The following is a 72089-nucleotide window of genomic DNA, read 5'->3' as shown; positions in this document are numbered from 1 at the left end:
ACTAGCGTCTGCACGGATCCTTCAGGCTGTTCACCCACCGGAATAGCCTGCCGGAGAGGGTTGCCGCTAGTGTGAAAGTAGTCTATGCTATTTTAAGTCATTTCCCTTATTTGTTTGCAGGGCAACTGTCCTGCTCCTACCCCCATTTTGCTTCCCTTTTCAGCCCTCTAGCCCTTACTACGACTATTTTACAGCCATTTTAGTGCACCAAAGTTTAGCTCCCCATTGACTTTAATTGAGTTCGGGTTCCGAACTCGAACTATGACCTGAAGTTCGTCAGAACGCGCCGAACCCGAACATCCACGAGTCCGCTCATCCCTACTTATGAAACCTTTTCAGGTATTTTTTGTTGATTAGCTGACCGTAGTGTAATACCAGGGGGAACATTTTTACAATATTCTAATTTTCTGAACTCCAGACTTTGGGGTTTTCAGTAGCTGTAAGCCATAATCATCAACATTAATAGAAATAAACAATTAAAATAGATCACTCTGTGTGTAATGAGTCTATTAAATAAATGGGTTTCACTTTTTGAATTTAATTGCTGATATACATTAACATTTTGATGATATTCTAATTTATTGAGATGTAGCTGTATGGACCCTGATCTCTGAGTGAAGCTGAAGAGCTGTTTCCCCTCTAGAAACCGATTATATCAGGGAATTCAAAGTGAGTTTAGGAGACGGGAGAGAAGGAAAGGCCCCCGATAAATGGAGAAGAGGCATTTTACTCTTAGGGCAGGGCCTTATAGCACGGCCATCATATGGCTGAGGGGGATTAGAAATCATTGTTTATTCAGTGACCATTGTTAATCATCAGATATTTGCAGATTACTGTGTCGCCAATAACAATGAACTCTGAATAAACCATAGTTTCTAATGAGTTCATAGAATACTGCCATAACTGTTCTCGGCTGTTGATGGCCTTGATTCAGCCATTTTGTGGCCATGGCATAAGATCGCACCATAATATGATATTACTAAATCAACTGGTACAACTGATTTATAAAACTTTGTTTATATAGTAATTGGAGGTAAACTTCATCCTCTTACTGCCATCTGCCATACATAGATAGTGCCTATAAATGAGCTTAGTGGTTGCCACAGACAGGGGATGCCTGCTATGCCGACATCCATTGCCAGTACATATAATGGCTCAGATACAATGGTGAATTGCAGCCAAGGTCATCTTAGCAGTCATTAACTGTGGCCAGATTGTGGAAGCCATTTAATCGCTATAGCAGCCATGGTTCTTGTGAAGGCCTGCCATTGTAAAGTTCCTACTGAGTCCTGCCTTAGAACTCAATATGAACACAGAAATTTCTACATAGAATTCAACTGCAATAAAGGGGGCTAAAATAAGTAAAAGTAAAAGTAAAGTAAAAAAAAAGAAGAGACAAAAATAATTGAAAACTAAAATCATCCTGCTTTCAACACTTACATATAAACATCAACACAACAATAAACATAATTGCCATCGCTGTGTCCCAAAATTGCCAGAATTATTAAAATGTAAAGGTATTTATCCCATACATTGTACGCTGTAAAGGAAAGCCAAAACGGCAAAATTGTTTTTTCTTGGTCTCTTTACCTACTGTACCTAAAATTGAATAAAAAGTCAACAAAAGGTAATGTAATCCAAAATATCATCAATAAAAAACACAGATTGACTGGCAAAAAAAGAGTCCATACAGAGCTCTGTAGACTTATACAAAATGTATGGTTGCCAGAATATGGTAATGTGAGAATTTCTTTTTTATCAATCTCAAGCCGTGTGTGAATGTATGAGTACCGAATAGATATACTCCTACTATGCTCCCATTGGAGTCAAACACTAGCAGCAATAAGGGGGCAATGCTATCAAAAAGAATAAAACATAACTTTTAATAAATTCTATCTAAACTGAGACATAAGTGCAGAGTGATAATACAAATAGGAACAATCTTACCGGCACGCTGGTGGTGCAGTCAACACGTATATACCGGACTTGCTGGATAAATGCCGTTAACGGGACAGACGAAAGGGAAAGGGGGAGGGGGATCGGGAATGATACAATCCTCACCCTGTCAAGACTGTTATACCCTAATGACCTCCTAATACGGAGTCATCGCCCTGACAAGAGCAGCCCTGTCCGGAACTTTGCCCTGTTATAGGTCCCTAAAGAAACCCTGTTAGGGGGTAAATGTAGGGGATGCCTATGACTAGCCTGCCTATCCTACATCTAACATATACTGATAGAAAATTCCCAGAAAAAAACGTTACAACATGTTTCATCCAGTTTAGTTCTTCCAGACTCATCAGAAGAAGTAAAAAAAAAAAATGTAATATAATAAAAAGTGAGCACCACAGTTGAGAGCCGGTGTCACTAAAGCACTGAAGGATGGCCGGTAAGTAGCCCTGCTACCTCCAAGTGTAGTCCAGGCACCTGAAGAAGTTATCAAATGTATGATGGCCATCATACATTTGATATCTTCTTCAGCCGCCTGGAGTCCATGCTAGATGTAGGATAGGCAGGCTAGTCATAGGCATCCCCTACATTTACCCCCTAACAGGGTTTCTTTAGGGACCTATAACAGGGCAAGGTTCCGGACGGGGCCGCTCTTGTCAGGGCGATGACTCGTATTAGGAGGTCATTAAGGTATAACCCTATAATCTTGACAGGGTGAGGTAGGGACAGGATACACACAATGTATCATTCCCGATCCCCCTCCCCCTTTCCCTTTCATCTGTCCCTTTAACTGCATTCATCCAGCAAGTCCGGTATATACGTTGACTGCACCACCAGCGTGCCGGTAAGATTGTTCCTATTTGTATTATCACTCTGCACTTATGTCTCTGTTTAGATATAATTTATTAAAAGTTTAGTTTTAATCTTTTTGTTAGAATTGCCCTCTTATTGCTGCAAGATTTTTTTGGCAAATATTTACACTTTCTAAGTACAGTATTAAAACATAATACGACATATAAAAATGTGTTAATGTGTTCCTAGTACTGACCCACAGAATACAAATGACCGGACATCTGTACCGCACAGCGATCCCTGTAAAAATGAAACCTGTAAATCAATGTCACAAATGCATTTTTTTATCATTTCTATCCCATTAACTGAAACCAGACAAAACCTTTACGATTAGGACATAAGTGCTCACCTCAGCTTTATATGTGTTATGTAGAACGTTACGATATTACAATCCTGTATATTATATTGTATAATATTAGAGCAAAAGCCTTAATAGGGAATAAAAAGCATCACACACATAATACTGCAGATTTAGCAAGTGTAATAGTCATCGGTGTATGAGGCTTCATAACACGGACATTTTATACCTTCATGTGCAGGGTGATCTATATCCGGGAATTCCAGAGAGGGCTCCAGAGCTTCCCCTGTGTACGGACATAATAACAAATAATGAACCGATTGAGATCAAGGATTTTGTGTTTCATTTTGTTTTGTTTTTTTTTCAAATGGTATAAAAATGAAAAACAATTTCTGAAAGCCTCACATTTAAATTGTAATTCTGATCAATAAATATTAAAATTAAAAAAAATTGAGAAAACTAAAAGAATTACTTTAAAAAATTAAAACAATACAAAAACTGACAGGTTACATGACTCCTGATCTTTTTCTACCACTTTGGTTCCAGTCATAGTGCTCCACTGACTTGGGTAATTTCAGGGAGTGTATTGTGACACACAAAACCTTGTACTAGTGTAGTCAGTGGGACGAGTTCTAGCCGTTGAGAGCAGCGGTAAAGCATGAAGTAAAGATGAGTGAACCAGTTTATACTGAACCAAGTTCGGGCCAAAATTAGCAATTTTTTAGATGGCAGACAAACCCAATGTCATGGTCTTACCTTCTCACTGTTCTCCTTCGTTTGACATGTGCTGGCGGCCATCTTGGTTTCTGGGTTTCTTGTAGCCTCCCACCCTGCGGCTCCTCCTTCCCACTGGGAGGAGCTGGATGCCTAGCTCATATATATAGAAGGTCTGTGGCTTCAGTTCCTTGCTTGGTCCTCCTGTGTGCACATGCTTCAAAGACTGCTGCTGCTTCTGGTTCCTGATCCTGGCCTCGTCTGACTACCCCGTTGGTTTCCGATCCTGGCTTCGTCTGACTACCCCGTTGGTTCCTGATCCTTGCTACGTCTGACTACCCTCCTGGTTCCTGACCTCCGTCTACGCAAGACCCTGCTTCGGTTTAGCCATCCGTTTGGACTTTAGCTACGGCTTGATTTTCAATAAAGCCTTCTTATTCCACCTATCTCTGTTGTACGTCTGGTTTATGGTTCCATGACATTAGGACCAAGCCATGAATTCTGACGGTACAGGGCCATCCTCGCTACCTACGCTGGTTGCCAGACTTGATCAGCAGGATCACCTGTTGGGTCGGTTCGCTGTGGCGTTACAAACCCTGCTTGAACGCACGGCTCATTTAGCTTCCGTTGCCGATGGGTCGGTTGTCGCTCCTGGGCCCGCTCCTACTGCCGCTCCGGTTGTTGCGCCAGAGTCTACCCCGACACCTGTTGCTGCACCTGCGGTGTTTCGGGGTATGACCGGTTCTGCCCCCCTTCCACAGCGCTTTGGGGGAGAGCCAACTCAGTGCCGAGGTTTCCTTAACCAGGTGGCCATTTATTTCGAGTTGCTGCCACATGCCTTTCCTACTGAGAGATCAAAGGTGGGCTTCTTGATCTCGCTGCTCTCGGACAAGGCCTTGGCCTGGGCCAGCCCTTTATGGGAGAACAACAATCCGGTGGTTGCCGAGTTTTCCGGTTTTGTTGCTTCTCTTCGGAAGGTATTCGATGTGCCGGCTCGTGCTGCCTCTGCTGCGAAGCTCCTTATGTCCATCAGACAGGGTTCACGATCCGTAGCTGAATACGCCATTGAGTTTCGTACCCTGGCAGCAGAGGTGGGCTGGAATAATGAGGCTCTGGTCGCTGCTTTCTCTCATGGTCTCTCGGATGCCTTGAAGGATGAGATTGCAGCCAAGGACCTACCAGTGGAGCTCGAGTCCCTTATTTCTTTCCTGATTTTGATTGACACCAGACTCAGGGAGAGACCTTCCTTTAAGGAGAGCCTGCGGAGGCCTTCTAACAGATTGGCGCCTACGTTTGCTGTCCCACCTGTGCCTCCCTCTCCTCCCATGCCTCCTGGGGATGACTGGTCTGGGGGTCAACCCATGCAGCTGGGGGTTGCTCGCCTGTCCGAGGGGGAGAGGGTACTCCGGAGACGCGAGGGCCGATGCATGTACTGTGGTCTCGGTGGGCATTTTCGGTTGGCATGTCCGAACCGTCCGGGAAACGCTCGCACCTGAGATCCTGTCGGGGGCAGATCTTGGGTGGAGTCTCCTCGTCCCCGGTTTCCCGTGTTGACAAACCACTGATTACTGTTGTCCTCTCCTGGGTCGGGGGCTCGGTGACGACCCAGGCGTTGGTGGACTCTGGTGCTGGTGGCTTGTTCATTGATAGTGTGTTCGCCGCCGCCAATTCCATTCCTCTGCAGCCTCGAGGTTCTCCACTGGCTCTTGAGGCGATAGACGGCAGACCCCTTCTGCCGCCACACGTGACTCAGGAGACCCTTCCAGTGGGGATGGCCATTGGTGCCGTTCACAGAGAGTCGGTCTGTCTCCAGGTTATTTCGTCTCCACACTACTCGGTGGTCTTGGGGTACCCCTGGCTCCAGAAGCATAATCCGACTTTCGATTGGAGATCGGCCGAGATCCTCTCGTGGTCACCGCAGTGTGGGGCTAGTTGCATCCATGGGCCTGTCAAGTTGCTGTGTACTTCCTCGGACTCTCTGTTGCCTCCTGAATACGAGGAGTACCGGGATGTATTCGATAAGGTGCGTGCGGTTGCCCTACCTCCGCACCGCCCATACGATTGTGCCATAGAGTTACAATCTGGTGCCGTTCCTCCTCGTGGCAAAGTCTATCCACTGTCGGTAGCGGAGAATGAGGCCATGGAGGAGTACGTGAGGGAGGCGCTTTCACGCGGACACATTCGCAAATCCTCGTCCCCGGCAGGGGCTGGATTTTTCTTTGTGAAAAAGAAGGGCGGTGAGTTGAGGCCTTGCATCGACTACAGGGGTCTCAATCGCATCACGATCAAGAACGCTTACCCGATACCCTTGATTTCCGAGCTGTTCGATCGCCTCAAAGGGGCCACGGTCTTTACCAAACTCGACCTGAGGGCGGCATATAACCTGGTAAGGATCAAGGCGGGCGATGAGTGGAAGACCGCGTTTAACACCAGGACCGGTCATTATGAATCCTTGGTTATGCCCTTTGGGTTGTGCAATGCGCCCGCAGTCTTCCAGGAATTCATCAACGATGTTTTCCGTGACCTGTTGCAGCAGTGTGTGGTGGTCTATTTGGATGACATCTTGGTATATTCTGCATCCATGGAGGCCCACATTCTGGATGTCAGACGAGTGTTGCAACGCTTACGAGAGAACAAGCTGTTCGGTAAGCTTGAGAAATGCGAATTTCACCGTTCCCAGGTAACCTTCTTAGGTTACATCATTTCCGCGGAGGGGTTCTCCATGGATCCTGAGAAGGTTTCGGCTGTCTTACAGTGGCCCCAGCCCAGTGGGCTTCGTGCCCTGCAGCGCTTTTTGGGCTTCGCCAATTATTATCGGAAGTTCATCAGGGACTTTTCCATGCTAGCCAAGCCTCTCACGGATCTGACCAGGAAGGGCAGTAATCCTCAGGTCTGGCCGCTCGAGGCCATCCGAGCTTTTGAGGCTCTAAAGTCCGCCTTTGTGTCGGCTCCGATTCTGTCGCATCCCAACCCTGGGTTGCCTTTTGTCCTCGAGGTGGACGCGTCTGAGACGGGAGTAGGCGCCCTCCTGTCTCAGCGTAGAACACCAGAGGGTCCTCTGCTTCCTTGTGGGTTTTACTCCCGGAAACTGTCTTCCGCGGAGTGCAACTATCAGATTGGTGACAGGGAGTTATTGGCCATCGTGCAGGCCCTTAAAGAATGGAGGCACTCGCTCGAGGGCTCGGTGGTCCCAGTTCTCATCCTGACGGACCACAAGAATCTGACCTACCTCTCTGAGGCCAAGAGATTGACACCACGTCAGGCCAGATGGGCTCTGTTCTTGTCACGTTTTAATTACGTGGTCTCCTACCTACCCAGTTCCAAGAACATCAGAGCGGATGCCTTATCACGGCAGTACTCCGAGCTGTCCGGGGAGGAGTCGATTCCGACTACGGTCATACCCCCGAATCAGATCCTGGCTGCTATTCGCACCAGCCTGACCTCTCCTCTGGGTGAGCAGATTTTGGCGGCTCAATCTGGTGCTCCCTCTGGGAGACCCAACGGCAGATGTTTTGTGCCTGAGGAGTTGCGCACTCGGTTGTTGCGAACCTACCATAACTCCAAGGCCGCGGGGCACCCTGGAAAGAATCAGCTGTCCTGGGCGGTTTCACGTCTGTTCTGGTGGCCTTCTCTACGTTCCGACATCGCCGCATATGTAGCGGCATGCTCCGTTTGTGCCCAGAGTAAGTCCCCTCGGCACCTTCCGTTGGGCCTTTTGCAACCCATAGCCACCGGGGAGCGTCCATGGTCACACCTGGGGATGGATTTCATTGTGGACCTTCCTGCATCCCGAGGCCATACAGTCATTCTCATGATTGTGGATCGGTTTTCCAAAATGTGCCACTGTGTTCCTCTCAAGAAGTTACCCTCTGCACAAGAGTTGGCCTCGATTTTTGCCAGGGAGGTCTTCCGGTTGCACGGTTTGCCCAAGGAGATTGTGTCGGATCGGGGGAGTCAGTTTGTGTCCAGGTTCTGGCGCGCCTTTTGCTCCCAGTTGGGGATTCATCTCTCTTTCTCCTCGGCCTACCACCCTCAGTCCAATGGGGCCGCAGAACGATCCAATCAGGCCTTGGAGCAATTCCTTCGTTGCTATGTCTCCGATCACCAAGACAATTGGGTTGACCTCCTGCCTTGGGCTGAGTTTGCCAGGAACACGGCGGTGAACTCTTCCTCTGGGACGTCTCCCTTCATGGCCAATTATGGGTTCCAACCTGCCGTGTTACCGGAGGTATTCTCTCCCCAGGATACTCCGGCTGTGGAGGATCACCTTTCCGTCCTACGTACTTCTTGGGTACAGATCCAGAGGTCCCTTGAGGTCTCTGCGCAACGCCAGAGACTCCAGGCTAATCGCAGACGAGCGCCCGCTCCTTCCTACCAGGTCGGAGACCGTGTATGGTTGTCCACCCGCAACCTCAACCTTCGAGTGCCCACTCCCAAGCTGGCGCCTCGCTTTGTTGGTCCCTTCCGAGTGCTTCACAGGGTAAACCCGGTAGCCTATGCCCTTGCGCTTCCTCCTGGCATGCGGATCTCCAACGTGTTTCATGTCTCCCTGTTGAAGCCATTGGTGTGTAATCGTTTCACTTCCTCGGTTCCTCGGCCCCGTCCGGTCCAAGTGGGCAATCGTGAGGAATATGAGGTGAGCAATATCCTGGACTCACGCCTGGTCCGCGGTCGGTTGCAGTTTTTGGTCCATTGGCGTGGTTATGGTCCAGAGGAGCGTTCCTGGGTTCCCTCCACAGATGTCCATGCTCCTGCGTTGCTCCGAGCCTTCCACGCACGCTTCCCTCTGAAACCGTTCCTTACTCCGCGGAGGAGGGGCCCTTGAGGGGGAGGTACTGTCATGGTCTTACCTTCTCACTGTTCTCCTTCGTTTGACATGTGCTGGCGGCCATCTTGGTTTCTGGGTTTCTTGTAGCCTCCCACCCTGCGGCTCCTCCTTCCCACTGGGAGGAGCTGGATGCCTAGCTCATATATATAGAAGGTCTGTGGCTTCAGTTCCTTGCTTGGTCCTCCTGTGTGCACATGCTTCAAAGACTGCTGCTGCTTCTGGTTCCTGATCCTGGCCTCGTCTGACTACCCCGTTGGTTTCCGATCCTGGCTTCGTCTGACTACCCCGTTGGTTCCTGATCCTTGCTACGTCTGACTACCCTCCTGGTTCCTGACCTCCGTCTACGCAAGACCCTGCTTCGGTTTAGCCATCCGTTTGGACTTTAGCTACGGCTTGATTTTCAATAAAGCCTTCTTATTCCACCTATCTCTGTTGTACGTCTGGTTTATGGTTCCATGACACCCAAACCTTTTTGTTTAGGACAAATCCAGTAAAACAGAGCATAGCACCATTTTACTGCATACATACAATGCCTTGGAAAAGTATTCACACCCTTTACATTTTTCGTATTTTGTTACATTACAACCTTAAGTTCAATGTTTCGTTAATCTGAATTTTATGTGATGGATCAGGACACAATAGTCTAAGTTGGTGAAGTGAAATGAGAAAAATATATAAATAAAACTATTGTTTAGAAATAGAAAACTGTCACGTCACGTGCTTCACCTCCTTTGTTAGGAAGTCCATAAAAAGCTCTGGTGCAACCAATTACCTTCAGAAGTCACATAGTTAGTGACATGATGTCACCTGTGTGCAATCTAAGTGTCACATGATCGGTCATTACATATACACACCAGAGGCTACAACACCTAAGTAAGAGGTATCACTAACCAAACACTGCCATGAAGACCAAGGAACTCTCCAAACAAGTAAGGGACAATGTTGTTGAAAAGTACAAGTCAGGGTTAGGTTATAAAAAAAATATCCAAATCTTTGATGATCCCCAGGAGCACCATCAAATCTATCATAACCAGATGGAAAGAACATGGCACAACAGCAAACCTGCCAAGAGACGGCCGCCCACCAAAACTCACGGACCGGGCAAGGACGGCATTAATCAGAGAGGCAGCATTGAGACCTAAGGTAACCCTGAAGGTGCTGCAGAGTTCCACAGCAGAGACTGGAGGATCTGTACATAGGACGACCATAAACCGTACGCTCCATAGAGTTGGGCTTTATGGCAGAGTGGCCAGAAGAAAACTATTATTTTCAGCTAAAAACAAAAAGGCATGTTGTGAGTTTGTGAAAAGGCATGTGGGAGACTCCCAAAATGTATGGGCTGGTCTGATGAGACTAAAATTGAACTTTTAGGCCATCAAAGAAAACGCTATGTCTGGAGCAAACCCAACACATCACGTCACCCAAAGAACATCATCCTCACAGTGAAACATGGTGGTAGCAGCATCATGCTGTGGGGATGTTTTTCAGTAGCCGGGACTGGGAAACTGGTCAGAGTTGAGGGAAAGATGGATGGTGCTAAATATGGGGATATTCTTGAGCAAAACCTGTACCATTATGTGTGTGATCTGAGGCTAGGATGGAGGTTCACCTTCCAGCCGGACAATGACCCCAAACACACGGCTAAAGCAACACTTCAGTGGTTTAAGGGGAAACATGTAAATGTGTGGGAATGGCCGAGTCAAAGCCCAGATCTCGGGGGCAGAGCCTGGCCGCTGGCATGGATGGCTGTGTGAAAGAGCTGCTCATCCACGTCCTAGCATCTACAGCCCTATAAACAGCGGTGACTAGACCAGAAATGGTCAAATACGGCAGAGATAGGGGACTAGACCCCCCAGATACCCCTCGATCGCACAAAGGCCAGCAAGACATGCAAAAATTCCTGAAAAAGAGAAGCTCTCACTCGCCGGGAGCTGGCGCAAAAATGGCGATGGCGCGCATGAAGGAGGCGGATGCCGAGGACTCAGGGGAAGACAGCGAGCACTGCGGCATGACTGAAGAGCAAATCTTTCCTCACTAAAGTGCTCAGTCAAGCACTAGACAAAGCGCTCAGACCGGTCCTGACCGAATTGGCGGACATTAAAACTGAAATATCCCAAGTGGGACACAGAGTGGAGGCTCTGGAGCAAGCGACGCAAGACCTGAGATCGCATGCAAACGGGGTGGCTGAGTGCCTCAACGGCCATGCGGAAGGACTTAACAGAGCCTTCTCACTGCTAGAGGATCAGGAAAACTGTAGCAGACAGCGCAACTTTCGCATAAAGGGCCTCCCTGAGTCTTGGGCAGCTGAATCGCTACGTAAAGTAGCCATGGAGATATTAGCAGACATATTGGATCCTGACTCTGCTGCATCAATCGTTATTGAGCGCATCCACAGGGCACTAAGACCCCAGCCGAAACCGAATGAGAGGCCAAGAGATGTGGTCTGCGGCCTGCTGTCCTTTGTAGACACGGCGCGGGTCATGGAAGTGGCTCGTACTAAGGGTCGGATTACATATGGAGACACAGAAATTGCCCTACATCAGAACATTGCTCCATCGACACTGGCAAAAAGGCGTATACTGAAGCCCTTGCTAGATTTGCTGTGAGGGAAAAAAATCCCATATACCTGGATGTACCCATAAATAAGAATGGGAAACGCATTGTCATCCATACACCGGATGATTTGGATAAGGCGTGGGAGCACATCGGCATACAGCCCATCAACATACCTATCTGGCTACCGGTGAATTACCCGACGACGCTCCCGAACCTACCGCACCTGGATCCCTGGAAAAGAGTTCATCGCATCAAGTCCGGAAAAAAGTCCAAACACCTGACGGAATCCATGGATCTCCCACTCTGAGGACGTCCGCGCCATGTTCGGGTCCAGTATTAATGGGACATGGGAGGGCTCTGGTAGTAGCCCTACCATGTTAATAATCTTTACACCTTGATATGTATATCTGGCGCATATATTATACAAAATGGAATATTCTTCCCCTTGATCGCAAGGGGTAGGCCATGCGAATATACCGTGGTATACATCATGAGTAGAGTTGAGCGGACACCTGGATGTTCGGGTTCGAGAAGTTCGGCCGAACTTCCCGAAAATGTTCGGGTTCGGGATCCGAACCCGATCCGAACTTCGTCCCGAACCCGAACCCCATTGAAGTCAATGGGGACCCGAACTTTTCGGCACTAAAAAGGCTGTAAAACAGCCCAGGAAAGGGCTAGAGGGCTGCAAAAGGCAGCAACATGTAGGTAAATCCCCTGCAAACAAATGTGGATAGGGAAATGAATTAAAATAAAAATAAAATAAATAAAAATTAACCAATATCAATTGGAGAGAGGTCCCATAGCAGAGAATCTGGCTTCACGTCACCCACCACTGGAACAGTCCATTCTCAGATATTTAGGCCCCGGCACCCAGGCAGAGGAGAGAGGTCCCATAACACTGAATCTGGCTTCATGTCAGCAGAGAATCAGTCTGCATGTCATAGCAGAGAATCAGGCTTCACGTCAGCCACCACTGCAACAGTCCATTGTCAGATATTTAGGCCCAGCACCCAGGCAGAGGAGAGAGGTCCCATAACACAGAATCTGTCGTCATGTCAGCAGAGAATCAGTCTGCATGTCATAGCAGAGAATCAGGCTTCACGTCAGCCACCACTGCAACAGTCCATTGTCATAAATTTAGGCCCAGCACCCAGGCAGAGGAGAGAGGTTCCGTAACAGACAATCTGGCTTCATGTCAGCAGAGAATTAGTCTGCATGTCATAGCAGAGAATCAGGCTTCACGTCAGCCACCAATGCAACAGTCCATTGTCAGATATTTAGGCCCAGCACCCACGCAGAGGAGAGAGGTCCCGTAACAGAGGATCTGGCTTCATGTCAGCAGAGAATCAGTCTGCATGTCATAGCAGAAAATCAGGCTTCACGTCAGCCACCATTGCAACAGTCCATTGTCAGATATTTAGGCCCAGCACCCAGGCAGAGGAGAGAGGTCCCGTAACAGAGGACCTGGCTTCATGTCAGCAGAGAGTCAGTCTGCATGTCATAGCAGAAAATCAGGCTTCACGTCAGCCACCACTGCAACAGTCCATTGTCATAAATTTAGGCCCAGCACCCAGGCAGAGGAGAGAGGTCCCGTAACAGACAATCTGGCTTCATGTCAGCAGAGAATCAGTCTTCATGTCATAGCAGAGAATCAGGCTTCACGTCAGCCACCACTGCAACAGTCCATTGTCAGATATTTAGGCCCAGCACCCAGGCAGAGGAGAGAGGTCCCGTAACAGAGGATCTGGCTTCATGTCAGCAGAGAATCAGTCTGCATGTCATAGCAGAAAATCAGGCTTCACATCAGCCACCACTGCAACAGTCCATTGTCAGATATTTAGGCCCAGCACCAGGGCAGAGGAGAGAGGTCCCGTAACAGAGGATCTGGATTCATGTCAGCAGAGAATCAGTCTGCATGTCATAGCAGAAAATCAGGCTTCACGTCAGCCACCACTGCAACAGTCCATTGTCATAAATTTAGGCCCAGCACCCAGGCAGAGGAGAGAGGTCCCGTAACAGACAATCTGGCTTCATGTCAGCAGAGAATCAGTCTTCATATCATAGCAGAGAATCAGGCTTCACGTCACCCACCACTGTAACAGTCCATTTTCATAAATTTAGGCCCAGCACCCAGGCAGAGGAGAGAGGTCCCGTAACAGACAATCTGGCTTCATGTCAGCAGAGAATCAGTCTTCATATCATAGCAGAGAATCAGGCTTCAAGTCACCCACCACTGTAACAGTCCATTTTCATAAATTTAGGCCCAGCACCCAGGCAGAGGAGAGGGGTCCCGTAACAGACAATCTGGCTTCATGTCAGCAGAGAATCAGTCTTCATATCATAGCAGAGAATCAGGCTTCACGTCACCCACCACTGTAACAGTCCATTTTCATAAATTTAGGCCCAGCACCTAGGCAGAGGAGAGAGGTCCCGTAACAGACAATCTGGTTTCATGTCAGCAGAGAATCAGTCTTCATGTCATAGCAGAGAATCAGGCTTCACGTCACCCACCACTGTAAGAGTCCATTTTCATAAATTTAGGCCCAGCACCCAGGCAGAGGAGAGAGGTCCCGTAGCAGAGGATCTGGCTTCATGTCAGCAGAGAATCAGTCTGCATGTCATAGCAGAAAATCAGGCTTCACGTCAGCCACCACTGCAACAGTCCATTGTCATAAATTTAGGCCCAGCACCCAGGCAGAGGAGAGAGGTCCCGTAACAGAGGATCTGGCTTCATGTCAGCAGAGAATCAGTCTGCATGTCATAGCAGAAAATCAGGCTTCACGTCAGCCACCACTGCAACAGTCCATTGTCAGATATTTAGGCCCAGCACACAGGCAGAGGAGAGAGGTCCCGTAACAGAGGATCTGGCTTCATGTCAGCAGAGATATAGTCTGCATGTCATAGCAGAGAATCAGGCTTCACGTCACCCAACATTGGAACAGTCCATTGGCATATATTTAGGCCCCGGCACCCAGACAGAGGAGAGGTTCATTCAACTTTGGGTAGCCTCGCAATATAATGGTAAAATGAAAATAAAAATAGGATTGAATGAGGAAGTGCCCTGGAGTCCAATAATATATCCATCATCGCCCTAAGTGTTTTCTCAAGGAGACATAGAAGTGGTATTGTAACGCTGATAACGGCGTCATCGCCACTGGCCATGTTGGTGGAGTACTCGAAACAGCGCAACAGGGCACACAGGTCTCACATGGAGGCCCAGTCAGTGGTTGTGAAGTGGTGCTGTTCCGCAGTGCGACTGACCCGTGCGTGCTGCAGCTGAAACTCCACTATGGCCTGCTGCTGCTCGCACAGTCTGTCCAGCATGTGCAAGGTGGAGTTCCACCTGGTGGGCACGTCGCATATGAGGCGGTGAGCGGGAAGGCCGAAGTTACGCTGTAGCGCAGACAGGCGAGCAGCAGCAGGATGTGAACGCCGGAAGCGCGAACAGACGGCACTTTATGCAGCAGCTCTGACATGTCGGGGTAGTTGTGAATGAACTTCTGCACCACCAAATTCAGCACATGCGCCAAGCAAGGGATGTGCGTCAAACTGGCTAGTCCCAGAGCTGCAACGAGATTTCGCCCATTATCACACACCAGCAGGCCGGGCTTGAGGCTCACCGGCAGCAACCACTCGTCGGTCTGTTGTTCTATACCCCGCCACAACTCCTGTGCGGTGTGGGGCCTGTCCCCCAAACACATGAGTTTCAGAATGGCCTGCTGACGTTTACCCCGGGCTGTGCTGAAGTTGGTGGTGAAGGTGTGTGGCTGACTGGATGAGCAGGTGGAAAAGAGGAGGAGGAAGCCGAGAAGGAGGAGGTGGCAACAGGAGGCAAAGAATGTTGCCCTGCGATCCTTGGCGGCGGAAGGACGTGCGCCAAACAGCTCTCCGCCTGGGGCCCAGCTGCCACTACATTTACCCAGTGTGCAGTTAGGGAGATATAGCGTCCCTGGCCGTGCTTACTGGTCCACGTATCTGTGGTTAGGTGGACCTTGCTACAGATGGCGTTGCGCAGTGCACACTTGATTTTATCGGATACTTGGTTGTGCAGGGAAGGCACAGCTCTCTTGGAGAAGTAGTGGCGGCTGGGAACAACATACTGTGGGACAGCAAGCGACATGAGCTGTTTGAAGCTGTCTGTGTCCACCAGCCTAAATGACAGCATTTCATAGGCCAGTAGTTTAGAAATGCTGCCATTCAGGGCCAGGGATCGAGGGTGGCTAGGTGGGAATTTACGCTTTCTCTCAAATGTTTGTGAGATGGAGAGCTGAACGCTGCCGTGTGACATGGTTGAGACGCTTGGTGACGGAGGTGGTGGTGGTGTTGGTGGTACATCCCCTGTTTGCTGGGCGGCAGGTGCCAACGTTCCTCCAGAGGCGGAGGAAGAGGCCGAGGCGGCAGCAGTAGAAGAGGCCGAGGCGGCAGCAGCAGAAGAGGTAGCAGGGGGAGCCTGAGTGACTTCCTTGGTTTTAAGGTGTTTACTCCACTGCAGTTCATGCTTTGCATGCAGGTGCCTGGTCATGCAGGTTGTGCTCAGGTTCAGAACGTTAATGCCTCGCTTCAGGCTCTGATGGCACAGCGTGCAAACCACTCGGGTCTTGTCATCAGCACATTGTTTGAAGAAGTGCCATGCCAGGGAACTCCTTGAAGCTGCCTTTGGGGTGCTCGGTCCCAGATGGCGGCGGTCAGTAGCAGGCGGAGTCTCTTGGCGGCGGGTGTTCTGCTTTTGCCCACTGCTCCCTCTTTTGCTACGCTGTTGGTTCGGTCTCACCACTGCCTCTTCCTCCGAACTGTGAAAGTCAGTGGCACGACCTTCATTCCATGTGGGGTCTAGGACCTCATCATCCCCTGCATCGTCTTCCACCCAGTCTTGATCCCTGGCCTCCTGTTCAGTCTGCACACTGCAGAAAGACGCAGCAGTTGGCACCTGTGTTTCGTCATCATCAGAGACATGCTGAGGTGGTATTCCCATGTCCTCATCATCAGGAAACATAAGTCGTTGTGCGTCAGTGCAGTCTATGTCTTCCACCGCTGGGGAAGGGCTAGGTGGATGCCCTTGGGAAACCCTGCCAGCAGAGTCTTCAAACAGCATAAGAGACTGCTGCATAACTTGAGGCTCAGACAGTTTCCCTGGTATGCATGGGGGTGATGTGACAGACTGATGGGGTTGGTTTTCAGGCGCCATCTGTGCGCTTTCTGCAGAAGACTGGGTGGGAGATAATGTGAACGTGCTGGATCCACTGTCGGCCACCCAATTGACTAATGCCTGTACCTGCTCAGGCCTTACCATCCTTAGAACGGCATTGGGCCCCACCATATATCGCTGTAAATTCTGGCGGCTACTGGGACCTGAGGTAGTTGGTACACTAGGACGTGTGGATGTGGCAGAACGGCCACGTCCTCTCCCAGCACCAGAGGGTCCACTAACACCACCACGACCATGTCCACGTCCGCGTCCGCGTCCCTTACTAGATGTTTTCCTCATTGTTATCGTTCACCACAACAACAAAAATATTATTTGGCCCAATGTATTGTATTCAAATTCAGCTGAATATAAATTTGAGGCCTAGTATTTAGGCGCTGGGTGACAGGTATAGATTTACTGACAGAATTAGACTTGGAAATGCACAGTAGCGTGTGTGTGAAGTTATTCTGAATGACCCTATGTGCACCTTGAATATTATATACCCTTTTAGGGATAGATTTCAAATAGCTCTGATATAGCAGAAACCACTAAATTATGAAATTGCTAAATTGGGAATTGTATTTCAACCCTGAACAAAAAATGTGCTTTGACGGACACTAAATAACTTGCCCAGCCACAACAGTACAGCGGTAACGACAGATTTAGCGGGATATAAATTTGAGGCCTAGTATTTAGGCGCTGGGTGACCGGTATGGATTTACTAACAGAATTAGACTGGGATATGGCCAAAAAATAACCACACTATTGCTGGTTAAATGCACTTGGTGTGACAGCTTGACCAACCACACTACTGAGGGTTAAATGCACTTGGTGACAGGCGCAGCTTGCCCCTGATGTAGTATATGGCCAAAAAATGAACAGACTATTGCTGGTTAAATGCACTTGGTGTGACAGCTTCACCCTGATGTAGGCTTTAGCCAAAAAACAACCACACCATTGAGGGTTAAATGCACTTGGTCGCAGCTTGTGCTGGCGCACCACAAGACACAAAATGGCCGCCGATCACCCCAGAAAAAAGTGACTGACAAACGGTCTGGGCAGCCTAAAAACAGTGAGCAATTGAATTTCAGCAGCTCAATGATGCACAGCTGCAGATCGATCGATTAATCAAGTCCTTTGGAGGAGTTAATCTGCCTAATCTCGCCCTACTGTCGCAGCCGCAACCTCTCCCTACGCTAATCAGAGCAGAGTGACGGGCGGCGCTATGTGACTCCAGCTTAAATAGAGGCTGGGTCACATGGTGCTCTGGCCAATCACAGCCATGCCAATAGTAGGCATGGCTGTGACGGCCTCTTGGGGCAAGTAGTATGACGCTTGTTGATTGGCTGTTTTGCAGCCTTTAAAAAAGCGCCAAGAAAGCGTCACAAAAGCGCCAAGAAAGCGACGAACACCGAACCCGGACTTTTACGAAAATGTCCGGGTTTGGGTCCGTGTCACGGACACCCCAAAATTCGGTACGAACCCGAACTATACAGTTCGAGTTCGCTCATCCCTAATCATGAGGCTTATGATAGTCACTGTTTCATATAAATGTTCCGGTACACTTTGTACCCTGTTTTGCTATGGTTCTAAGTTAAAAGTTTAATGGCGATTGTTTATACTACCTGTTAACCTGAAAATCCACACACATGGAGTCTGGAATAGAATGCATTCCTGCAAACTCCAGATAGTAACTCCCGAAAGATCGCGGGCAGGGAGCTGGCTAAGCTCTGCATTCTATCTGAGCTCCATGTCTCCAACTTAAAATATCTAGATGCCTTATTGCACTCAGCCTACCTACTGTGCTCAGTATAACAGGTATAACCAGCACAGGCAGACTTACTGTATACATACTTGAAGATAAGATATGAAAGTGCTTACTATTAATGTTATTATCTTTACCCTACTTGAGAGTCTAAACTTAGAAGATTATTAGTGATCAGTCCTTATTTAATATGGTTTAAATGCCGGCACCCAAAAATCATAAGCTGATGCTTAACCCCCCCCCCCCCCAATCGCTCTCTCAGACTAGGCCTGGCAACTGGTCCATCCGTTTTCTACACTGTCTATACTGTCACTGTATAAAATTTCATTGTGTAATACTGCTGAGGGGGCCCTGGCAAAATATTTTAGTCCTCCTCCTCCTAGATTGGCGCCTTCTGGATCAGGGCCCCAAAGCAGCTGCTTCCCCTGCTTCCCCTATAGCTACACCGCTGGGCATATGTTGTAGTTTTATTCCGGCCGCCTCTCTGCACATTTGCCATGCTGCCGCCGGAACTCCGGCCCGCCCCCATTGTAGTCAATGGGACCGGAGCGGACCTCCGGTGGCACATGTGCACTAGCGTCTGCACAGATCCTTCAGGCTGTTCACCCACTGGAATAGCCTGCCGCTAGTGTGAAAGTAGTCTATACCGGCCTCACCCAGCCATTGTTATACTCCAGTGCACTTTCTATTTGCATTCTCTTTTCTATTTCCCAATGTTTTGGGAACTTTTCGGCCATCAAAGAAAATGCTATGTCTGGGGCAAACCCAACACATCACGTCACCCAAAGACACATCATGTCACCAAAAGAACATCATCCTCACAGTGAAACATGGTGGTAGCAGCATCATGCTGTAGGGATGTTTTTCAGCAGCCGGGACTGGGAAACTGGTCAGAGTTGAGGGAAAGATGGATGGTGCTAAATACAGGGATATTCTTGAGCAAAACCTGTATCACTCTGTGTGTGATCTGAGGCTCGGACGGAGGTTCACCTTCCAGCAGGACAACGACCCCAAACACACGGCTAAAGCAAATGTGTTGGAATGGCTGAGTCAAAGCCCAGATCTCAATCCAATAAAAAAATCTGTGGTCAGACTTAAAGATAGCTGATCACAAGAGCAAACCATCCAATTGGAAGGAGCTGGAGAAGTTTTGCAAGGAGGAATGGGCAAAAATCCCAGTGGTAAGATGTGGCGACTGCTCAGAGACTTATCCAGAGCGACTTGGAAGTGTGATTGCTGCAAAAGGCGGCTCTACAAAGTACTGACTTTAGGGGGTGAATAGTTATGCACATTGACCTTTTCTGTTATTTTGTCCTATTTGTTGTTTGCTTCACAATAAATAAAAAAATTAATAAAAAGTTGCGGCAAGTTCTGTAAATTAAATGATGCAAATCCTCAATGATCCATGTTAATTCCAGGTTGTGAGGCACCAAAACACAAAAAAAGTCAAGGGTGTGAATACTTTAGCAATGCACTGTATGTTGACAGGAAAAATGCACTAGGCACGTAGAAGAAGGGTCCTCACATGATCCTGAGAGGAAGTCGGGGGAGGGCTTGCCCTGTTTGGCTCACAGGCCGACAGACACCCTGAATAAGCCAATCAGTGCTGCAGCAGCCAGGGAGGTGCCCGAGCAGAACAAGCAGAACCTTACTCTGTGCCGGGCTGTGAATGAGATTGGTTGGTTCTATGAAGTGTCTGCCAGAAAAACAATCTAAGGGAGTCAGGGAGAGCGAAAGATCAATAAATAGAAATCAATCAGGAAATCAATCAAGCTTGTATTCTACTGGCAGGGACGATGGAGAGAAAGGTGTCCGCCAGGGGGTGAGAAGTGAGGAGCTGAGGCCGCTGTGCCTCCTAGCAGAACTGCAGCTGCTGCAAATGTCAAAAGCAGCTACCTGCAAGAAAATACTTTCATTTTCCAATTTTAACAGAAATCCTTTTTTTTTCCTTAAGGGGTCCTGGACAGAGGGGCGGCTGTGGATGTAGTGTTTCTGGATTTTGCACAGGCTTTTGATAATGTCCCTCATAGACGTTTAATAGGTAAAGTAAGATCTATTGGCTTGGAAACTATAGTCTGTAATTGGATTGAAAACTGGCTGAAGGACCGTGTCCAGAGAGTTGCGGTCAATGATTCCTATTCAGAATGTCCCGGGTTATAAGTGGTGACCTCAAGGTTTAGTGCTGGGTCCTCTTTTATTTAATTTATTTATTATTATTATTATTATACTAACAGCACCATTTCTATTTTTGCAGATGACACTAAGCTGTGCAGTACTGTACAGTCTATGGAAGATGTCCACAAACTACAAGCTGACTTGAACACTCTGAGTGATTGGGCATCAACTCGGCAAATGAGGTTCAATGTGGACAAATGTAAAGTTCTGCATCTTGGTAGTAATAATCTCCGTGCATCATATGTCCTAGGGCAGTGATGGCTAACCTTGGCACTCCAGCTGTGGTGAAACTACGACTCCCAGCATGCTCCATTTATTTCTATACAGTTCTGAGAGCAGCCAAGCAAGGGGCGCATCTTGGGAGTTGTAGTTTTACCACAGCTGGAGTGCCAGGGTTAGCCACCACTGTCCTAGGGGATGTAAAACTGGGAGAGTCACTTATAGAGAAGGATTGGGGTGTCCTTGTAGAAGGTAGAATAAATAACAGCATACAATGTCAGTCAGCAGCTTCTAAGTAGAGATGAGCGGGAGGTGCCATATTCGATTTTGCGATATTTTGCGAATATTTGATTGAATATTCGTGTTATATTCGTCGAAATCGAATATTCATAATTATTCCAATTATCGCGAATAATATGCAATTTAATAAATCGCGTATCGCGATTTTTCTTTTGATAGTATAAGGCAACGTTCCTAATATGACTAATTGACTATGGCTAGGCTAATATGTGTATTTTACAAATATTCTTAATATTGCTCTAACTTCGTCTATTAGAATATTCGTAATATTCTAAAAGACGAAGTTAGAGCAATATTACGAATTTTCGTAAAATACACATATAGATTGTAATTTAGCTAATATACTGCTATAATCCCTTTTTTTCTCAATTTTTTTTGCCTCTTCTGAACTTAAGTTTTGTAAAAAATGTACAGTATTAAAAAAAAATTACTATAGCAGTATATTAGCTAAGTTACAATCTATATGTGTATTTTACGAATATTCTTAATATTGCTCTAACTTCGTCTTTTAGAATATTACAAATATTCTAAAATACGAAGTTAGAGCAATATTAAGAATATACGTAAAAAAGTTGAAATCGCAATTTGATTATTATAACTTGAATTAATCGAATTGTGAATTTAACGTGATTCTCAAATCCAACAGTACATTCTAGTATATGGAGACGTTCCCATGGTGATGGGGACGCTCCATGAGCACGGAAGTCGGCAGAAGAGGCAACGGGCATTGACTGGAGCAGCCAGGAATCCAGGAATCCAAAGGACAGGTAAGAACAACTTTAGGGAAGTGGGAAAGAAAAAAATATAACAATAAAAAAAAAAAAATATTCGATTTCGCAAATATATAGAACTATATTCTAAATATTCGCGAAATCTCGAAGTTACAATATTCGAGAAAGAAAATTGCAATTCGAATATTCGCGCTCAACACTACTTCTAAAGCCACCAGGATATTGTCATGCATTAAACGAGGCATGGACTCGCGGGGCAGGGATGTAATATTACCACTTTACAAAGCGTTGGTGCGGCCTCATCTGGAATACGCAGTCCATTTCTGGGCACCAGTCCATAGAAAGGATGCACTGCAGCTGGAAAAGTGCTGAGGAGAGCGACTAAACTGATAAGAGGCATGGAGGGTCTGAGTTATGAAGAAAGAATAAAACAATTACATTTATTTAGTCTTGAGAAGAGACGTCTAAGGGGGGCCATGATTAACCTGTACAAATATATAAATGGGCCATACAAAAAATACGGTGAAAAACTGTTCCATGTAAAATGCCCTCAAAAGACAAGGGGACACTGCCTCCGACTGGAGAAGAAAAAGTTCAGTCTCCAGAAGCGTCAAGACTTCTTTACTGTAAGAACTGTGAATCTGTGGAATAGACTTCCTCAGGACGTGGTCACAGCAGGAACAGTGGACAGTTTTAAAATGGGTTTAGATGAATTCTTGAAAATAAATGACTTTAGTGATGAGCGGCAGGGGCAATATTCGTTGAATATTTGCAAATTCGAATGTTCGTTATATTCTACATTCTTTTTTCTTTTACTTGAAAACCAGCAAGGTAAGGATTGCATAATATGTGAATATTGCGCGATCAATACAGGCGTGGGTCAAAAACTAATATAAAGCATTATAGAATATAGTGCTATATATTAGCTTTTAGAATATTCGTAATTTTTTCCATCTGAACAAATCATTGACCCAAAAGCAATTTAAGCAGGGAGGAATCATAACTTCAGATGGAAAAAAATAACAAATATTCAAAAAACTAATATACTATATTTGAAATATTAGCAAATTCTCAAAGTTGCGATATTCTAGATAAAAATTTGCTTTTGGAATATTCGCGCTTAACACTAAATGACATTAATGCTTATCACTGTTGTTGGAGCATGCTCTAATTTCACTCGCGATGCTCGGCACATCTCCGTATTCGGACGAATACCGCGTGTGGTCGAGCGTGATGCTCGAGTCTCCTCCCTGCACGTTTGTTGGCTGTTACGCAGCCAATAAAAGTGCAGGTAAGTACTGCCATTAACTGTAATACCGTAACCATGTTTACTGCTGGCATTACAATGATTGACTGCGTCATCGGGTGCTATATGGCACCCGATGACACGTGTTCGGCTCAGTCTTATTCAGGGAGAGCTGGAGAGAAGAAGGGAGGGATAGTTTAGGGAGTGAAATAGGAATATTTTAGTTTTTATACTTGTTTTAGACCAGGCATCCTCAAACCGCGGCCCTCCAGCTGTTGCAAAACTACAATTCCCAGCATGCCCGAACAGCCAACAGTTATCAGCCTACAGCAGGGCATTGTGGGAGTTGTAGTTTTACAACAGCTGGAGGATGCCTGTTTTAGACCCAAAAGTCATTTTAAGGACTATTGTGTGTGGCAGCAATATAATTTTTTAGCGCAACCTGTGCTAAATATCTTGCAATTGTTTGGCCGCTGTAGACAGCGACATTATCTGCGCTACATCTCCTGTCTAACATGTGTGCAGCCTAAAAATATCTGTGACATTCAGTCAAATTTTTTTGTTAGCGCATTCGAAATATCAGTGACATTCAGTGTAATTTTTTTCGCCGCATGTGACAGTGACATTATCTGCGCTACATCTCCTGTGTAACGTGTGCGCATCCTAAATATATCTGTGACATCCAGTGTACTTTATCCGTAGACGATGTCCGCTGCGGACAGTGACATTACCTGCGCTACATCTCCTGTATAACGCCCTAAATATCAGTGACATTAATTCAGTATAATTTTTTATTAGCCGGTGGTGACAGCGACATTACTTGCACTATACCTGCTGTTTAACGTGTGCGCATCCTAAATATCAGTGACATTCTGTGTACTTTATTTGCACATACACTTAAAAAACGGCAATTAGTGTTTCACAAGGTAGATGATATTGATGAGACACAGTTGCCAATATGTCAACTGCAATTAGTGCGTCAAGAGGTTCATGATGAGGATGAGACACAGTTATCAATCACTGAGGTTGTGGTTAGGTCAACAAATCAGGAGGATGACCAGAGTGAGGAAGTGGAAGAGAAGGTGCTGGACAATGAATTCACTGACCCAACCTGGGAAGGAGGCAAGCCGAGCAAGGACAGCAGTACAGAAGGGGAGGGATCCTCAGCACCGCAACAGGATGGATGAGGCAGTGGGGTGGCAAAAGGGAGAAGGCTGGTCACACCAAACAGGCCCGCAACTGTTCCCCGGAGCACCCCCTTGCGGCAATCTCCTGCCAAGGGGAAAGTGCGGACGATAACAGAATTGTCATTTGCAACCTGTGCCGTACCAAAATGAGCAGGGGCGTGAACACTAGCAACCTCTGCAACATGGCATCAAAGCAGCCTAATAGTTGGGCAGAAGGCCTGGGTTCACAACCAGGGTCTGCGGGTCACACCACTGCCCCCTCTTCTCCTGTGCTGCGTGCTGGCCAATCCTCTGTGCAAAACACAGGCCATGCACCTGGACCTTTGCAAGCACCATCAGCAAGCACATCCACTTCTGTGTCCCAGCGCAGCGTACCGATGTCTATACCCTCAACCATAATGTTTTAAAGGGTCTGCACAGCAGTAGACCCTCACCCCAAAATTTTTAGATGGTCAGTTCGGCAGCAGGCCCTGGCCCACAAAATTTTTTAGATGGTCAGCTCGGCAGCAAGCCCTTGCCCACCAAATTTTTTAGATGGTCAGCTTGGCAGCATGCCCTCACCCACAAATTGTTTTAGATGGTCAGTTTGGCAGTAGGCCCTCACCCACAACATTTTTTAGATGGTCAGCTCGGCAGAAGACCCTCGCCCACAAAAGTTTTTAGATGGTCAGCTCGGCAGCAGGCCCTAACCCACAACATTGCTTAGATGGTCAGTTCGGCAGCAGGCCCTCGCCCACAATTTTTTTTAGATGGTCAGTTTGGCAGCAGGCCCTCGCCAACAAAATTTTTTAGATGGTCAGCTCGGCAGCAGGCCCTGGCCCCCAAAATTTTTTAGATGGTCAGCTCGGCAGTAGGCCCTCACCCACCAAAATTTTAGATGTTCAGTTCGGCAGCAGGCCCTCGTCCACAACATTTTTTAGATGGTCAGCTCGACAGCAGGCCTTCACCCACAAAAGTTTTTAGATGGTCAGCTTGGCAGCAAGCCCCCGCCCACAACATTTTTTAGATGGTCAGCTCGGCAGCAGGCCCTTACCCACAAATTTTTGGGGATGGTCAGTTCGGCACCAGGCCCTCACCCATAAATTTTTTTAGATGGTCGGTTTGGCAGCAGGCCCTCGCCAACACAATTTTTTAGATGGTCAGCTCGGCAGCAGGCCCTCACCCACAAAATTCTTTCGATGGTTAGTTCGGCAGCAGGCCCTCACCCATAAAATTTTTATAGATGGTCAGCTCGACAGCAAGCCCTCACCCACAATTTTTTTTAGATGGTCAGCTCGGCAGCAGGCCCTCACCCATAACATTTTTCAGATGGTCAGTTCGGCAGCAGGCCCTCGCCCACAACATTTTTTAGATGGTCAGATCGGCAGCAGGCCCTCACCCACAACATATTTTAGACGGTCTGCTCAGCAGCAGGCCCTTGCCCCTAATGTTTGAGGGTCACCAGCAGGCCATTAATCATAATTTTTCAAGGGTGTGTATGATGCCCTTCTTTATGTGTAATAAAGGGTAAAGCTTAGCTGCAGGCCCTCGCATATAATTTTTTAGAGGGTCAGCTCAGCTGCAGGCCCTTGAATATAATTTTTTAGAAGGTCAGCTCAGCTGCAGGCTCTCGCATATAATTTTTTAGAGGGTCAGGTTACCATCAGGCCTTCACCTACAATCTTTTACTGGATCAGGTCACCAGCAGATCCGCACCTCAAATCTTTTACAGGGTGAGCTCACCTGAAGGCCCTTGCATATAAATTTTTTAGAGGGTCAGCTCACCTGCAGGCCCTTGCATATAATGTTTAACAGAGTCAGCTTACCAGCAGGCCTGCACCTAAAATCAGTTACAGGGTCAGCTCACCTGCATGCCCACACCTAAAATCTATTACTGGGTCAGCTCACCTGCAGGCCCTCACCTAATTATACCTAATAGGTATTTTGCTTGCATGCTGCCTTGTTTGGATGTGGTCGCCAGAGCCGTTTCTCAGGCTCCCTCTCCTGAATCAAACACTGATTCCCTGTTACCCGTAGTTACAATTGTTCGCTCTGACAATAACATCGAAAGTTGATAGGCCAGACATCCGAATGGATCGCCTTCACGGGGACGTGCGATTGGCTCAGGTTATCTAGAGTCACCAAAGCGGCAGCAGGCCCTCGCCCTTAATGTTTTAGAGGGTCAGCTCAGCAGCAGGCCCTCGCCCCTCATGTTTTAGATGGTCATATCAGCAGCAGGCCCTCGGCCTAATGTTTTTGAGGGTCACCAGCAGGCCATAAATCATAATTTTTCAAGGCTGTGTATGATGCCCTGATTTATGTGTAATAAAGGGTGTATTGGAGTGCCGGTTCCTTGTTATTTTTGGCAGCACTTTTACTTAGTGCATAGGCTTTATGAGTGTAGGAGTCCCACTACCTGAACAATTGTACCACAATGTGATTGAGACCCTCCATTATGTGATATACAGGTGTATCGGAGTGCCTCTTCCTTGTAATTTTTGGCAGCACTTGCACTTTATATACAAGTAAATATACACGTAAGAATGTTCCTAACAATTTTTCCTCTAAAATCGATTTTATCTTTGGTTTGGTGCGTATTATTGTCAGTCTGTAAAAGTGGCGTACTACTTGGACAACATCGTTCCCAGCAGTGACCTGCGAGTCCAAGATGCATCCAGACATCCCCCAAGCTGTTGCAGAATTATTTCGGTGGTGTTTCCATACATTTCTGACATTTTCCTATGAACCAGGCACCCTCCCCTCTTCACAGCAGGGGGTACTTGGTTTAATGCTCGGGTTCTCCCATTGACTTTCAATATACTCAGGTGCTCCCGATGTGTTCAGCCCGAGCCCCCCAGCACCCAAGCACTACAGTGCTCGATCAACATTACTGGCGATGTCTTGAAAGCTCGCTATGTAACATCATTGTGTTTACTTTTGTTAGCCATTAAAAGGTATCAGACCTGCAAGACTCTTATTTGGAGAGTAATAAACCAAGTTCAGCTCTGCTACATTTGCATGTAACACAAAAAAACTGTATATTTGTAGAATAAAAGCAATAGGAAAATGCAAGATTTCCTTGAAAGTAATTTAAATGTGCTTCCTCCTTTAAGATTGAGACATAGATTCAATCTTTCAGATTTGGCACCACCCAGTAGGTGAGGCTTTATGCTCACTGATCAGACAAGGAACTATCTCTAACGGCAGACAAGGAATGTAAGAAATGAAATTCTCCCAGCAGGTGCTACACTATCTGTATGAGACAATATCCAGTAGATCTAATGCAGGGTCCCTGGTCATTGACTTCTCCTGGAGTCTCTTCTCGGGTTTTCCCGGGTTCTATATTTTACATCATTGACTCTATTTCCACTAGGTACAGTGAAGTAATGGGATTTTATAACAGAAGAATGAGACTGTGCCTGAGAAGAGACATCATATAGAGGTAAAGAAGACATTAAAACTTCTAGGAATCTCACATTCCGGGCTCAGGTATGAAAACAGTGGTCAGGAGGCGCACCTGAGACCCGTTCATAGAAAATGTTTCAAGAGGACGAATCCAGGTCCATGAAGTATGTGCGTATATGTGGAGAGCAGATCAAAAACCTCTTCTTAGTTTATTTTTTTCTAAAAAGTTTTTAAAAAGTTCAGAAAAAAGTATCATACATTTTCAGTACTTGTGCGTTTGTCAAGCTGTAGGACACGTTGTGTGTTTCTCTATGAGTTGTGTCTTCACTAGATGTATCCTTTATAATATCCCCACTCAGTATTGTCTAGTTCTTTTTTCCTTGTATCTGTACATAGACATGATGATTCAGCAGCAGTGGCCTCACTGTGTACAATCATCATGCTGTATGCGTACACAAACGAGATGATCACACTCAGGGCGTAGCTACCATAGCGGCAGACCATGCAACTGCTATGGAGCCCAGAGCAAGAGGGGGCCCAGTTTTAGTTGGGATTATCTCCTCTTCTACTGGAGGTGAAAACTTGGTCAGGACTCTACATTCTAAAGAAAATGTTTTAGCAAATGAAGCAGTGGAAAAATGTCCCAAAGGTCATTGGCTAGTTTGATCCTTGCTATGGGGCCCTTACTTCTCTATGTACACCACTGATCACACTTCATGTATTTAGAGGAAGCCATGGAAGAAGTTGTGCTGGAGAGTTTTTGTATCCAATAGAAAATATATTAGAGACCAAGAACTGTTACAGAGAAATACATAAAGAAACGATTCAGGGAAGTGTCTGTAGAGAGAGAGGAGAAAAGATTTAATGATGGTAATATTGGAGATATGGCACTCAATATCTGGAAAGTTTGCTCAAACAAGTCACTTTATTGATGCAATAACTTTTTTAAGAAATAATTAAAATGTCATACAAAGTACGTAATTTGTACAGAAATTAAATAACATAATGATAAAACGTCACAATTGACAGTGTAAAAAATCACTTATAGTGTAGATATACACACATCAGACAGCGAATGGGTGCTTGTCTCTAATCTGATTGAATGGATCCAGAAAGTTAAATTCCCAACACTAGAGCACTGAATATGTTATTGCTCAGTAATTTTCAGTTGAGAAATTAATCGAATGTCACCATTAATTCGGTATAAAATAATCGCCGATTATCATTATTGTGGTGCAGTCGCAGGATTTTCGGATTTAATTATAGAAGTTATTCCGAATATGCATATATCACAGTTCATGGAACTTATCAGATTAAAGTTCAGAAGTTGTTAGCTCTAGGTGGCGTCCCACCTTTTTTCGAGCTATTTAAATCCCTTACCTCCACTTCTCAATACGGTTTGTTCAGTCACCGTTTCCTCAGCGTCCCAAATATTCGATTTCTCCTTACTTGTAAATCAGAGTGTATCACTCTGAGGAGTTTTCGAGCTTGATGTAGGACGAGTTGGTCACTTAGGAGGTTATTGGTAAGGGAGGTGTAGCTGTAGATCTCCTTGCGTACGCCAAAAATGGTGGTAATGTAGGGTCCAGAGTCCTCCCAGACGCGTTTCGAAGTCCCAAGGGGTGCTGAATTCTTCCTCAGTGGTGACCTGGCTCCCCCTAAACCACCTTTTTTATACCATCTTTGTTAATTAGTTACAGATGTCCCAAAGATCAGTCCTGGATCACAATACAGGTACCATAGTGACAAAATCTGGTCTGGATTATTACAATATACTATACTCGATGATAAAATTGAATATTTTTAATAATAAAGTAAATTCAATCAGAGATATAGCTCCCACATTTCTTCCATAAGTATAATACATCGAAATCTTGTATTTTTGAAAAAAACGCATATGCGGTTTCAATATGTGAAGGTGCATTTATTTACTATATTTACTATATTTTTTATTAATTAAATATTTTTATATTCATTTATACATTTTAATTCATGTTATTGTGAATAATGAGAGTAAGGAAGCAAATAACATTAAATCCCTTATGTAAATGATTAAGGATGTAATTTCAGCAGCTTTTCTGAAAAAAACGCATCGACCCCAAAAAAACGCATGGAAACCGCATCATTACCGCATATGCGTTTTTTTCAAAAATAGCAAGATTTCGATGTATTATACTTATGGAAGAAATGTGGGAGCTATATCTCTGATTGAATTTACTTTATTATTAAAAGTATTCAATTTTATCATCGAGTATAGTATATTGTAATAATCCAGACCATATTTTGTCACTATGGTACCTGGATTGTGATCCAGGACTGATCTTTGGGACATCTGTAACTAATTAACAAAGATGGTATAAAAAAGGTGGTTTAGGGGGAGCCAGGTCACCACTGAGGAAGAAGTCAGCACCCCTTGGGACTTTGAAACGCGTCTGGGAGGACTCTGGACCCCACATTACCACAATTTTTGGCGTACGCAAGGAGATCTACAGCTACACCTCCCTTACCAATAACCTCCTAAGTGACCAACTCGTCCTACATCAAGCTCGAAAACTCCTCAGAGTGATACACTCTGATTTACAAGCAAGGAGAAATCGAATATTTGGGACGCTGAGGAAACGGTGACTGAACAAACCGTATTGAGAAGTGGAGGTAAGGGATTTAAATAGCTCGAAAAAAGGTGGGACGCCACCTAGAGCTAACAACTTCTGAACTTTAATCCGATAAGTTCCATGAACTGTGATATATGCATATTCGGAATAACTTCTACAATTAAATCCGAAAAATCCTGGAACTGCACCACAATAATGATAATCGGCGATTATTTTATACCGAATTAATGGTGACATTCGATTAATTTCTCAACTGAAAATTACTGAGCAATAACACAATCAGTGCTCTAGTGTTGGGAATTTAACTTTCTGGATCCATTCAATCAGATTAGAGACAAGCACCCATTCGCTGTCTGATGTGTGTATATATACACTATAAGTGATTTTTTACACTGTCAATTGTGACGTTTTATCATTATGTTATTTAATTTCTGTACAAATTACGTACTTTGTATGACATTTTAATTATTTCTTTAAAAAGTTATTGCATCAATAAAGTGACTTGTTTGAGCAAACTTTCCAGATATTGAGTGCCATATCTCCAATATTACTTAAATTTTTTACTTTCTGGTGTTTGGAGTTCACACCTAGATATTGAGCACCTCTCTATCCCACGGAGTAGTAGAGCCACTCCGTTTTGCTAATCTTTAAGATTTAATGATGCACTGTATGCGTAGGTACAGATAGCACTGCCTTCCTACAAAAGGAATAGGTACAGATAGTACTTTCAAGCTATAACTCCCTGTAAAAGATGTAGGTATAGGTAGTACTGCTTCCCTGTCTCTCCTTATAAATTATGTAGGTATAGATAGTTCTACCTCCCTTTCTCTCCCTGTAAACAATGTAGGTACAGATAGTACTGCCTGCTTCCCTATCCCTATAAATGATGTGCGTACAAATAGTACTGCCTCCTTGTCTTTCCCTGTAAATAATGTAGGTACAGATAGTACTGCCTCCCTGTCTCTCTCTGTAAATGATGTAGGTACAGATAGCACGGCCTCCCTGCAAACGATGTAGGTACAGATAATACTGAATACCTGTCTCTCTCTGTAATTTATGTAGGTACAGATAGTACTACCTCCTAGCCTATCCCTATAAATGATGTAGGTAAAGATAGTACTCCCTCTCTGTCTTTCTCTGTAAATTATGTATGTGCAGAGAGTACTGCCTCCCTGTCTCTCCCTGTAAATGATGTAGGTACAGATAGTATTTCCTCCCTGTCTCTCCCTGTAAATGATGTAGACACAAATAGTACTGCCTCCTTGTCTCTTCCTGTAAATACTGCTGGTACAGATAGTACTTTCGCCCTGTCTCTCCCTGTAAATGATATGGTACAGATAGTACTGCTTGCCTGTCTCTCCCTGTAATTGATGTAGGTACAGATAGTACTGCCTCCCTGCAAACGATGTAGGTACAGATAGTACTGAATTCCTGTCTCTCTCTGTAATTTATGTAGTTACAGATAGTACTACCTCCTTGCCTATCCCTATAAATGATGTAGGTAAAGATAGTACTCCCTCTCTGTCTTTCTCTTTAAATGATGTATGTACAGATAGTATTTCCTCCCTGTCTCTCCCTGTAAATGATGTAGATATAGACATTACTGCTTTCCTGTCTCTCCCTGAAAAAATGATATAGATACAGGGAGTACTGCCTTCCTGTGTCTTTTTGTAAATTATGTATGTGCAGCTAGTGCTACCTCCATGTCTTTCCCTGTAAACAATGTAGGTACAGATAGTACTACCTCTCTGTCTCTCCCTGTAAATGATGTAAGTACAGATACTTCTGTCTCCTTGTTATTCCCTGTAATTGATGAAGGTACAGATAGTACTGCCTCCCTGTCTCTACCTGTAAATGATGTAGGTACAGATAGTACTGCCGCCCTGTCTCTCCCTGTAAATGATGTAGGTACAGATAGTACAGTCCACCTGTCTCTCCCTGTAAATGATGTAGGTACAGATAGTACTGCCTCCCTGTCTCTCCCTGTAAATGATGTAGGTACAGATAGTACAGTCCACCTGTCTCTCCCTGTGAATATTGCCGGTACAGATAGAACAGATACTACTTAATCCATGTCTGTCTTAATGATACAGGTAGAGACACCACAGCCTCCATGATACATAGCACACACATTAACATGTGTTGATCACTTCATTTAACAAGTTACTAGATTTGCTACAAAAAAAAACTTGATAAATGGAGAATATTTACTTCTGATATTAAAACATGTATTTTCTCTAAGGAAGACGTGATACCCCAGTTCACATCAAAAATCTCCTAGCTGTGATATAAGGATGGTGCTGACATTACAGGAGGTCCTAGTAAGGGCTCTGAAGAAGCTGGAGGATTTAAGTTTCCAGAGATTCATACAGAAACTGAGTGTCTGGGAAGTCAGAGAAGAATGTAAGAATATTCCTATAGATGAACTGACCGGGAAAGATCCAGAACACGTTGCTGATCTGATCAATAGATATTACAGATATGCCTATGGGGCTGAGATGACCCTGAGTCTTCTAGAGGACATAGGGGAGAAGAAAGTCCGGGAGGAACTCCAGCAGGACCTGAGGGAAGGTAAGATGTCATAGTGGCACATTAATCATTTAAGGGTACTTTTCCACTAGCGTTTTTCTTTAGGGGCTCAATATTGGGAAAAGTTTTATCCTAATGCTTTCTGAATTGAGAGCAATCCGTTCAGTATGCATCTGGGGGTCTTCAGTTCAGTCACATTTTTTCCGTTTACATTTCATCCGAAGTCGATTTGCTTATCCCTACTCAAGATGATTGACTATGGGGATCTCTGCAACAAGTTTGAGAAGTTTGGGCCCATGGGAAAGTGGATGCTTGCTGGCATGTCTCTGTATCTAGAAGTCATCACCTTATGTGTCTATAATAATAAACTGGGAGGTTTGTTAAATAATCTATCCAGTTTTTTTTTTTTTTTTATGTGGCTATATAGGCTGGTTAAGATGTTGTGCTGGGGGCCCACTTTTGTCAGGGGCCTACCAGGTGATTTACCTGTTCCCATATATCCCAGTCCAAGCCTAGAATCCATGGTAGCAGTGCTGTCCACTTCACAGTTCTACCAAGACAAACTAAGGAGATACCTAGAAGGAACTTAACTCTGCCTCTGTCTAGTAAAAGATAAATATTTTCACAAGAATGTAACATTTAGAGATGAGCAAATCCAACGAAGTGGAATTCGATCCAAATTTCAGGAAAATTTTGATTTGCACCGAATCTGAATTTCCTGATGCTTCATTGGTAACAAATCAAATTTTTTCCTAAAATCGCTGCTGCATGTGTTAGTACATGGAGCAAAGAACTCTGGGAACGAGGGATCACCCACAATGCCATGCATGCAGCCAATCAGCAGCCAGCCAGCCCTGTGATGTCACAGCCCTATAAATAGCCTCAGACATCTTGGATTCTGCCATTTTCCAGTGCACTTAGTGCAGGGAGAGACGTCAGCAGGCGCTAGATACAGCGCTAGGAAAGAATTTATTGTGCTGAAAAAAACTACTTACAAGTTCAGGGAAAGATTATTCAAGGTGTAGGGAAAGGATAGGGAGGCATCATCTACACTATAAAAGGAGAACAAGGTGCAATAGGAGAGTGTACAGCCTGGGTAATAGGAGCGATACTATTACACCTTGCTGCACTGACTAAGATCCAAATTGCCATTTTACTGCTGCTTTCAGGTTTGCAGTAGATGATACCTCTGTAATTCCAGCAAACTGTTCTTTTTATTGGGGTACAAGTGCTGTGTGATAGAGCTATTAACAGGGTATATATAGCTGAGTTTGCATCACCATTCAGCCTTTCCATTCTTCTGTTCCGTTATAGGAGCAGGAGAACGGAAAGGATGGATTATGCACATAATTGAGCCGAACGGAACCCCATTATAGTCTATAGGTCCGTAGGCTTCGTTCGGCTCAGTTATGTGCCTAATTTGTCATTTCCGTTTTCCTGCTCATATAGCGGAGCAGGAGAACGGAAAGGCTGAACGCTGATGTGAACTTAGCCTTACTAGGAAACATTTCTACGTCTTATTAGCCGTTGAGTGGTGCAGTTATATGTTCTAAAGCCTTTTTTGTGGTGTATTAGCGGGGATAAAAATAGGGGCTTATTAGCTGTTGTGTGGTGAAGTGAGAAAATTACAGCCTTTTTTGGGGTGTATTAATTTCCTTTTTATTTATTTATTTGAACTAACAGTAAGTCAGACAAAGAAGTGCCAGGCTCTGCACAGAGGAGTGGCAGAGTCCTAAATGTTTCTGGCGCAGGCTCAGGTCACAGCAGAGTAAGGGGGCATGGCAGCAGGGGTCACTTGAAGAGGCTTGAGCTCCCGGTGTCATCTAGTGGTCGTGTCTTGACCAGCAACCTAGTGATGCTTGAATAATTGACTCAGTCATCCACTTCGTCCCAAGTGACATCGGACACCCCCAGCCAAGAGTCGGTGGGTTCGTCAGACACAACCCTTAGTTGGCATCGCCCGGGAGCAGGCAATGTGCCCTCACCTGTCCTCAACCTGCCTCTGTCCTTTTCTGTTCCCTCAGCCAGAGAAGTATAATATGCTGTGGGCTCAACTCAACTATACAGAGAGGATGAGCTACTAGAGGAAAGTCAGCAGCTACTGCCCAGCCAAGATCTGGAGTAGACATCCGCCGCTTCCTCTGGTAGGCTGGCAAGTGGTGATGAGGAGAGTGGTGTGGAAGCTGGTGTTGCGAGCAGTCAGGCTCAGAGACCGTTGAGGAGGACATCAGTGACGTGCAGACACTACTCAAAGATGATGTAGCCAATCGCAATTGAGAGTCGGGTGATGAAGGGGCTTCATCATCATCGGGAGAAGAGGGTGGCACCTTGTGCGTGAGGCAGCAGTGGAGCCAGCAAGTCGGTAGCATGGCCAGGAGTCAGCAGGGTGGCAGCAGTGGGAGGTCGGGAGACAAACATGCCCGGGGTAGACCACTCACTTTGCAGGAGCCTACCTGCCCGGAAAGTAGATGTGCAGGGGTTCATGGAGGCAGTGGCGATAGCAGTCGGAGGAGGTGAGTATGGCTATTTTCCGAATCTATAGGCAGAAGGTGAAGCGTGGCCAGGGTGCCAATGTTGGCACCACGGCCCTGCGTGAACATATGCAGCGTCACCACAAAGTGGCCTGGGAGAACCATGGATCCGGTGTGGTGGTCCAGCCTGCCACAGCAACCGCTGCATCACCCAATGGCACGCACCCAATTTCAGGCAGTAAAGGCTCCACCACCTCAGCTGAAGGGAGTCTGTCCTTCCCATCGTCGACCAGTTCTGATGCTCCTGCTCCTCGCCCTCCTACTCCTCGTCAATCATTCCATGAGCAATCGATCACCGGAGCGATTTCCAAGAGACAACAGTCTCATCCAACAGCGCAGAAGCTGAACGTGCTCCTGGCCAAGTTGCTTGTGCTGCAGTCCCTATCTTTCCAAGTGGTGGACTCTGCACCTTTCAGAGAACTGATGGCTTGTGCCGAGCCGAGGTGGAGAGTTCCAAGGCGTCATTTCTTTGCAAAAAAGGCAGTACTAGCCTTGCACAAATATGTAGAACAGAAGGTGGGCCAGTCCTTTAGCCTGTCAGTGTCTGCAAACGTGCACAGCAGCGCTGACGTGTGGAGCTATAACTACGGTCAAGGACAATACATGTCGTTTACTGCCCACTGGATAAATGTGGTTCCTGCCCAGCTACACCAGCAACTTGGCCAGGTGATGCCTCTTCCACCTCCATGTTCTCACGCGGTTGGTCCTGCGACAATGTCCGTCTTTGCCTCCTCATCCTCCACTGTGTCCTCAACCTCCACTGCAGGGACAATTCACAGTGCCCCACCAGAATACCACATGTGCAGGGCATGGTGGTGTCACACTGTTCTGTACCTCATTTGCCTGTGCGAACGGAGTCAAGCAGGGGAGGAACTGCTCCGTGTCCTTCATCAAGAAATCGAATTCTGGCTTGCTCCGCGACAACTCAAAATCGGAACCATAGTGACCGACAATGGGAAGAACATGGTGTCGGCGCTGCATCAAAGAGGGATGAACCATGTTCCCTGCATGGCGCACATGTTCTATCTGGTTGTCAAGCGTTTTCTGAAATCTTCCACCTATCTGCAAGACATCCTAAAAATGGCCAGGAAACTTTGCTTGCACTTCAGCCACTCGTACACCGCAAAGCTACAATGGCAGAACGGCATCCCCCAACAGAGGCTTATATACGACGTTTCCACCCGTTGGAATTCTACCCTCTATATGTATGACCAACTATATGAAAATAGAAAGGCCATGAAAAATTTCTTAATGATACAAGCTGTGAGGAATATGGAGTATGATTTCATTCCTGCCATATGCTCCAGAAGTGTGCAGAGGAAATCAAACTCCACAGAAGGGCCCTGCTTCAAAACGCAGCCAGATAGCAGAGGTCAGAGAACTCTACAGGAAGTCCAGGCCAAACAGGCCACTTGCGTACAATTTCACACCTCCACCCAGCCAGCCAGAACCCAGGCGGGTCCGTTGGTGCCAGAACCATCTCAATGTGATCTTTTGGTCTAGAGCTATGAACCCTAAAGGGTTTTTGTGGGTCGTTGGGCTGCCCGGACCAGCAGGGAGGGGGGATCCTTCCCAGAGGCGGAAAGGGGAGGGTTCGGCTACAGTTCAAAAGGCTCACGCAATCCAGCAGGTGTGTCTTTCTTCTGAAGGGGGGGGGGGGTCACGCTGCATACGTTTTTGGAAGGGACCTGGAAACGGCTGACATCACTGCCTCCCATGTGACTACAGCCAAGCCTTACAGAAGCCCATTATTCATCACCATTATTCATCACTATTATTCAACATCTCATCTTGAAGAAGCTTGCGTGAAACGTACGTTGGGGTTGTTAGTGCACCACTCAGGTATCTATAGTATGGCTCCTTTGCGGACAATTCAGTCTGAGCGATCTATATACTTTGTTACTTTTGCACTATGCACTTTATATCTCTTTCTTGAATATTGTATGACACCTTTACTCTGTCCTGATAGTCCTGCCTGACTATATGTATTTTACATCCTGTTTGGCTCATATGCATAATACATGCTATCTCCTTGAATTTATTTGCCATAATAGGATGAGCCTTTAGTGGTGCTCCATGTCATCTGGTGTGCTCTTTAGCCACCATCATATTGTCTTTCATGTGTATTTTATTGTTCTTTGTCTCGTTTGGAGACGCTAATAAAGTCTATATATAATATTATTGTGTGCTGGCCCTGTTTTCTTTTTTGGTGTCCTGCTTAACCCTGTTGTACCACGCCATCTGTATTTACTGTATATATTTTCTGTGTATATTATGTTATGTCTAGTGAGCCCTTAAGGCAATTAAATATATAATTTAATCTTGTGCTGTTCTGGTATCTCGATCACGAATCCCCCGTTCCTGTTTCAGCCTAGTTATATGCTACTGCAGGTTAGTTTCTCACCCTATATAATCCCATTAGCGAATCGGGCTTATATCAAAGGAGAAGCTAATGGCAGTCTTCCCGGGATGAGGAAGTGCTGCTTCACTGGGGCAGTGAAAAGGCTCCCTCAGCTTGTTGCCTCTATGTGCCCGTGTGGACAGGAGGAGTCTGTAAAGACTGTACCAAGCGGACCTTACCTGCTCCTCAGGGACGGCATAATGTCACACCTTGGTAACCAGTGACTATACCATATCTCACTGGCTCTACGGATTTGACGTCCGGCGACAGCGAGGTGCGGTATTAGCCACAAATTGGTGGCAGCCATACTCCCAGACACTAAAGACTATTAGCAGTAGATTTTGCTGCAGGAGTCTTAAGATCAGCTCAACAGTAGACAGTCTGAGTGCAAATGCAATAAGGTGTGTGTGTGCATCAGGTTGCTGTCTGTGTCAGTGATCATCCATGGCAATGATGGCCAGTTTCAACAGAAGCAAGGCTAAAGAGATGGCCGATGCTAGGAATGGTGGCGGGGAGGACGCAGTCCAGATAGAGGGCCAAGAGGAGGTGGAAGGCGACTTTCTTCAAGGTGAGGGGGAGCACAGCCAAAGCTTCCCAAGGAGCCAGTTTCCGGCGGTGAGGTCCGTGGTGGGCCACACTCCACCTGCCCTTCCCCCCAGCCAGGCAGGCTGAACTAGACCGTTTCCAGGCTGGAGACCAGGCTTCCTACGAGATCCTGCAGAGCGTTACGAGCAAGCAGAGGCTGCAGAGCATCGCGAGCAAGAACATTGCAAGCAGGCCGAGAGCGAGCACCAGCTACAAATGCTCCAGCTCCAACTCCAGCAGCCCTCCCAGCCTGATGTGAGTCTCCAGAGATGCGGATTCCAAAACTACAGGCAGAGGACTTCCCTCTACTGGACAAAGATGGGGACCTGGACACCTTTTTGTTTGCGTTTGAGACGGCCTGCCATCAGTACCAGCTGACAGAGGACCAATGGGCTAGATTCCTAATGCCACGTCTCAGGGGAAAAGCCCTTGAAATATTCAGGTACCTGCCCAGCGAGACCACCCTGAGCTATGAGGACATCAAGCAGGCTCTGGTACAACTTAACCCCTGAGTCGTACCGGAAAAAGCTCAGAAGTTTGCAGCGGGGGCCTACCCAAAGCTGGGCCAATCACATGCGGGCCCTGCTGAGAGAGGTCGACCAATGGACCACGGGATTGGAGCTCTCTACCGTCCAACAGCTGAAGGAGCTCACCGCCGCACAGCAGTTCTTGTGGAAATGCCCAGAGGACCTTCAGCAGTACCTCCGTGACTGGAAGCCAAAAGGGGCCTCTGCAACAGCAGCCCTGGCTGACGAGTACACTAACAACAGGACTTCAGAGGCCCGGAAACCTGTCAGCTGGAGAGGGGGTAAGACACGCGCTGCACCTGCTACTCCTGCCCCTAGACCCAAGTGGGCACTGGCCCCTGCTTCACTTTCCACGTCGGTGGGGGAATCCCGACTGCCACCTATGTAAGCAGCCAGGACACTTCAAGGCCATGTGTCCACAGCGCCCAAGGGACCCATCCCAGTCATCGACCCGGAAACCATCCACTGTGTTGTGTGTGAGTGGTGGGAGGTCCCTGGACAATTTTCAACCAGTCACTGTGGGCCAGGCAGTGGCCATGGGACTTAGAGACACCGGCACTGAGATGACTCTGGTACGGCCTGAACTGGTGGCACCCCACAATTTATTGCCCGGGAGAGCCCTTACTGTCTCCAGGATTGGAGGAGTAGAGCCAGCGCTGCCCATCGCCAAGGTCTATTTGGACGAGGAGTAAGGGAGGTGGGGGTATCCTCAAATATCCCTGCCAGTGTTCTGCTGGGGACGGACCTGGGGCAGCTTGTGTCTAAGTACGTGGCCGCTGACACCCCAAGGTCCTATCCCCTAGAATGTGATGCAATGTTCACCCCCTGTTGATACTATTAATGTTCATAACATGCCTGTTGATGGGGATGTGGGGGTGGGGAATGTAATGTGTGCCTCTTCCCTTAGTGGGGAGGGGGTCATTCACTCCAGCTGTGCTGAGGCCTAAGGGTGTGGCCAGCAAGCATGCTGGAACCTGTTGTCCTCTAGTGTGGTGACTGAGGGGACCAGCAGGGGGCAGACAGCTGTGGAGGAGGAGGATGCAAATGAGGTCAGGGCTGTCCCAGGAGAAGTAGGGCTCCCAGGTAAAGCCTCAGTGCCGGGTTCCTCCACAACTGGGATGTCAGAGGGCCTGGTTAGTCCATCTGGACTGGTGACTTGGTTGGAAGCCCAAGGGGAAGCAGGCACTACCAGCGGTGGCAGAGGCCAGGAGACAGGTCCTGAGGACCTGACGGAGAACATGGCAGTCTTGTCTATACTGGCCACATCCGGTCAGGAGTTATAGGCGCCGTTAGTGGCTGATGCCAGCCTGAACGCTCTCAAGGAGCTCACCGGAGGCGTGGCCTAGGGACCGACAGCTAGTGGTACCCTATCCGTTCAGGATAGAGTTGTTGCAGGTTGCGCATGAGATTCTGATGCCTGGACACCTAGGGGTCACTAAGACAAAGGCCATATTAGCCCAGCATTTCTACTGGCTGAAGATGGGGGATGATGTGGCTGCCTACTGCCGTTCATGTGACACCTGCCAGTGGGTGGGGAAGGCGGAGCTGCGCCCCAAAGCCCCACTGGTAATGCTGCCCATAATTGAAGAGTCTTTCAGGAGGGTGGCTGTGGATCTGATTGGGCCGGTGTCTATTCCCAGCAGCTCCGGGAAATGGTTCCTATTGATGGTAGTAGATTATGCCACCCGGTACCCGGAAGCCGTAGCCTTGTCATCTATTCGGGCCGACAAGGTGGCCACCGCCTCGATGGAGATTTTCTCCAGAGTAGGCTTTCCCCAGAAAATGCTCACCGACCGGAGGACCCAGTTCATGTTGCAATTGATGGAGTCCCTCTGTAGGCAAACACAGGTGCAGCATCTGGTAACCAGCCCGTACCACCCACAGACCAACGGCCTGTGTGAACGGTTTAACGGCACCTTAAAGCAGATGCTTAAGATGTTGGTCGACTCCCATGGGTGTGACTGGGAGCGGTACCGACATTTATGCCAGGACAGGCTATATGGATTGGGCTACCAGTGATGTGAACATAGCCTAAGAAATTAACTCTATAAGTCAACACTTAACAGCCTAGTGTAAGCAGTGCCCTGAGTCTACTGAGATACTTTAGAGCTTACACTAGACTGTAGAATCAGGGCAGTGCTTTCACTAGACTTTGGACTGAGATAATACAGAGATTACACTGGACTGTAGAATCAGCAAAGTGCTAAGACTAGACTATAGACTGAGAAAATATAGAGCTTACAATGGACTGTAGAATTAGGGCAGTGCTTATGCTAGACTGTGGACTGAGATACTATAGAGCTTACAGTTGACTGTAGTATTAGGGCAGTGCTTATACTAGACTATGGATTGTGATTAGGGATGAGCGAACTCGAACTGTATAGTTCGGGTTCGTACCGAATTTTGGGGTGTCCGTGACACGGACCCGAACCCGGACATTTTCGTAAAAGTCCGGGTTCGGGTTCGGTGTTCGTCGCTTTCTTGGCGCTTTTGTGACGCTTTCTTGGCGCTTTTTGAAAGGCTGCAAAGCAGCCAATCAACAAGCGTCATACTACTTGCCCCAAGAGGCCGTCACAGCCATGCCTACTATTGGCATGGCTGTGATTGGCCAGAGCACCATGTGACCCAGCCTCTATTTAAGCTGGAGTCACATAGCGCCGCCCGTCACTCTGCTCTGATTAGCGTAGGGAGAGGTTGCGGATGCGACAGTAGGGCGAGATTAGGCAGATTAACTCCTCCAAAGGACTTCACTTGATTAATCGATCGATCTGCAGCTGTGCATCATTGAGCTGCTGAAATTCAAATGCTCACTCACTGTTTTTAGGCTGCCCAGACCGTTTGTCAGTCACTTTTTTCTGGGGTGATCGGCGGCCATTTTGTGTCTTGTGCGGTGCTGCGACCAAGTGCATCCAAGCTGCGACCAAGTGCATTTAACCCTCAATGGTGTGGTTGTTTTTTGGCTAAAGCCTACATCAGGGCGAAGCTGTCACACCAAGTGCATTTAACCAGCAATAGTCTGTTCATTTTTTGGCCATATACTAAATCAGGGGCAAGCTGCGCCTGTCACCAAGTGCATTTAACCCTCAATGGTGTGGTTGTTTTTTGGCTAAAGCCTACATCAGGGTGAAGCTGTCACACCAAGTGCATTTAACCAGCAATAGTCTGTTTATTTTTTGGCCATATACTACATCAGGGGCAAGCTGTGCCCGTCACCAAGTGCATTTAACCCTCAGTAGTGTGGTTGGTCAAGCTGTGACACCAAGTGCATTTAACCAGCAATAGTCTGTTCATTTTTTGGCCATATACTACATCAGGGGCAAGCTGCGCCCGTCACCAAGTGCATTTAACCAGCAATAGTGTGGTTATTTTTTGGCCATATCCCAGTCTAATTCTGTCACTAAATCCATACCGGTCACCCAGCGCCTAAATACTAGGCCTCAAATTTATATCCTGCTAAATCTCTCGTTACCGCTGTCCTGTTGTGGCTGGGAAAGTTATTTAGTGTCCGTCAAAGCACATTTTTTGTTCTGGGTTGAAGTACAATTCCCAATTTAGCAATTTCATAATTTAGTGGTTTCTGCTATATCAGAGCTATTTGAAATCTATCCCTAAAAGGGTAGATCATATTTAAGGTGCACATTGGGTCATTCAGAATAACTTCACACACACCCGCTACTGTGTATTTCCAAGTCTAATTCTGTCACTAAACCCATACCTGTCACCCAGCGCCTAAATACTAGGCCTCAAATTTATATCCTGCTAAATCTCTCGTTACCGCTGTCCTGTTGTGGCTGGGAAAGTTATTTAGTGTCCGTCAAAGCACATTTTTTGTTCTGGGTTGAAGTACAATTCCCAATTTAGCAATTTCATAATTTAGTGGTTTCTGCTATATCAGAGCTATTTGAAATCTATCCCTAAAAGGGTAGATCATATTGAAGGTGCACATAGGGTCATTCAGAATAACTTCACACACACACGCTTCTGTGCATTTCCAAGTCTAATTCTGTTAGTAAATCCATACCGGTCACCCAGCGCCTAAATACTAGGCCTCAAATTTATATCCCGCTGAATTTGAATACAATACATTTGGCCAAATAATATTTTTGTTGTTGTGGTGAACCATAACAATGAGAAAAACATCTAGTAAGGGACGCGGACGTGGACATGGTCGTGGTGGTGTTAGTGGACCCTCTGGTGCTGGGAGAGGACGTGGCCGTTCTGCCACATCCACACGTCCTAGTGTACCAACTACCTCAGGTCCCAGTAGCCGCCAGAATTTACAGCGATATATGGTGGGGCCCAATGCCGTTCTAAGGATGGTAAGGCCTGAGCAGGTACAGGCATTAGTCAATTGGGTGGCCGACAGTGGATCCAGCACGTTCACATTATCTCCCACCCAGTCTTCTGCAGAAAGCGCACAGATGGCGCCTGAAAACCAACCCCATCAGTCTGTCACATCACCCCCATGCATACCAGGGAAACTGTCTCAGCCTCAAGTTATGCAGGAGTCTCTTATGCTGTTTGAAGACACCGCTGGCAGGGTTTCCCAAGGGCATCCACCTAGCCCTTCCCCAGCGGTGAAAGATATAGAATGCACTGACGCACAACCACTTATGTTTCCTGATGATGAGGACATGGGAATACCACCTCAGCATGTCTCTGATGATGACGAAACACAGGTGCCAACTGCTGCGTCTTTCTGCAGTGTGCAGACTGAACAGGAGGTCAGGGATCAAGACTGGGTGGAAGACGATGCAGGGGATGATGAGGTCCTAGACCCCACATAGAATGAAGGTCGTGCCACTGACTTTCACAGTTCGGAGGAAGAGGCAGTGGTGAGACCGAGCCAACAGCGTAGCAAAAGAGGGAGCAGTGGGCAAAAGCAGAACACCCGCCGCCAAGAGACTCCGCCTGCTACTGCCCGCCGCCATCTGGGACCGAGCACCCCAAAGGCAGCTTCAAGGACTTCCCTGGCATGGCACTTCTTCAAACAATGTGCTGACGACAAGACCCGAGTGGTTTGCACGCTGTGCCATCAGAGCCTGAAGCGAGACATTAACGTTCTGAACCTGAGCACAACCTGCATGACCAGGCACCTGCATGCAAAGCATGAACTGCAGTGGAGTAAACACCTTAAAACCAAGGAAGTCACTCAGGCTCCCCCTGCTACCTCTTCTGCTGCTGCCGCCTCGGCCTCTTCCTCCGCCTCTGGAGGAACGTTGGCACCTGCCGCCCAGCAAACAGGGGATGTACCACCAACACCACCACCACCACCTCCGTCACCAAGCGTCTCAACCATGTCACACGCCAGCGTTCAGCTCTCCATCTCACAAACATTTGAGAGAAAGCGTAAATTCCCACCTAGCCACCCTCGATCCCTGGCCCTGAATGCCAGCATTTCTAAACTACTGGCCTATGAAATGCTGTCATTTAGGCTGGTGGACACAGACAGCTTCAAACAGCTCATGTCGCTTGCTGTCCCACAGTATGTTGTTCCCAGCCGCCACTACTTCTCCAAGAGAGCCGTGCCTTCCCTGCACAACCAAGTATCCGATAAAATCAAGTGTGCACTGCGCAACGCCATCTGTGGCAAGGTCCACCTAACCACAGATACGTGGACCAGTAAGCACGGCCAGGGACGCTATATCTCCCTAACTGCACACTGGGTAAATGTAGTGGCAGCTGGGCCCCAGGCGGAGAGCTGTTTGGCGCAAGTCCTTCCGCCGCCAAGGATCGCAGGGCAACATTCTTTGCCTCCTGTTGCCACCTCCTCCTTCTCGGCTTCCTCCTCCTCTTCTTCCACCTGCTCATCCAGTCAGCCACACACCTTCACCACCAACTTCAGCACAGCCCGGGGTAAACGTCAGCAGGCCATTCTGAAACTCATATGTTTGGGGGACAGGCCCCACACCGCACAGGAGTTGTGGCGGGGTATAGAACAACAGACCGACGAGTGGTTGCTGCCGGTGAGCCTCAAGCCCGGCCTGGTGGTGTGCGATAATGGGCGAAATCTCGTTGCAGCTCTGGGACTAGCCAATTTGACGCACATCCCTTGCTTGGCGCATGTGCTGAATTTGGTGGTGCAGAAGTTCATTCACAACTACCCCGACATGTCAGAGCTGCTGCATAAAGTGCGGGCCGTCTGTTCGCGCTTCCGGCGTTCACATCCTGCTGCTGCTCGCCTGTCTGCGCTACAGCGTAACTTCGGCCTTCCCGCTCACCGCCTCATATGCGACGTGCCCACCAGGTGGAACTCCACCTTGCACATGCTGGACAGACTGTGCGAGCAGCAGCAGGCCATAGTGGAGTTTCAGCTGCAGCACGCACGGGTCAGTCGCACTACAGAACAGCACCACTTCACCACCAATGACTGGGCCTCCATGCGAGACCTGTGTGCCCTGTTGCGCTGTTTCGAGTACTCCACCAACATGGCCAGTGGCGATGACGCCGTTATAAGCGTTACAATACCACTTCTATGTCTTCTTGAGAAAACACTTAGGGCGATGATTAGAGTTGAGCGAACACCTGGATGTTCGGGTTCGAGAAGTTCGGCCGAACATCCCGGAAATGTTCGGGTTCGGGATCCGAACCCGATCCGAACTTCGTCCCGAACCCGAACCCCATTGAAGTCAATGGGGACCCGAACTTTTCGGCACTAAAAAGGCTGTAAAACAGCCCAGGAAAGAGCTAGAGGGCTGCAAAAGGCAGCAACATGTAGGTAAATCCCCTGCAAACAAATGTGGATAGGGAAATGAATTAAAATAAAAATTAAATAAATAAAAATTAACCAAAATCAATTGGAGAGAGGTCCCATAGCAGAGAATCTGGCTTCACGTCACCCACCACTGGAACAGTCCATTCTCAGATATTTAGGCCCCGGCACCCAGGCAGAGGAGAGAGGTCCCGTAACAGAGAATCTGTCTTCATGTCAGCAGAGAATTAGTCTGCATGTCATAGCAGAGAATGAGGCTTCACGTCAGCCACCACTGCAACAGTCCATTGGCATATATTTAGGCCCAGCACCCAGGCAGAGGAGGGAGGTCCCGTAACAGAGAATCTGTCTTCATGTCAGCAGAGAATTAGTCTGCATGTCATAGCAGAGAATGAGGCTTCACGTCAGCCACCACTGCAACAGTCCATTGGCATATATTTAGGCCCAGCACACACACAGGCAGAGGAGAGAGGTCCCGTAACAGAGAATCTGGCTTCATGTCAGCAGAGAATTAGTCTGCATGTCATAGCAGAGAATCAGGCTTCACGTCACCCACCACTGCAACAGTCCATTGGCATATATTTAGGCCCAGCACCCAGGCAGAGGAGGGAGGTCCCGTAACAGAGAATCTGTCTTCATGTCAGCAGAGAATTAGTCTGCATGTCATAGCAGAGAATGAGGCTTCACGTCAGCCACCACTGCAACAGTCCATTGGCATATATTTAGGCCCAGCACACACACAGGCAGAGGAGAGAGGTCCCGTAACAGAGAATCTGGCTTCATGTCAGCAGAGAATTAGTCTGCATGTCATAGCAGAGAATCAGGCTTCACGTCACCCACCACTGCAACAGTCCATTGGCATATATTTAGGCCCAGCACCCAGGCAGAGGAGGGAGGTCCCGTAACAGAGAATCTGTCTTCATGTCAGCAGAGAATTAGTCTGCATGTCATAGCAGAGAATGAGGCTTCACGTCAGCCACCACTGCAACAGTCCATTGGCATATATTTAGGCCCAGCACACACACAGGCAGAGGAGAGAGGTCCCGTAACAGAGAATCTGTCTTCATGTCAGCAGAGAATTAGTCTGCATGTCATAGCAGAGAATGAGGCTTCACGTCAGCCACCACTGCAACAGTCCATTGGCATATATTTAGGCCCAGCACACACACAGGCAGAGGAGAGAGGTCCCGTAACAGACAATCTGGCTTCATGTCAGCAGAGAATCAGTCTGCATGTCATAGCAGAGAATGAGGCTTCACGTCACCCACCACTGCAACAGTCCATTGGCATATATTTAGGCCTAGCACACAGGCAGAGCAGAGAGGTCCCGTAACAGACAATCTGGCTTCATGACAGCAGAGAATCAGTCTGCATGTCATAGCAGAGAATGAGGCTTCACGTCACCCACCACTGCAACAGTCCATTGGCATATATTTAGGCCTAGCACACAGGCAGAGCAGAGAGGTCCCGTAACAGACAATCTGGCTTCATGACAGCAGAGAATCAGTCTGCATGTCATAGCAGAGAATGAGGCTTCACGTCACCCACCACTGCAACAGTCCATTGGCATATATTTAGGCCTAGCACACAGGCAGAGCAGAGAGGTCCCGTAACAGACGATCTGGCTTCATGTCAGCAGAGAATCAGTCTGCATGTCATAGCAGAGAATGAGGCTTCACGTCAGCCACCACTGCAACAGTCCATTGGCATATATTTAGGCCCAGCACCCAGGCAGAGGAGGGAGGTCCCGTAACAGAGAATCTGTCTTCATGTCAGCAGAGAATTAGTCTGCATGTCATAGCAGAGAATGAGGCTTCACGTCAGCCACCACTGCAACAGTCCATTGTCATAAATTTAGGCCCAGCACACACACAGGCAGAGGAGAGAGGTCCCGTAACAGAGGATCTGGCTTCATGTCAGCAGAGAATCAGTCTGCATGTCATAGCAGAGAATCAGGCTTCACGTCAGCCACCACTGCAACAGTCCATTGTCATAAATTTAGGCCCAGCACCCAGGCAGAGGAGAGAGGTCCCGTAACAGAGAATCTGGCTTCATGTCAGCAGAGAATCAGTCTTCATATCATAGCAGAGAATCAGGCTTCACGTCACCCACCACTGTAAGAGTCAATTTTCATAAATTTAGGCCCAGAACCCAGGCAGAGGAGAAAGGTCCCGTAACAGACAATCTGGCTTCATGTCAGCAGAGAATCAGTCTTCATATCATAGCAGAGAATCAGGCTTCACGTCACCCACCACTGTAAGAGTCAATTTTCATAAATTTAGGCCCAGAACCCAGGCAGAGGAGAAAGGTCCCGTAACAGACAATCTGGCTTCATGTCAGCAGAGAATCAGTCTTCATATCATAGCAGAGAATCAGGCTTCACGTCACCCACCACTGCAACAGTCCATTGGCATATATTTAGGCCTAGCACACAGGCAGAGCAGAGAGGTCCCGTAACAGACAATCTGGCTTCATGACAGCAGAGAATCAGTCTGCATGTCATAGCAGAGAATCAGGCTTCACGTCAGCCACCACTGCAACAGTCCATTGGCATATATTTAGGCCTAGCACACAGGCAGAGGAGAGAGGTCCCGTAACAGACAATCTGGCTTCATGTCAGCAGAGAATCAGTCTGCATGTCATAGCAGAGAATCAGGCTTCACGTCACCCACCACTGTAAGAGTCAATTTTCATAAATTTAGGCCCAGAACCCAGGCAGAGGAGAAAGGTCCCGTAACAGACAATCTGGCTTCATGTCAGCAGAGAATCAGTCTTCATATCATAGCAGAGAATCAGGCTTCACGTCACCCACCACTGTAAGAGTCAATTTTCATAAATTTAGGCCCAGAACCCAGGCAGAGGAGAAAGGTCCCGTAACAGACAATCTGGCTTCATGTCAGCAGAGAATCAGTCTTCATATCATAGCAGAGAATCAGGCTTCACGTCACCCACCACTGCAACAGTCCATTGGCATATATTTAGGCCTAGCACACAGGCAGAGCAGAGAGGTCCCGTAACAGACAATCTGGCTTCATGACAGCAGAGAATCAGTCTGCATGTCATAGCAGAGAATCAGGCTTCACGTCAGCCACCACTGCAACAGTCCATTGGCATATATTTAGGCCTAGCACACAGGCAGAGGAGAGAGGTCCCGTAACAGACAATCTGGCTTCATGTCAGCAGAGAATCAGTCTGCATGTCATAGCAGAGAATGAGGCTTCACGTCAGCCACCACTGCAACAGTCCATTGTCATAAATTTAGGCCCAGCACCCAGGCAGAGGAGAGAGGTCCCGTAACAGACAATCTGGCTTCATGTCAGCAGAGAATTAGTCTGCATGTCATAGCAGAGAATCAGGCTTCATGTCAGCCACCACTGCAACAGTCCATTGGCATATATTTAGGCCTAGCACACAGGCAGAGGAGAGGTTCATTCAACTTTGGGTAGCATCGCAATATAATGGTAAAATGAAAATAAAAATAGGATTGAATGAGGAAGTGCCCTGGAGTCCAATAATATATGGTTATGGGGAGGTAGTTAATGTCTAATCTGGACAAGGGACGGACAGGTCCTGTGGGATCCATGCCTGGTTCATTTTTATGAACGTCAGCTTGTCCACATTGGCTGTAGACAGGCGGCTGCGTTTGTCTGTAATGACGCCCCCTGCCGTGCTGAATACACGTTCAGACAAAACGCTGGCTGCCGGGCAGGCCAGCACCTCCAAGGCATAAAAGGCTAGCTCTGGCCACGTGGACAATTTAGAGACCCAGAAGTTGAATGGGGCCGAACCATCAGTCAGTACGTGGAGGGGTGTGCACACGTACTGTTCCACCATGTTAGTGAAATGTTGCCTCCTGCTAACACGTTGCGTATCAGGTGGTGGTGCAGTTAGCTGTGGCGTGTTGACAAAAGTTTTCCACATCTCTGCCATGCTAACCCTGCCCTCAGAGGAGCTGGCCGTGACACTGCTGCCTTGGCGACCTCTTGCTCCTCCTCTGCCTTGGCCTTGGGCTTCCACTTGTTCCCCTGTGACATTTGGGAATGCTCTCAGTAGCGCGTCTACCAACGTGCGCTTGTACTCGCGCATCTTCCTATCACGCTCCAGTGCAGGAAGTAAGGTGGGCACATTGTCTTTGTAGCGTGGATCCAGCAGGGTGGCAACCCAGTAGTCCGCACAGGTTAAAATGTGGGCAACTCTGCTGTCGTTGCGCAGGCACTGCAGCATGTAGTCGCTCATGTGTGCCAGGCTGCCCAGGGATAAGGACAAGCTGTCCTCTGTGGGAGGCGTATCGTCATCGTCCTGCCTTTCCCCCCAGCCACGCACCAGTGATGGACCCGAGCTGCGTTGGGTGCCACCCCGCTGTGACCATGCTTCATCCTCATCCTCCTCCACCTCCTCCTCATCCTCGTCCTCCTCGTCCTCCAGTAGTGGGCCCTGGCTGGCCACATTTGTACCTGGCCTCTGCTGTTGCCAAAAACCTCCCTCTGAGTCACTTCGAAGAGACTGGCCTGAAAGTGCTAAAAATGACCCCTCTTCCTCCTCCTCCTCCTCCTGGGCCACCTCCTCTTCCATCATCGCCCTAAGTGTTTTCTCAAGGAGACATAGAAGTGGTATTGTAACGCTGATAACGGTGTCATCGCCACTGGCCATGTTGGTGGAGTACTCGAAACAGCGCAACAGGGCACACAGGTCTCGCATGGAGGCCCAGTCATTGGTGGTGAAGTGGTGCTGTTCTGTAGTGCGACTGACCCGTGCGTGCTGCAGCTGAAACTCCACTATGGCCTGCTGCTGCTCGCACAGTCTGTCCAGCATGTGCAAGGTGGAGTTCCACCTGGTGGGCACGTCGCATATGAGGCGGTGAGCGGGAAGGCCGAAGTTACGCTGTAGCGCAGACAGGCGAGCAGCAGCAGGATGTGAACGCCGGAAGCGCGAACAGACGGCCCGCACTTTATGCAGCAGCTCTGACATGTCGGGGTAGTTGTGAATGAACTTCTGCACCACCAAATTCAGCACATGCGCCAAGCAAGGGATGTGCGTCAAATTGGCTAGTCCCAGAGCTGCAACGAGATTTCGCCCATTATCACACACCACCAGGCCGGGCTTGAGGCTCACCGGCAGCAACCACTCGTCGGTCTGTTGTTCTATACCCCGCCACAACTCCTGTGCGGTGTGGGGCCTGTCCCCCAAACATATGAGTTTCAGAATGGCCTGCTGACGTTTACCCCGGGCTGTGCTGAAGTTGGTGGTGAAGGTGTGTGGCTGACTGGATGAGCAGGTGGAAGAAGAGGAGGAGGAAGCCGAGAAGGAGGAGGTGGCAACAGGAGGCAAAGAATGTTGCCCTGCGATCCTTGGCGGCGGAAGGACGTGCGCCAAACAGCTCTCCGCCTGGGGCCCAGCTGCCACTACATTTACCCAGTGTGCAGTTAGGGAGATATAGCGTCCCTGGCCGTGCTTACTGGTCCACGTATCTGTGGTTAGGTGGACCTTGCCACAGATGGCGTTGCGCAGTGCACACTTGATTTTATTGGATACTTGGTTGTGCAGGGAAGGCACGGCTCTCTTGGAGAAGTAGTGGCGGCTGGGAACAACATACTGTGGGACAGCAAGCGACATGAGCTGTTTGAAGCTGTCTGTGTCCACCAGCCTAAATGACAGCATTTCATAGGCCAGTAGTTTAGAAATGCTGGCATTCAGGGCCAGGGATCGAGGGTGGCTAGGTGGGAATTTACGCTTTCTATCAAATGTTTGTGAGATGGAGAGCTGAACGCTGGCGTGTGACATGGTTGAGACGCTTGGTGACGGAGGTGGTGGTGGTGGTGTTGGTGGTACATCCCCTGTTTGCTGGGCGGCAGGTGCCAACGTTCCTCCAGAGGCGGAGGAAGAGGCCGAGGCGGCAGCAGCAGAATAGGCCGAGGCGGCAGCAGCAGAAGAGGTAGCAGGGGGAGCCTGAGTGACTTCCTTGGTTTTAAGGTGTTTACTCCACTGCAGTTCATGCTTTGCATGCAGGTGCCTGGTCATGCAGGTTGTGCTCAGGTTCAGAACGTTAATGCCTCGCTTCAGGCTCTGATGGCACAGCGTGCAAACCACTCGGGTCTTGTCGTCAGCACATTGTTTGAAGAAGTGCCATGCCAGGGAACTCCTTGAAGCTGCCTTTGGGGTGCTCGGTCCCAGATGGCGGCGGTCAGTAGCAGGCGGAGTCTCTTGGCGGCGGGTGTTCTGCTTTTGCCCACTGCTCCCTCTTTTGCTACGCTGTTGGCTCGGTCTCACCACTGCCTCTTCCTCCGAACTGTGAAAGTCAGTGGCACGACCTTCATTCCATGTGGGGTCTAGGACCTCATCGTCCCCTGCATCGTCTTCCACCCAGTCTTGATCCCTGACCTCCTGTTCAGTCTGCACACTGCAGAAAGACGCAGCAGTTGGCACCTGTGTTTCGTCATCATCAGAGACATGCTGAGGTGGTATTCCCATGTCCTCATCATCAGGAAACATAAGTGGTTGTGCGTCAGTGCATTCTATGTCTTTCACCGCTGGGGAAGGGCTAGGTGGATGCCCTTGGGAAACCCTGCCAGCGGAGTCTTCAAACAGCATAAGAGACTGCTGCATAACTTGAGGCTGAGACAGTTTCCCTGGTATGCATGGGGGTGATGTGACAGACTGATGGGGTTGGTTTTCAGGCGCCATCTGTGCGCTTTCTGCAGAAGACTGGGTGGGAGATAATGTGAACGTGCTGGATCCACTGTCGGCCACCCAATTGACTAATGCCTGTACCTGCTCAGGCCTTACCATCCTTAGAACGGCATTGGGCCCCACCATATATCGCTGTAAATTCTGGCGGCTACTGGGACCTGAGGTAGTTGGTACACTAGGACGTGTGGATGTGGCAGAACGGCCACGTCCTCTCCCAGCACCAGAGGGTCCACTAACACCACCACGACCATGTCCACGTCCGCGTCCCTTACTAGATGTTTTTCTCATTGTTATGGTTCACCACAACAACAAATATATTATTTGGCCCAATGTATTGTATTCAAATTCAGCGGGATATAAATTTGAGGCCTAGTATTTAGGCGCTGGGTGACCGGTATGGATTTAGTGACAGAATTAGACTTGGAAATGCACAGAAGCGTGTGTGTGAAGTTATTCTGAATGACCCTATGTGCACCTTCAATATGATCTACCCTTTTAGGGATAGATTTCAAATAGCTCTGATATAGCAGAAACGACTAAATTATGAAATTGCTAAATTGGGAATTGTATTTCAACCCAGAACAAAAAATGTGCTTTGACGGACACTAAATAACTTTCCCAGCCACAACAGGACAGCGGTAACGAGAGATTTAGCGGGATATAAATTTGAGGCCTAGTATTTAGGCGCTGGGTGACAGGTATGGGTTTAGTGCCAGAATTAGACTTGGAAATACACAGTAGCGGGTGTGTGTGAAGTTATTCTGAATGACCCAATGTGCACCTTGAATATTATATACCCTTTTAGGGATAGATTTCAAATAGCTCTGATATAGCAGAAACCACTAAATTATGAAATTGCTAAATTGGGAATTGTATTTCAACCCAGAACAAGAAATGTGCTTGAACGGACACTAAATAACTCGCCCAGCTACAGCACTAAGGACAGATTTAGCTGGATATAAATTTGAGGCCTAGTATTTAGGCGCTGGGTGACAGGTATGGGTTTAGTGCCAGAATTAGACTTGGAAATACACAGTAGCGGGTGTGTGTGAAGTTATTCTGAATGACCCAATGTGCACCTTGAATATTATATACCCTTTTAGGGATAGATTTCAAATAGCTCTGATATAGCAGAAACCACTAAATTATGAAATTGCTAAATTGGGAATTGTATTTCAACCCAGAACAAGAAATGTGCTTGAACGGACACTAAATAACTCGCCCAGCTACAGCACTAAGGACAGATTTAGCGGGATATAAATTTGAGGCCTAGTATTTAGGCGCTGGGTGACAGGTATGGGTTTAGTGCCAGAATTAGACTTGGAAATACACAGTAGCGGGTGTGTGTGAAGTTATTCTGAATGACCCAATGTGCACCTTGAATATTATATACCCTTTTAGGGATAGATTTCAAATAGCTCTGATATAGCAGAAACCACTAAATTATGAAATTGCTAAATTGGGAATTGTATTTCAACCCAGAACAAGAAATGTGCTTGAACGGACACTAAATAACTCGCCCAGCTACAGCACTAAGGACAGATTTAGCGGGATATAAATTTGAGGCCTAGTATTTAGGCGCTGCGTGACAGGTATGGGTTTAGTGCCAGAATTAGACTTGGAAATACACAGTAGCGGGTGTGTGTGAAGTTATTCTGAATGACCCAATGTGCACCTTGAATATTATATACCCTTTTAGGGATAGATTTCAAATAGCTCTGATATAGCAGAAACCACTAAATTATGAAATTGCAAAATTGGGAATTGTATTTCAACCCAGAACAAGAAATGTGCTTGAACGGACACTAAATAACTCGCCCAGCTACAGCACTAGGGACAGATTTAGCTGGATATAAATTTGAGGCCTAGTATTTAGGCGCTGCGTGACAGGTATGGGTTTAGTGACAGAATTAGACTTGGAAATACACAGTAGCGGGTGTGTGTGAAGTTATTCTGAATGACCCAATGTGCACCTTGAATATTATATACCCTTTTAGGGATAGATTTCAAATAGCTCTGATATAGCAGAAACCACTAAATTATGAAATTGCTAAATTGGGAATTGTATTTCAACCCAGAACAAAAAATGTGCTTTGACGGACACTAAATAACTTTCCCAGCCACAACAGGACAGCGGTAACGAGAGATTTAGCGGGATATAAATTTGAGGCCTAGTATTTAGGCGCTGGGTGACAGGTATGGGTTTAGTGCCAGAATTAGACTTGGAAATACACAGTAGCGGGTGTGTGTGAAGTTATTCTGAATGACCCAATGTGCACCTTGAATATTATATACCCTTTTAGGGATAGATTTCAAATAGCTCTGATATAGCAGAAACCACTAAATTATGAAATTGCTAAATTGGGAATTGTATTTCAACCCAGAACAAGAAATGTGCTTGAACGGACACTAAATAACTCGCCCAGCTACAGCACTAAGGACAGATTTAGCGGGATATAAATTTGAGGCCTAGTATTTAGGCGCTGGGTGACAGGTATGGGTTTAGTGCCAGAATTAGACTTGGAAATACACAGTAGCGGGTGTGTGTGAAGTTATTCTGAATGACCCAGTGTGCACCTTGAATATTATATACCCTTTTAGGGATAGATTTCAAATAGCTCTGATATAGCAGAAACCACTAAATTATGAAATTGCTAAATTGGGAATTGTATTTCAACCCAGAACAAGAAATGTGCTTGAACGGACACTAAATAACTCGCCCAGCTACAGCACTAAGGACAGATTTAGCGGGATATAAATTTGAGGCCTAGTATTTAGGCGCTGGGTGACAGGTATGGGTTTAGTGCCAGAATTAGACTTGGAAATACACAGTAGCGGGTGTGTGTGAAGTTATTCTGAATGACCCAATGTGCACCTTGAATATTATATACCCTTTTAGGGATAGATTTCAAATAGCTCTGATATAGCAGAAACCACTAAATTATGAAATTGCTAAATTGGGAATTGTATTTCAACCCAGAACAAGAAATGTGCTTGAACGGACACTAAATAACCCGCCTAGCTACAGCACTAGGGACAGATTTAGCTGGATATAAATTTGAGGCCTAGTATTTAGGCGCTGCGTGACAGGTATGGGTTTAGTGACAGAATTAGACTTGGAAATACACAGTAGCGGGTGTGTGTGAAGTTATTCTGAATGACCCAATGTGCACCTTGAATATTATATACCCTTTTAGGGATAGATTTCAAATAGCTCTGATATAGCAGAAACCACTAAATTATGAAATTGCTAAATTGGGAATTGTATTTCAACCCAGAACAAGAAATGTGCTTGAACGGACACTAAATAACTCGCCCAGCTACAGCACTAGGGACAGATTTAGCTGGATATAAATTTGAGGCCTAGTATTTAGGCGCTGGGTGACCGGTATGGATTTAGTGACAGAATTAGACTGGGATATGGCCAAAAAATAAACAGACTATTGCTGGTTAAATGCACTTGGTGTGACAGCTTCACCCTGATGTAGGCTTTAGCCAAAAAACAACCACACCATTGAGGGTTAAATGCACTTGGTGACAGGCGCAGCTTGCCCCTGATTTAGTATATGGCCAAAAAATGAACAGACTATTGCTGGTTAAATGCACTTGGTGTGACAGCTTCACCCTGATGTAGGCTTTAGCCAAAAAACAACCACACCATTGAGGGTTAAATGCACTTGGTGACAGGCGCAGCTTGCCCCTGATTTTGTATATGGCCAAAAAATGAACAGACTATTGCTGGTTAAATGCACTTGGTGTGACAGCTTCACCCTGATGTAGGCTTTAGCCAAAAAACAACCACACCATTGAGGGTTAAATGCACTTGGTCGCAGCTTGTGCTGGCGCACCACAAGACACAAAATGGCCGCCGATCACCCCAGAAAAATGTGACTGACAAACGGTCTGTGCAGCCTAAAAACAGTGAGCAATTGAGGATCAGCAGCTCAATGATCCACAGCTGCAGATCGATCAGTTAATCAAGTCCTTTGGAGGAGTTAATCTGCCTAATCTCGCCCTACTGTCGCAGCCGCAACCTCTCCCTACGCTAATCAGAGCAGAGTGACGGGCGGCGCTATGTGACTCCAGCTTAAATAGAGGCTGGGTCACATGGTGCTCTGGCCAATCACAGCCATGCCAATAGTAGGCATGGCTGTGATGGCCTCTTGGGGCAAGTAGTATGACGCTTGTTGATTGGCTGCTTTGCAGCCTTTCAAAAAGCGCCAAGAAAGCGTCACAAAAGCGCGAAGAAAGCGACGAACACCGAACCCGAACCCGGACTTTTACGAAAATGTCCGGGTTCGGGTCCGTGTCATGGACACCCCAAAATTCGGTACGAACCCGAACTATACAGTTCGAGTTCGCTCATCCCTAGCGATGATGCAAGAGGAGGTGGCCCAGGAGGAGGAGGAGGAGGAGGAAGAGGGGTCATTTTTAGCACTTTCAGGCCAGTCTCTTCGAAGTGACTCAGAGGGAGGTTTTTGGCAACAGCAGAGGCCAGGTACAAATGTGGCCAGACAGGGCCCACTACTGGAGGACGAGGAGGACGAGGATGAGGAGGAGGTGGAGGAGGATGAGGATGAAGCATGGTCACAGCGGGGTGGCACCCAACGCAGCTCGGGTCCATCACTGGTGCGTGGCTGGGGGGAAAGGCAGGACGATGACGATACGCCTCCCACAGAGGACAGCTTGTCCTTACCCCTGGGCAGCCTGGCACACATGAGCGACTACATGCTGCAGTGCCTGCGCAACGACAGCAGAGTTGCCCACATTTTAACCTGTGCGGACTACTGGGTTGCCACCCTGCTGGATCCACGCTACAAAGACAATGTGCCCACCTTACTTCCTGCACTGGAGCGTGATAGGAAGATGCGCGAGTACAAGCGCACGTTGGTAGACGTGCTACTGAGAGCATTCCCAAATGTCACAGGGGAACAAGTGGAAGCCCAAGGCCAAGGCAGAGGAGGAGCAAGAGGTCGCCAAGGCAGCTGTGTCAATGCCAGCTCCTTTGAGGGCAGGGTTAGCATGGCAGAGATGTGGAAAACTTTTGTCAACACGCCACAGCTAACTGCACCACCACCTGATACGCAACGTGTTAGCAGGAGGCAACATTTCACTAACATGGTGGAACAGTACGTGTGCACACCCCTCCACGTACTGACTGATGGTTCGGCCCCATTCAACTTCTGGGTCTCTAAATTGTCCACGTGGCCAGAGCTAGCCTTTTATGCCTTGGAGGTGCTGGCCTGCCCGGCGGCCAGCGTTTTGTCTGAACGTGTATTCAGCACGACAGGGGGCGTCATTACAGACAAACGCAGCCGCCTGTCTACAGCCAATGTGGACAAGCTGACGTTCATAAAAATTAACCAGGCATGGATCCCACAGGATCTGTCCGTCCCTTGTCCAGATTAGACATTAACTACCTCCCCTTAACCATATATTATTGGACTCCAGGGCACTTCCTCATTCAATCCTATTTTTATTTTCATTTTACCATTATATTGCGAGGCTACCCAAAGTTGAATGAACCTCTCCTGTGTCTGGGTGCCGGGGCCTAAATATATGCCAATGGACTGTTCCAATGTTGGGTGACGTGAAGCCTGATTCTCTGCTATGACATGCAGACTAATTCTCTGCTGACATGAAGCCAGATTGTCTGTTACGGGACCTCTCTCCTCTGCCTGGGTGCTGGGCCTAAATATATGCCAATGGACTGTTGCAGTGGTGGCTGACGTGAAGCCTCATTCTCTGCTATGACATGCAGACTGATTCTCTGCTGACATGAAGACAGATTCTCTGTTACGGGACCTCCCTCCTCTGCCTGGGTGCTGGGCCTAAATATATGCCAATGGACTGTTGCAGTGGTGGCTGACGTGAAGCCTCATTCTCTGCTATGACATGCAGACTGATTCTCTGCTGACATGAAGCCAGATTCTCTGTTACGGGACCTCCCTCCTCTGCCTGGGTGCTGGGCCTAAATATATGCCAATGGACTGTTGCAGTGGTGGCTGACGTGAAGCCTCATTCTCTGCTATGACATGCAGACTGATTCTCTGCTGACATGAAGACAGATTCTCTGTTACGGGACCTCTCTCCTCTGCCTGGGTGCTGGGCCTAAATATATGCCAATGGACTGTTGCAGTGGTGGCTGACGTGAAGCCTGATTCTCTGCTATGACATGCAGACTGATTCTCTGCTGACATGAAGCCAGATTGTCTGTTACGGGACCTCTCTCCTCTGCCTGTGTGTGTGCTGGGCCTAAATATATGCCAATGGACTGTTGCAGTGGTGGCTGACGTGAAGCCTCATTCTCTGCTATGACATGCAGACTGATTCTCTGCTGACATGAAGCCAGATTGTCTGTTACGGGACCTCTCTCCTCTGCCTGTGTGTGTGCTGGGCCTAAATATATGCCAATGGACTGTTGCAGTGGTGGCTGACGTGAAGCCTCATTCTCTGCTATGACATGCAGACTGATTCTCTGCTGACATGAAGCCAGATTCTCTGTTACGGGACCTCCCTCCTCTGCCTGGGTGCTGGGCCTAAATATATGCCAATGGACTGTTGCAGTGGTGGCTGACGTGAAGCCTCATTCTCTGCTATGACATGCAGACTAATTCTCTGCTGACATGAAGCCAGATTCTCTGTTACGGGACCTCTCTCCTCTGCCTGGGTGCTGGGCCTAAATTTATGAAAATGGACTCTTACAGTGGTGGGTGACGTGAAGCCTGATTCTCTGCTATGGGACCTCTCTCCAATTGATTTTGGTTAATTTTTATTTATTAAATTTTTATTTTAATTCATTTCCCTATCCACATTTGTTTGCAGGGGATTTACCTACATGTTGCTGCCTTTTGCAGCCCTCTAGCTCTTTCCTGGGCTGTTTTACAGCCTTTTTAGTGCCGAAAAGTTCGGGTCCCCATTGACTTCAATGGGGTTCGGGTTCGGGACGAAGTTCGGATCGGGTTCGGATCCCGAACCCGAACATTTCCGGGATGTTCGGCCGAACTTCTCGAACCCGAACATCCAGGTGTTCGCTCAACTCTAATTGTGATACTATAAACCTTACACTAGACTCTGGTCTGATCAAATGCAGTGTTTACACTAGGAATTAATATTTAATTAACTAAGGAAAGCTTTATATAAAACCAATAAAATGTTTGGCTTAAAGCAATGTCTTGTACTCCATTACTCTGATGGCATTTCTGAACAAAAGCAATATCCCTCACTGCATACAGAGCCTGTACAGCAGCACTTGGAGGCTGTGCAGCTCAATACCATTGTATGAGCCCTATATCACCACTGTCATGTACTTGAGCTACTTGTTTTCTTCACCTTATTCTTAAATACAGATTCTGAATCAGCAACTTGTGACTTTTCTGGTTTTATATTCACAGTGGATATTTCAGGACATGGACTTGGAACCACAATGTTTACAGGTACATAATTATGGTTTAAGGGGTTAAAATTGCTTGATATTTGCATTGATTAATAATGCCTCATGCACACAACTGTATATTCGGTCTGCAGACCCATTCATTTCAATAAGGCTGTAAAAGGTGCTCAAAATCCAAATTTGGTTACATGTAGCAGGGTTAACACTCAAACTCTTAGGCCTCTTTCACACTTGCGTTGTCCGGATACGGCGTGTACTCCACTTGCCGGAATTACATGCCGGATCCGGAAAAACGCAAGTGAACTGAAAGCATTTGAAGACGGATCCGTCTTCAAAATGCGTTCAGTGTTACTATGGCAGCCAGGACGCTATTAAAGTCCTGGTTGCCATAGTAGCAGCGGGGAGCGGGGGAGCGGTATACTTACAGTCCGTGCGGCTCCCGGGGCGCTCCAGAATGACGTCAGAGCTCCCCATGCGCATGGATGACGTGCCATGCGATCATGTCATCCATGCGCCTGGGGCGCCCTGAAGTCACTCTAAAGCGCCCCGGGAGCCGCACGGACGGTAAGTATGCTGCTCCCGCTCCCCACTACACTTTACCATGGCTGCCAGGACTTTAGTGTCCCGGCAGCCATGGTAACCATTCAGAAAAAGCTAAACGTCGGATCCGGCAATGCGCCGAAACAACGTTTAGCTTAAGGCCGGATCCGGATCAATGCCTTTCAATGGGCATTCATTCCGGATCCGACCTTGCGGCAAGTCTTCAGGATTTTTGGCCGGAGCAAAAATCGCAGCATGCTGCAGTGTTTTCTCCGGCCAAAAAACGTTCCGGTCCGGAACTGAAGACATCCTGATGCATCCTGAACGGATTTCTCTCCATTCAGAATGCATTAGGATAAAACTGATCAGGATTCTTCCAGCATAGAGCCCCGACGACGGAACTCTATGCCGGAAGTAAAGAACGCAGGTGTGAAAGAGCCCTTAAAGGGATTCTGTCACCAAGTTTTAGGCTATAGAGATACGGACATGCACGGCTAGATTGCCGCTAGCATGTCTGCAATATTCCTGTCCTATAGGGCTGTGTATTTTTATTCTCTTTGAAAAAGAATTTTAGAGATATGTAAATTCGTCTTGTAAGGTGCCCAAGGGGCTGTACGGACCTTCCTGGTGCCCAGCCACGCCCGCCTGTGAAGGAGCCCAGCACCTGCTATGTCCTCCGAATCTCCTCCTTTCGTCACCGATAGATTACCGTAATCTCGTGATGTGTGAGCTCGCGTATGGCAATCTATTGGTGACGAAAGGAGGAGATTCGGAGGACATAGGCGGTGATGGGCTCCTTCACAGGCGGGCGTGGCTGGGCACCAGGAAGGTTCGTACAGCCCCTTAGGCACCTTACAAGACTCATTTATATATCTCTGAAATCCTTTTTTAAAGAAAATAAAAGCACACAGCCCTATAGGACAGGTATATTGCGGACATGCTAGCGGCGATCTAGCCGTGCATGTCCATATCTCTATAGCCTAAAACTTGGTGACAGAATCCCTTTAACTCAAATTTCTTAACTCATCACGTTATCTTGGAACAAAAGCCATTGAAAAGCAATTGAAGGTGTTTGCTTAACGCATTTAGTTTAGATAACACAGGATAACAGGATAGAACATTAATTCAATTAGATTTGATGATCTTTAACGATAGATAGATAGATAGATAGATAGGTAGATAGATACAGACAGATACTGTAGATAGATAGACAGATAGATGATACTCCCACAGAGCTCTGGAACGTTTTGGGCCTAATGCACCCACACTGTCAGTGGCATCACCAGATCCCTTGGCTGTTCTTTGGGAGGTATTCGTTCTATGCTCTTTATTGCTGCCTCCATCACCTTCCTCCTCTGGAGATGCTTTGACACAGATTTCAGACTAGTATTTCAGGTGTTTTTACTGAGATTTTAAATGTTCTCTATTCTTTGCATGGTGAAACATGAGTTGTACAGTTTGAGCTTATTCCCCCCACAAAAAACAGTATTTTTGTTAAAGGGGGGGTGGGGGTTACAGGTAGCTACTTTTGAGATTCTGCAGCAGATAGAGCCGAGTTAGACAAGAGTAATTTCAGCTTGAAGGCACTGAAGGCCCCCAGCCTTAGCTCCTCACTTCTCACTCCCTGGCTGACAGCTTCCCTGTTTGTTCCTATTCTACACACTCAAGTCTTCCTCTTTGTAATTCTAGCCTTTCCCTTCACTCTCCCTGGCAGTAGAATACAAGATTGATTGATTTCTGACTGTCCCTGTAGGACCCATCCACCCTCATTCATAGCCCAGCACAGAATGGTGTTCTGGTTGTTCTGCTAGGGCACCTCCCAGCCTGCTGCAGCATGACAGACAGCCTGGATGAGCCAATCAGGGCTCCCATTTCATCTCAGGGTCATGTGAGAACCCTTCTTCCTTCTCCCTAGTGCTTTTTCAGCTGAAGTTTTGGGAAGTCTAACCTAGTTCACTACAAACGGGTTCGCTCATACCTAACACCATGCACTGGATTCATGGTCAGACAGACCATGTTGTATATTTGAATTTCAGACATATTTAAGAAAAGCTCCATTTAATAATGAGTCCTCTATATCAGTATATTATTATAAAGGTTTGTGACTGATGACATTTTTGATAATTTGCTCATTCTCTGTGCCAGGTGTCTTCTAGAATTCTTAGAAATCACAAGCTGAAAATGTGAAAATATCTTTAATGAACTATAATATAAAACATCTCCAGACATCTTGTGTCTCTCTCCTCATTTCCAGACAGGGTGAAATTTATATACAATCACCGATCAGATCTTATCAGATTGACATCAGATGTAGATCCAGTTCTACATGCTCTCCGGAGCCAAAGTCTACTGACTGAGGAACAGTACAATGATGTGATGGAAGAGAGAACATCTGAGGAGAAGATGGAAGATCTGTGTGATATCATCAGTCCCTGGGAGGACACTGGGAAGTATACAGCATATACACTTCTCAAACAACACAATGGAGAAATAATCCAGGACTTGGAAGCAGAGACTGAGATAAGGAAAAATCCTCTGTTCTTTGCCTGGGGTAAGTCTAGAACTTTATTTTTCACTTTGTATCTTACAGACTTTTTCTATGGCATCATTTTGTGGTACATTTATTGATTAACTGTGATTTTTCCTTTTTTTCTGAGGGGGAATGCAAGAAAAAGTATTATTTCTGTTTTTGGGGGGTTAAATAATGTGATAATTTTATAGTTTGGGTCATTACAAATGTGGCCATTATGTGCACTTTTTGCTTTGTGACATAAGCCATTTTTACCAGGGAAAAAGGTCTATTTTTAAACATTTTGGTGGAAATTATCAAAAATGGTGCAGGGAAAACTGGCTTAATTGCTCATAGCAACCAATCAGATTCCACCTTTCATTTTTCAGAACCCATTTGGGCAACTTCGTGTCATGGTCCCACCTGTGACTGGGACTAGAAGATCAAGGAGACTGGCTGCACGTGATTGACAGCCTCTAAGGTTTCACTTTTATGTGTTGTTGCTGGGGATGACCATATCTCTTGTCTCAGGTGTAGCTTAAGTGGTCATTCTTTCTCCTCTATTTAGTCTGGCCTCACCCATCATGCTATGTGGTTGATAGCTCCTTGTATGTGGAAGTCCTGGTGTTGGTTCTCTTTGAGTTCCTGCTCGTCAGCATACTTCTGGAAGTTGTGTATCTGCTTTTTTGTTTGTTGTTTTCCCCTACCTCCTGATATTAGGCCTGAGGGGGTCTCCTATTCCTTCATCTGGGAAGGAATAGGCCATCCGTGTCCTGACACTATTTGCAGGGCCCTGTTAGGGTGATATTGGGCTTAGGTTCCTGCGTATGAACATTCCTACAATCTAAGTATGTTCATACTGATAGCAGTTAGGGCTCTGGGTAGGGACTCACTAGGTGTGACCATTTCCCTTTCCCTAGGTTCCAGGCCTAATACCTTTTCCCTTCCCTTCTGTGTTCAATGTGGAGTGTATTTACCACACTGCGCCGTGACATTATCAACCACTGCAAACCGTCATTTTTTGTCTGTGTCAGTGAGGCTATGGGTCCTATCGCTGCACTGGTGTGACGGTCACGTACACTACACACAGGGGGGAGGATAGTGACCATTGCGCTCCACCCTCACCCCTGGCTCTGCCTACTTGCCTCGCAAGTCCTAATGACAGGGGACAACTAGACGGCAGTCCCTAACTTAGGATACGTGCTGGGAAGACAGACAAGACAAATAACTGAACGTGAACGGACCGGGTCAATACCTAGAGAGCTATGCAGTACTAAGGAATGAGCAGACAATAGTCAGGAAAAGCCGAGGTCAAATACCAGGTGAGAAACGAAGTACAACAGCAGTCCGCAAAGAATTGTCAGGTGGAAGCCGGGGTCAGGATACCTGGAGAGATGCACAGTACAGAAGGAGCAGGCAAAGGATCGTCAGGGAACAGGATCAGGTGAGTATTCAGTAGTCCAACAATTAGCCAGGAACCTAGAATTAACAGGCAACCTGTGGCCAGCAGGCTGCCTGTATTTATAGTGGGGTCCGACAGACAGACAAGTCGAGCACCGAGTGATCAGCTCGGCGCTCAAAGCAGACCTAGGAGCAGGGAGCCTCCCAGCTAGCAAAGCCGCCCTGGGAACGAGGCCAAACACAGATCCTCGCTCCCGAAGCTAAGCAGCAAGTCTGTGGCTGACGGGAGACCGAGTGCGCCTTTGGCGCCCCGTGACAACTGGCTGGATGATTGCAATTTGTCTTTTGAGGTAGTCGACCTCTGCACGCAGATCCAGGGATCACAGGCTGCTGGAGTCAGTAGTACTTACCAGGCCTGTCCTGAACCTAAGGTTGCACTTCCGGACAGGTTTTCGGGGGGGGAGTGACAACATCATTTGTTCAGAGAGTCATGTAAGTTGTACTTTAGGTTACGTCCGCTCTCATCTGGCAATGAGAGTCAACTAGTTGGTATTATAATTTTGTTGCTTAAAGGGGACACTCAGTCTTGGGCTTTTTCTCTGCCAACCAAATCACAGTCCCTTCCGTTGGTAGATGAATTTTTCAGAGTTCTAGGTCTCATCTACGATGATCCGGATCCGATCTCGCTGGCTGAGACCAAGTTACGTGGTTTACGACAGGGAGAGCGTTTTGCAGAGATCTATTGCTCTATGGGCTACAGATACGGAGTGGAATGATCCAGCTCTTCGGAGTCAATTCTGTCAGGGATTGTCTGAGAGGCTAAAGGACACATTGGCCTTTCACGAAAATCCTGAGTCACTGGAAGCAGCTATGTCCCTTGCCGTACATATGGATAGATGCCTGAGAGAGAGATCAAAGGTGTCTCACTCTCAGGACGAACTATCATATAACGTGGCGGCTTCCTCTGACACCTTGGGAGAAGAGACTCCTCAGTTTATGCCTGGTGACGAACTCATGCAGTTAGGGGGATCTACCCCTGGGCCTTCTTGCAAGAGTTCTAGTCATAAGAAGGGAGTATGTTTTTTTCTGTGGGAAAAGGGAACATTTTGTTAACGTTTGTCTTTACGTTCTGCATCAAGGTGAAAACAAGAAGAAACTGTTTTCCCATCTCACTCTTGGTGGTGTGGGTGGGGAGTCAAAGAACTTACTTTAGCCATTTACTGGTAGTACCCGATTTATCCTGTCTGCCGAGGTGGGAATTAAGGTGTTTATTGACAGTAGTGCATGGGTTAACCTAGTTTATGGTCAGTTCATCCGTATGCATGGGTTGACAAGTGCATTAGAGAAAAATATTCAAATTGGTGTTCGCAATAGACTCTGCACCATTTACTCAGAAATCTGCCTGCTCCATTGGTTCTGGGTTTACCTTGGTTGAGCAAACATAATCCTACCATTAATTGGCAAGACAGATTTTCGATTGGAGTGATTATTGCATGGACACCTGTCTTTTTAATACATCTCTTTCTGTCTTGACAACTAACGCTGTTCCCTCTTTTATTTCTGATTTTTCTGATGTATTTTCTGAGAGAGGTTGCCAGGGGTTACCCCCACATCGGGAATATGATTGTCCTATCAATCTTATTCCCGGAGAGAAGTTGCCCAAATCTAGGTTATATCACCTCTCTGAACCCGAAAGAGTGGCCATACGAGAGTATATTGCCGAGAGTTTGGCTAAGGGAAATATTAGACCTTCCAAGTTCCCAGTGGCGGCAGGGTTTTTCTTTGTAAAGAAGAAAGAAGGAATCCTTAGGCCATGCCTGGACGTTAGTGAGCTAAATCGCACTATGGTCCGTGATCCGATTCCTTTGATTTCTGACTTGTTTAATCAGATTGTGCATGCCAAAGTGTTCTCCAAGTTGAACCTTAGAGGGGCATATAATCTGGTCAGGATCAAGGAGGGGGATGAATAAAAGACAGCATTTAATACCCCAGAGGGTCATTTTGATAGTCTGGTCATGCCGTTTGGATTAACTAATGCTCCCGCATTTTTTATTTTATTTTTTTACTTTTTAAACAGAAGAAACAGTACATTGATATATAAGTTCTTGATACACGTCAAAGTACCAATCGTCACAATGTTTTTATAAATGTCCGATAACTCCAATCTAACCGTAAACCTTTACTTTTACTATATGCAATTTCCCACTGCACCGTCATCAACTTCTTGAACCTGTATACAGCCATACTATGTCAATATCGTTCTCATGTTCCCATTATACTGATTGAGCCATGAAGCCTCGAGCTGAAGATAAAGCTTGTCACAGTCTCGAGGATGAGTACTGTGTTTGAGGGGAGTCACACCACAATACCCAGACTCTATCAAATTTTTGTGGTTTGTTACGGTGCTTAAATACCAGCACTATGTATGGTAGGATTTGATTTATTTGTTGTTTCCACATGGTCGGGTTCAGTGTAATGGGGTTGTACCATTTTAGAGCAATGCATTTACGTGCCATGAATAAAGATTATTTTAAGAACGTTGTCATATAGTGATCCCACGTATCCTCATTCAATATTCCCAACAGGCATATCTCGGGTGTGCATTCCACCCCAACTGGCACCAAGCTTGATAGAAAATATGTCACCTCCCCGAGAATGCAGCAATCAGGCTGCACCTCCAAATCATGTGCCAGAAATCTGTCTCCATTTCCCCGCACCTAGGACAGGCTGTCTATGGTGCTCTGCCCATTCTATACAGCCTAGTTGGGGTGAGATATGTTTGATGAATGATGTATAGTTGTATTATTTTATTATTGGCTGCTCGTGATACATATAAATGTGCTTATAATGAAGTTGATAAACATTCTTTCGTAATTGTGGGTATCAGTCTTTTCCATTTGTCTATAATTGCAAGAGGATATGCGCTAACCTTTGCCTGTACCAGATGTGAGTATATCGCAGAAACTAGCCCTCTGGGTCTTTGAGTTTTAACAACTCCTATGAGTGGGTATTTAGAAACCGTGGTTTTGGCATTTGGGAGTTTCCTCTGTATAGCTGAACGGAGTTGCAGGTATGAGAAAAAATGAGTTTGAGGGATCTGGTATTTCTGGGATAATGTTTCAAATGTCATTAATACTTCTCCATCATCTGCCATCTGTCTCTCCCCATTACCCCCTGCAATTGTGGTAGCGATTGGTTGTCCCACAGGGGAATATCTGAGACAACTTCCGTAAAACTTGGCTTCTCTCCAAGATGTTTGTGCCAGCCTGTGTAGTGGCAACAATGGTTTCTGGAATTTAGGGGGCATTTCCAGGACGGACCAAAGTGTATTGCAATTCGCCTTGCCCAGGGGCATATATACTGATTTCTCTATACTGAAGTACATTTTTAGACCTGAAAACTCTCCAAACTCATTTATCAGCCTTATTGCACTTCTAAGAGATGTGCTGGGTGATGACAAATATAGAATCATGTTGTCCGCATATAATCCTATGCGAATTTCTCTCTCTCCCATTTTAATCCCTGTTATATTATTGCTAGGGTTGAGGGAACCCGAACTGTAAAGTTCGGGTTCATTCCAAACTTTAGGATTTTTGGACCCCGGACTCGACCCCAAACAATTCTGTAAAAGTTTTGGTTTGTGTTCAGTGTTTGGCGAGTTAATGGCGCTTTCTGAAAGGCTGCAGAGCAGCAAATCAACAAGCATTTAACTCATGTGCCCTTAGATGCCTTCACAGCCAGGCCAACTAATGGCATGGCTGTGATTGGCCAGTGCAGCATGTGACCCAACCTCTATATAAGCTGGAGTCACATAGCGCTGCACGTCATTCTGCTGTGCTTAGTGTAGGAAGAGGATGCTGCTGCTGTGAGGGAGAAATTTTGCAGCCTTTGCTGCACCTGTCATTGTGAGATACACGCGTTAGATACTGGGGTTTTATTCTGTTATTTAAAAAAACACACAAATTTTGGGCAAAATACTGAATTTTGCAGCCTTTGCTGCATCTGTCAGTGTGAGATACAAGCTTGAAATACAGCAATAATATTCTGGGTTTAAAAAAAAGTATTTAACATTGCAGCCTTTGCTGCATCTGTCATTGTAAGATACACGCGATAGATATTGGTGTTCTATTTTGTAATTAACACCCATTTTGGACTAAAACCTAAATTTGCAGCATTTGCTGCATCTGTCAGTGTGAGATACATGCGTTAGATACTGTTGTTCTATTCTGTTATTAAAAAAAACACCCATTATGGGCAAGATCCTAAATTTGAGAAATATGAGGAGAGCATTAAATAAGGGACGTGGCCCCGGTCGTGGTGCTGCTGGTGGAGCTCCTGTTGCAGGGAGAGGATGTGGTCGATCTGTGCCAGCTACACACACAAGTGAAACCCCTTCCTCAGGTGCGAGTAGGCAACAGAACCTTCAGCAGTATTTGGTCGGGCCTAATGCGGCTCTACGAATGGTGAGGCCAGAACAAGTACAGGCGATAGTAGATTGGGTTGCTGACAGTGCCTCCAGTTCCTTCACATTGTCTCCCACCCAGTCTCCTGCTGAAAAATCAGAGTTGGCACCTGCAGCCGATGTCCATCAGTCTTTCACCTCACCCCATTGCAAATCAACCAAGCAGTCTTAGACCCAAGTCATGCAGCAGTCTCTTCTGCTTTTTGATGACTCTGCTAGCAGGCTTTTCCAGATCCATCCACCTAGCCCTACCCCTGCACCGATGCCCAACCACTTATGATGCAAGATAAGTACATGGGAGGACCACCGCAGCACGTCTGGGATGATGACGAAACACAGGTGCAAACCGCTGTGGCTTTCGAAAGTGTGCAGACCGACAAGGAGGGCAGGGGTGAAGACTGGGTGGAAGATGATGTGGAGGACGATGAGGTTCTCGACCCCACATGGAATCAAGGTCATGCAAGTGAACTGTGTAATTTAGAGGGAGAGGCGTTAGTCGCACAGAGCCAACAGCACAGCAGAAGATGTAGCAGGGTGGAAAAGCCGAGCGGCCGTCCCCTAGACAGTACGCCTGCTACTTCCCACCGCAGCAAGGGACCGAGCACACCAAAGACAGCTCCAAGGAGTTCCCTGGCGTGGCAGTTCTTCAGACAATGTGCTGATGACAAGACATGAGTGGTTTGCACGCTGTGCAATCATAGCCTGAAGCGAGGCATTAACGTTCTCAACCTAAGCACAACCTGCATGGCCAGGCATCTAAGTGCAATGCACGAGCTGCAGTGGAGTAGATACCTCAAAAACGTCTCTGGCTCCTCCTGCTTCCTCTTCTGCTGCAGTCTCGGCCTCTTAATCCACCTCCGGAGTGACAGTGGCACCTGCCACCCCGCAAACAGAGGATTTGCCAGCAACACCACCACCTGGGTCACCAACCATCTCCACAATGTCCAACGGAAGCGTTCAGCTCAACATCTCCCAAACACTGGAGCGGGAGAGGAAGTACCCCCCTACCCACCCACGATCCCTGGCCCTGAATGCTAGCATTTCAAAAATACTGCCCTCTGAAATGCTGTCTTTCCATCTTGTGGAGACTGAGAGTTTTAAAAGTCTTATGGCGGTGGCTGTCCCTTCCCTGTACAACCAAGTGGGGGACAAAATCAGGTGTGCACTGCGCAACGCCATCTGTGGCAAGTTCCACCTATCTACGGATACGTGGACCAGTAAGCACAGTCAGGGACATTATATCTCCATAACAGCACACTGGGTAAATGCAGTGGCGGCTGGGCCTGAGGCGGATAGCAGTTTGGCGCATGTCCTTCTACCACCGAGGATTGCAGGGCACTTCAGTTTGCCTCATGTTGCTTTCTCCTTCTATTCTGCTTCCTCATCCTCAACCGGCTCCTCATCCGGTCAGCGTAACACTTTCACCACCAACTTCAGCACAGCCAGGGGTAAACGACAGCAGGCAGTTTTAAAACTTATCTGTTGGGGGACAAACACCACACCGCGCAGGAGCTGTGGACGGGCCTTGAACAACACACCGATGAGTGGTTGGTGCCAGTGAGTCTCAAGCCCGGCCTGGTGGTGTGCGATAATGGGTGAAATCTCGTAGCAGCTCTGGGACTAGCTGGTTTGATGCACATCCCTTGCCTGGCGCATGTGCTGAATTTGGTGGTGCAGACTAGAGTTGAGCAGACACCTGGATGTTCGGGTTTGAACAAAAAAGTTTGAGTTCGGGACCTGAACTTGACCCCAAACCCCATTGAAGTCAATAGGGACCCAAACTTTTGAGCACTAAAATGGCTGTAAAAATTTAATGGAAAGGGCTATAGGGCTGCAAATGGCATCAAAATGTGGTTAAGAGCATAGCAAGTGCTCTGCAAACAAATGTGGATAGGGAAATTACTTTAAATAACATAAAATACATAAAAATAAAAAATAATAATCTTGATCTAGGAAGATGAGGTCCACATGGAGTAGGAGGTTGAGGAGGCGGTGGATGTGGCGGTGCAGTTGGAAGCGGCGGTGGAGGAGGAGGAGGTAGCCTCAAGTGCTTTTTGATTTTAATTTTTTTTTTTTTTTTTTTAATTAGGGTCCGCCCCAAACATTGGGAAATATAACCTGTGATAACCCCCTCCAGTCGTGCTAAACACACATTCAGACAATACACTGGCTGCATGGCAGGCCAGCACCTCCAAGGCTTAAAGGGCAAGCTCAGGCCATATGCCCAATTTGGAGACCAAAAAGTTGAAGGGGGCAGACCCATCATTTAGTACGTGTAGGCGTGTGCACATATACTGCCCGAAAATGTAAAATACATTTTTGGGAAATTTATTAAGCTGTCAACTAGGTAGAGGAGCGGTATATCACAGCCATAAATTGGTTAATTTCACCCGAAAATGTAACAGACAAATTAGCGATTTTTTTTTTACCTGTCTACTAGGTAGAGCAGTGGTATATCACAGCCAAAAATTTGTGAATTTCACCCGAAAATGCAACAGACAAATTAGTGATTTTTTTTTACCTGTCTTCTAGGTAGAGCAGTGGTATATCACAGCCAAAAATTGGTGAATTTCACCCAAAAATGTAACAGACCAATTAGTGAAATTAATATGGAAATTTCAGCCCGCACAACCCCTAGCAGGTGCAGATTGCTATGGCGAAATAGAGATATAAATGTAAAAACACAAAATGCAATCGCACACTGCAACCAGCACTCTGCCCTGCCTTTATGCTGGATGTTGAATAAGGCATTGGTGTACATTTTGGCCAAAGCGTAATAAGCCACTCACCACGTCAAGGTCGCCTTCATGAGTGGTCCCTAACACTAGTTCCTACCTTTTATGGGCCATGACAGCCACATAAAGTCCAGGGAGCGCAGGCACAGCATGCACGCCAAGCACACTCTGCTTTTAACCCCGTCCGGTGCCATTACGCTTTGCCCAAAATGTACACCAATACCTTATTCAACATCCAGCATAAAGGCAGGGCAGAGGGCTGGTTGCAGAGTGCCATTGCATTTGTGTTTTTACAATTAGTGAAATTACATGAAAAAAAAATACGTACAAAAAACAAACTTGATTTATGAGGTGGAGGTCCATATGGAGTAGGAGTTTGAGGAGGCGGTGGGCGTAGCGGTGTAGGTGGAAGCGGCGGTGGAGGAGGACGAGGTAGCCAACACAGTTTTTTGGTTTAAATTTTACTTTAAATTTTTTATTAGGGTACACTTCAAAAGAGAGAACTGAGCAATTGCGCTGTAATATAACATATCTATTCTGCACGAGATACAGACAAGTCCTGTGGGATCCATGCCTGGTTCATTTTAATGAACGTGAGCTTGTCCACATTGGCTGTGAATAGGCGGCTGCTCTTGTCTGTGATAACGCCCCCACCGCGCTAAACACACGTTCAGATAATACAATGGCTGCAGGGCAGGCCAGCACCTCCAAGGTGTAAAGGGCAAGCTCAGGCCATGTGCCCAATTTGGAGACCCAGAAGTTGAAGGGGGCAGACCCATCATTCAGTATGTTGGTGAAATGCTGCCTCCTGCTAAGATGTTCCATATCAGCTGGTGGTGCTGGTTGTTGTGGCAAAGCTTTTCCACATTTTGGCTATGCTAACTCTGCCTTCTCAGGTGCTGGCGGTGCATTAGCTGCGTTGGCAACCTCTTCCTCCTCCTCTGCCTTCTCCTTGTGTTTCCACTGTGCCCCCACTGTAAGGTGGGAATGCCACCAGCAGCGCATCTACCAGCCTGCACTTGTACTCGCTCACGTTGTCCTTGTAATGGGAATCCAGCAGCTTGGCCACCCAGTAATG

The 72089-nt window shown here is 47.1% G+C and overlaps 1 protein-coding gene across 1 annotated transcript; it reads left to right on the top strand.

The window, feature by feature from the left end:
- The first annotated feature begins 32293 nt into the window (after positions 1–32293).
- On the top strand, positions 32294–65027 carry LOC122929327. Its single transcript, XM_044282854.1, has 4 exons — positions 32294–32570; positions 59366–59407; positions 62159–62455; positions 64954–65027. The coding sequence occupies exons 1-4, from the start codon at positions 32294–32296 to the stop codon at positions 65025–65027; spliced, it is 690 nt and encodes a 229-aa protein (XP_044138789.1).
- The last annotated feature ends 7062 nt before the right edge of the window (positions 65028–72089 follow it).

This window comes from Bufo gargarizans, chromosome 2 (genome assembly GCF_014858855.1).
Source record: "Bufo gargarizans isolate SCDJY-AF-19 chromosome 2, ASM1485885v1, whole genome shotgun sequence".
Lineage (NCBI taxonomy): Eukaryota > Metazoa > Chordata > Amphibia > Anura > Bufonidae > Bufo > Bufo gargarizans.
The sequence above is the reverse complement of the archived record's forward strand: the minus strand, read 5'-3'. Positions and strand labels throughout refer to the sequence as shown.

Excerpts from the sequence above, each read along its gene's own strand:
- LOC122929327 (XM_044282854.1), top strand. The coding sequence starts at position 32,294 with ATGGTGCTGACATTACAGGAGGTCCTAGTAAGGGCTCTGAAGAAGCTG. Across the intron at positions 32,571-59,365 it reads CCAGCAGGACCTGAGGGAAG|TGGATATTTCAGGACATGGA; the intron begins GTAAGATGTCAT and ends TTATATTCACAG. Across the intron at positions 62,456-64,953 it reads TCCTCTGTTCTTTGCCTGGG|GTGAAAACAAGAAGAAACTG; the intron begins GTAAGTCTAGAA and ends TTCTGCATCAAG.